This window comes from Esox lucius, chromosome 7 (genome assembly GCF_011004845.1).
Source record: "Esox lucius isolate fEsoLuc1 chromosome 7, fEsoLuc1.pri, whole genome shotgun sequence".
In the NCBI taxonomy this organism is placed as follows: Eukaryota; Metazoa; Chordata; class Actinopteri; order Esociformes; family Esocidae; genus Esox; species Esox lucius.
In genome coordinates, this window is record NC_047575.1 from 39692931 (window position 1) to 39763379 (window position 70449).

Below are 70449 nucleotides of genomic sequence, written 5' to 3' on the forward strand. Positions count from 1 at the left end.
ACATACACACACACACACACACACACACACACAACGTAAGAGATAGAGCATGCGCGCAACACAGACACAAAAACGCGCACACAAACACCGCTCCTGAATGCCTGTGTCTGGATGTCTCTGAAATCCTGGGAAAGTTCCAGGGGCAGGCTGCGGAGGGATCTGGCACGCAGGCGCTGCGGCTCCAGTCTGGCTGACGCCGGGGTTGTGGCGCTCGGCTCGGCTCGCGGAGGCTCCAGGGCTCCTAGCAAACACGCTCCACACCTACTGCTCCCTCCGCTCTGCGCTCAACAAGGGAAGCAACAAATTCACTCACGCACACACACATTCATATATACATTCACGCATTCATACACACACATGCGCGCGCACACACATACACAAACAGGGACTGAGGGATATGAATCGCTGCCGTCATTCACAATAACTGCAGCACTGAATGGACTTCACACAACAGAAGCGACAGGATTTGATATATATATTTGATAATAGTAACTGCAGTTTGTCATCTTCTATGAGGTTAGTGTCATTGTTTTTTTTTAATAAATAATAGTAGCATGTGGAATGTCCCTAAGACGGTCTGTTAATAACGCCTAAAAAATATATCCTCACAAGTATTATGATGTGGACGGTGATGTGCAATGTCATGTTTTGTACCTGAAACGTATATATATATATATATATATATAGCATTTACAGAAGAAAAAAAGCTCACCGATATTAAAGGGAAAACTGACGTGTTTACTTTCGGGGGTTGAGCTGATACTAAAGCATTAGATAATTAAGCCTATCTGAGCCTGCAGACTGAGTGACGCCAGTTTCAACTACAGTCAAGACAGCCAGAGCGGAACAGACGCGCTGGTGCCCCGCTGCCTCATTGAAGTGCAGACGGTGAGTGTCTATAGTGCGCATAGATGGTTTAAAAACACAAACTTTTCCGAACTAAATACCTGGATCCGATGTGTCCGTGTCTGTCCTTATTCGTAATCCAGTTGTCAAGGATAGCAGGTTTTTTAGTTGACTCAGGCAGTTTCTGAGTCCGCTCACGCTCACACACTACCGCGCGCGGCATCAGGGTACTCACGTGATTCCTGCCCCCTGCATGTTTGGCATTTTTCTGCTGGCTAATTTATTTACGTCTGCTATAAATTAAGTGAAATCGTGACAACATATCCTTTTTGTTTTATCAATTTAAGAGGTTCAGACACGAAGAGATAGATCATAACAATAAACAGGACACTTGACTATAGGAAGGGCACTGCTAAAAGCAATACCTCTTTTACAGGATAACATTAACTGCTTGACTGATCTGCGTTCAATGAAATTGTTTTTACAATGGAAAAATTATGTATTTTATATGGGGGAAAAAAGGAAGAAAGAGATGGAGACAGAAAACATGATAAGAGAGAGACAGATGAGACCGACAAAGATGTATGTAGCCACGGTTCTTGTTTTTACAATCTAGTTCATGAATGACACATGAGCTCATGTAGCAAAACTGTGCTGGACAGGAACCAGGCTGAATCGACATAGAAAGAGAGATACTGGTAGAGACAGAGATGTAGAGAGAGATGGAGAGACCAAGAGGGAGAGAGATTGGGACAACATTCCTGCCTGGATAAAGAATGTTTCAGTCTGTATCTCTGTCTGTCTGTCTGTTTGTCTCTTTCTGTGTGTGTGTGTGTGTGTGTGTGTGTGTGTGTGGTGTGTGTGATTGTGTGTATGGTGTGATGGTGTAACTAGTGCTGGACAGGAAGAGACACTCCGGAGGAAAAAGCCAGACTAACAAGCTGTGTTGCATTAACAGGATTTTGTGACAACCTGATGATGTCAAACCATCAAATCTTTATGATTTATGTGTCCATAATTACCAGGCACTTAATTTATTGTCCAAGACCTCATTAAATATTAAATATTCACAAGGTACCGCCTTGTTTCTGTCATTTTAACATTGTGTGTGTGTGTATGTGTGTGTACTTTGTAGAAAAATATAAAAGTCCCTCTCTTCTCTTTTCTGAAAATTGACCTGGACTTCAGGCTGTGTGAAGAGCATCCTTCACAGGAGGCCACTACTCTGCCAGGTCACACCAGAGAGAAACAAGTCTACCACTGACAAGACTACACCAGAGAGAAACAAGTCTACCATTGACAAGACTACACCAGAGAGAAACAAGTCTACCACAGACAAGACTACACCAGAGAGAAACAAGTCTACCACAGACAAGACTACACAAGAGAGAAACAAATCTACCACTGACAAGACTACACCAGAGAGAAACAAGTCTACCACAGACAAGACTACACCAGAGAGAAACAAATCTACCACTGACAAGACTACACCAGAGAGAAACAAATCTACCACTGACAAGACTACACCAGAGAGAAACAAGTCTACCACAGACAAGACTACACCAGAGAGAAACAAATCTACCACTGACAAGACTACACCAGAGAGAAACAAATCTACCACTGACAAGACTACACCAGAGAGAAACAAATCTACCACAGACAAGACTACACCAGAGAGAAACAAATCTACCACTGAAAAGACTACACCAGAGAGAAACAAGTCTACCACTGACAAGACTACACCAGAGAGAAACAAGTCTACCACTGACAAGACTACACCAGAGAGAAACAAGTCTACCACTGACAAGACTACACCAGAGAGAAACAAGTCTACCACTGACAAGACTACACCAGAGAGAAACAAGTCTACCACTGACAAGACTACACCAGAGAGAAACAAGTCTACCACAGACAAGACTACACCAGAGAGAAACAAATCTACCACTGACAAGACTACACCAGAGAGAAACAAATCTACCACTGACAAGACTACACCAGAGAGAAACAAGTCTACCACAGACAAGACTACACCAGAGAGAAACAAATCTACCACAGACAAGACTACACCAGAGAGAAACAAATCTACCACTGAAAAGACTACACCAGAGAGAAACAAGTCTACCACTGACAAGTATACACCAGAGAGAAACAAGTCTACCACTGACAAGACTACACCAGAGAGAAACAAGTCTACCACTGACAAGACTACACCAGAGAGAAACAAGTCTACCACTGACAAGACTACACCAGAGAGAAACAAGTCTACCACTGACAAGACTACACCAGAGAGAAACAAGTCTACCACAGACAAGACTACACCAGAGAGAAACAAATCTACCACTGACAAGACTACACCAGTGAGAAACAAGTCTACCACTGACAAGACTACACCAGAGAGAAAGAACAGAAAAGCAGAGAACAACAGAAGACGGCGCAAGAATACAAATATTATATTTGGGATTGTGGCATTGTTCCCACCTCCATTCTGAACCTCCCTCAGCCCTAGTCTCACCAGGAAACGTCGGAACACAAAACAACCCAACTTCTGTTAACGTAGTTGCCTCACAACCATCTTCTATGCTCATCACACTCCTGTAGCACAATCCCTTTCTCCATTGTTCACTCGCTCCTTTATCCTTTTACAATCCATCCATCCAATCCCTCCTCGACCCCCCACACACACACACACACACCAACCACTCTTGTCACATTTGGTCACTCCACTCAAGTTGGATTTGACGTCCTTCCATCCCTCCGGTCACCCCTTCATCATGCACTCTACCACCTCCATCACCTCGCTCTTCTCGTTCACCAGCCCGGCGGTGAAGAGGCTGCTGGGGTGGAAGCAGGGCGACGAGGAGGAGAAGTGGGCGGAGAAGGCAGTAGACTCCCTGGTGAAGAAGCTGAAGAAGAAGAAGGGAGCGATGGAGGAGCTGGAGAGAGCCCTCAGTTGCCCCGGACAACCCAGTGAGTGTCCCTGTCTGTCTCTCTGTGTGTGTATCTGGGTTTGTCTGTGTGTGTGTGTGTGTGTGTGTGTGGGTGTGTGTCCCCGTTATTTGTGTGTGTGTTTGGGTGTCTGTGTCTGTGCGTGTGTGGGTGTCTGAGATCCTGGTCTATGTGCACGTGGGGACCTGAAATCCACACAAAGATAGTAAAACCTGAACAATTGGTTCCCTCAAGGTTTTTTGGTAGGTCGCCACTAGTAAAAATAAACCTTTTGGGTCAGAATTTAGGTTTAGGGTTTAACTCACACATGGATATGGTGTAACAATTAGAATTACTTTTAAAATTAGGCATTACCAGTTAGGTTTAGGTTCAGGTGCTGGGTTATGTTCAGGCATATAGGTAAGGTTATTGAGGTTATGGTTAGAATTAGGGTTAGGTGTTGGGGCTGGGTGATGTTAAGTCATATATATTTTTCAGATACTATGTGATGATATATCATACTGATTATATATTCACTCATTAGTTTTTCAATGTCATACTATGTGAAAAAAAAAAAAGACCAGAATGGAGTTTAATCTTAACCATTTTGTTATAGATATCATAAAAATGACTTAATTTCACTCAGGATGTTCCTATAACATTAACTCAGTGATGCTGTTACATGTTTGTGTGTTATTATAATACATTCATAGTATTACTATTTCACCCGTTTTTATAAGTTGAAATAATATATTTTTTGTGATTTCTGGTCACAATGTGAACATTGGTTGGATTCTAAATCTAAATAGGTAATGTAAAAGATGCCAAGGTGATTCAAAAATTAATGCCTATTTGAATCACTTTAGAGAGAATTTCAGCATTACATTGTTGTTTAAAAAAAATCCCTAATATGTAAATTTTCCTAACCTGTAATGTTAACTTTCTTAACATGTTATTGTCAATTTTCCCAACCTGTAATCATCATTTTCCTAACATGTTATGTAAATCTTCCTAACCTGTTACAATAATTCTCCTATCCTGCTGTGCAATTTCTGAACTGCTTCAGAAAGCTGCTTCTGACGTTCGCCTTTAACCGCCAGGCAAGTGTGTGACCATCCCTCGGTCTCTGGACGGGCGTCTCCAGGTGTCCCATCGTAAGGGCCTCCCCCACGTCATCTACTGCCGGGTGTGGCGCTGGCCGGACCTGCAGTCCCACCACGAGCTCAAGGCCCTGGATTGCTGTGAATTCCCCTTTGGCTCCAAACAGAAGGACATTTGCATTAACCCGTACCACTACAGACGAGTGGAGACTCCAGGTGTGTGTCAGTTAGTCGTCTTTATTTCCCCCCCGAGGGGCAGTTTGTTGCAGAGCCGGCAGTACATTCAGATGTGTTGTCCCATTGTCCCAAGCCACTGGAGTGTGTTTTAAGATTCGGGATCTCTGTGGAAATTGATTGGTTCGGGCAGAGGTCCTATTTTAACTGGAGACTGACATTCAGATCGAGTCACAAGTTATATAAAGGGAGTTTAACCTATTATGGGCCATTTTAAAAAATGGATCATTTCAAAACACAGATCTGACGTGTTCTCGCTGTATCTGTAAGACCATGTCGGTATGCCGTGCGCATCAGATTTCAGACTGGACGTATCAGAGATTGCATCTTTCCAGGATGCAATTTGATCTATCCCAGACATCTGTCTGAAACAGTGTTCTGTTCCTTATTCTGAAGGACTACTTCATAATGTACCAACGTCCAGTAGATTAACTCAGAAGCAGCTTAGTGATGTGTATGTATGTGCTAACAATACAGAGGAACGTACAAACAATTATAATAGGACTCAGAGAAGGAAAAGCTCCCTCAGGGAGTATCATTGGCATTTTGAATGCCACTTGGCATTGATTCTATCATGATTATTGACATATGTTGTGATGATATTGTGCTCATGTTGATAATAGTTTTGAACCTGATGTACTGGAACATTATGTTTTACTGGTTTTGTTGGATCATGATGTTTCATTTGATGATAATGTTTTATTAGGTCAGGATGTTTTATTGGATCATGATGTTTTAGGTATGAGGAGTGGTTCTATGATAGAGGTCTGCAGGGGGTTGAGGAATGGATCTGTGATAGAGGTCTGTAGGGGGATGAGGAATGGTTCTGTGATAGAGGTCTGTAGGGGGATGAGGAATGGTTCTGTGATAGAGGTCTGTAGGGGGATGAGGAATGGTTCTGTGATAGAGGTCTGTAGGGGGATGAGGAATGGTTCTGTGATAGAGGTCTGTAGGGGGATGAGGAATGGTTCTGTGATAGAGGTCTGTCGAGATTAGGTACGACTGTGACTCTGTCTCTCCTTCTCCCACTCCCCACTCTCTCTGTCCTCCTCTCACGTCCCTCCTTCTGTTTCAGTTCTCCCTCCGGTGCTGGTCCCACGCCACAGTGAGTTCAACCCTCAGCACAGCCTGCTGGTTCGCTTCCGTAACGCCTCTCTCCACACGGAACCTCTGATGCCCCAGAACGCCACCTACCCCGATTCCTTCCCTCCTCTTCCTGGCACCCCTTTCTCTTCCTCCCCCTCCTCCTCCGTCGCCCAGTCCCCCACACCCGCCAGTTATCCCAACTCTCCCAGCAGGTCAGCCGAGCCAGCCAGCCCCTACCATATCACAGGTACTACAAATACAGTACTGTGACAATACTACTACATTACTACTATAATAATATAACGGTACTTTGACCAGCCCCTACCATATCACAGGTACTACAAATACAGTACTGTGACAATACTACTACATTACTACTATAATAATATGACGGTACTTTGACCAGCCCCTACCATATCACAGGTACTACAAATACAGTACTGTGACAATACTACTACATTACTACTATAATAATATGACGGTACTTTGACCAGCCCCTACCACATCACAGGTACAACAACTACAGTGCTGTGACAATACTACTACATTACTTCTGTAATAATATTACAGTACTTTGACCAGCCCATACCACATCACAGGTACTACTACTACATCTACACAACGACTACAATAATATGACATGACTTTAACCAGCCCCGTCCATTACCACATCACAGATACTACTACTAAATTATGACAATAATGCTACTCCAACAAAAACACATTACAACTAATATAATGCTAGTATAGTCAAACCAGTCCCTAAAACTTCACTGCTACTAAAGTGTTAAAATAAAGTTTTTACTATTTATTACACATATTTTGCACAAGGGTTCTCAAACCTCTCCTTTGGAACCGGCAGCCATTCCATGTTTTTATTTTTTATTTTCAAGAGCTAGCACACCTGATTTAATTAGTGAACTAATCAGATAAGGGAGTTCAGGGATACAACAAAAATGTGAAATGTTTGCTGGCCCCTGAGGAGTGGTTTGATCCAGTGAAGTGGCCCTGCTCAAAGGTACAACAACACATTTACACCATCAGGTCTATCTGCTGTTCCTGCAACTATATTACCAATACATTATAATACAGTGCATTACTGTTCCATTACAGTACTACTTTACTTCAACAACCCTGTTTTTGAAAAAGTTTCAAATGTAAAGAAAAATAGAATCCAATGATGTGCAAATGATTAAAACCATAAATTCAATAGGAAGTAGTAGAAAGAGACCATTCATCTTTACAGAATCTCTCCAGATCATCCAGGGTCCTTGGTCCTCTCTTATGCACGCTCCTCTTCAGCTCAGCCCACAGGTTTTCAATGGGGTTTAGGTCACGGGACTGAGAAGGCCATGGCAGAAGCTTGATTTTGTGTTCAGTGAACTATTTCTTTGTTGATTTGGATGTATGTTTAGGATCATTGTCCTGCTGGAAGATCCAATGACGACCCAGTTTTAGTTTCCTGGCAGAGGCAGCCAGATTCAGATTTGAATGTCCTGGTATTTCATGGAGTTCATGATGCCATGTACCCTAACATGGTTCCCAGGGCTTTTGGAGGAAAAACAGCCCCACAACATCACTGAACCTCCACCATGCTTAACAGTGGGGATCAGGTTATTTTCGGTATAGCCATCCTTCTGTTCAATGGTGGAAGCTCAATTTTTGTTTCATCTGACCATAGCACTTTTTTCTGGCATGCCTTCTAAATAAGTAGTTGGCATGGTGGTGGTGTCTAATGGTAGTACTGGAGACTTCGTAACCCCAAGATGCTACTCTCCTCTGTAAATCTCCAACAGTGATCTTTGGAGAATGTTTTGCACGGTGTCTGGGGGCAAACTAAACTTGGGTCCTCTTCCAGGCACGTTTGTAACAGTTCCAGTTGCTTTGAACTCTTTCAGTATTACCGAATGGTAGATCTGGGCATTTTCAGGTGAGTAGCTATTTTTCTTTTATAGCCACTCCCTCAAGACTCATCTGTTCAAAATCGCCTACCGCTAGTCATGCCATAATCCCATTCTCTCAATTTTCGTTGTTTCCCCGTGGTATTTGTTTGTTTCTGTTCCATGTTCATTTTGTAAAGCGTCTTTGGGTAATTGAAAAGCTCTATATAAATATAATGCATTATAAACAAAATGTATTATTATTATTACTTGTGAAGCTCAACACACTTTTCCCTTATTTGATTTGTGTGTTCTCTTATCTTTCTCACGTTGATGTATGTATAAGGGAATATGGCCTCTGTGTCACCTCATATTTATACCCCAGTGAAACAGGAAGTAATTGACTTGAAGGGGTGTGTCTTAACCACTACACCACGATGCTAAACATTTGCCCAGTGTCAGTATAGCATCTCGACATCAGATCATTTTGTCACGCATTAACATCACGCCACATTTGAAACATTTCTTAAGTTTACTTCCACCACAAACAGCATCTATTAACCCAATGGCTTTTGCCAATGGTCATTTTAACAGCTTATTAGCCAGTAATAGACTAGTATCTAACTTACTACTTGGAATAGTCATAAGATTTGAGCAATTACTAGTGAGACAGAATATGAACTTAACATAGCCAAAGCTATTTCATGGCACAAAACTTTAGTTTTTCTTTCATGACATTGATACAATAACTATCAATATAGGTGACAATAACTGACTTTTTCTTCAAGTGAAAAGACGAGAGAATCGTGGAAACCCCTACTCTTTTACTGCAGGGTTTTTATCTGGCCTAAATTACCCCAAACATCATGCATACTTTGACAAATCCACCAGAAACAGTCGCAATATGAACAGTTTTATTTTAAGTTTACTATAATGTACCTCAAGGTTGTAGTCAGCAAAGTTTTTGTCTATCCTGACCCAAAAAGCATGCACGGATGCGTACTTCAAGAATCCACCAGAAATAGTCGCAATATACCATGAACAACGTAGCTACTGAAGGTTGTAGCCAGTAAAGTTTTTACCTATCCAGAACAAATCCTAATGCATAATTTGCTTTAACTATAACGAGATTCAAACACAAGACCTATTGGTTGCAGGTCCGCGTCTCTAACCACTACGCTATTTAACAAGGGGTTGTCTCTCAGTCAAAAAGTGATTTTTTAATAAACCTTTTTACTCATCTTTACTAGGGGTGCCAATAATTGTGCACTGTATATGCTCACTTTGACTTTGAAGCCGGCAACACATTTCAAAAAAGTTGGGACAGGGGCAACAAAAGACTGTAAATGTTGGGTAATACTAAAAAAACATCCTGATGGAATATCTCAACTTATTATGTTAATTGGCAACAGGTCAGTAACATGACTGGGTATAAAATGAATATCCCAGAGAGGATGAGTTTTTCAGAAGTAAAGATAGGGAGGGGTTCATGGACACCTGTCTTCTGGTCTAAAGAGGAGAGGGACCATCCGGCCTGTTATCAGTGCACAGTTCAAAAGTCAGCATCTGTGATGGTATGGGGGTACATTAGTCACTTGCAGATCTGTGAAGGCACCATTAATGTTGAACAATATATACAGGTTTTGGAGCAACATATGCAGCCATCTAAACAACTTATGTTTCAGGGAAGGCCTTTCCAATTTCAGCAAGACAATACCAAAGCACATTCTGCACATATTACGACAGCATGGCTCCTTAGTAAAAGAGTCTGGGTGCTAAACTGGTCTGCCTGCAGTCCAGACCTGTCACCCACTGAAAACATTTCACACATTATGAAACGAAAAAATGACAAAGGAGACCCAAACTGTTGACCAGCTGAAATCCTACATCAAGCAAGAATGGGAAAACATTACACATTTAAAACTGCAGCATTTGGTCTCCTCAGATCACAAACACATTGTTGTTAAAAGAAATATGCAACACGGTAATAAACATGCCCCTGTCCCAGCTTTTTTGAAATGTGCTCTTAGCATCAAATTGGTATTTTGTATTTTTCCAAAAACAAAAGAAATTCTCAGTTTCAAAATATGATATGTTGTCTTTGTACTATTTTCAATTAAATACAGGGATAAATGATTTGCACATCATTGCATTCTGTATTTATTAGCACTATAAGCAGCATCCCAAGTTCTTTGGAAATGGGGTCGTACAACATGTACAAACGGGGCTCTCACCAGCCCCAAGCAAATCATGAGTAGGAACATGATTACTGTAATCCTTCTGGTTGTAACTTCCTACAGGATCATATATTTTTATGTTTTTATAATACATTTTAGGTCATTTGCAACTTGTCAATGTTCTGTATCTCCCGTCCTCATCTCCATCCCTCCTCCCCACCTCCCAACCCAGCAGAGACCCCACCTCCCCCCTACAGTATGATGGAGACCGCCCCGACAGAGGATGTTAAACCTGGAGAATCCTCCAACACCAAGCTGATCTTCTCAGCTCCGCACAGAGGTAACACACACACACACACACACACACACACACGCACACGCGCCCAACCCCCCCGTACACCCCCTAACAGCACCCACTCTTTGTAGACCTCCGGCCTGTCTGTTACGAGGAGCCGGAGTACTGGTGCTCGGTGGCGTATTACGAGCTGAATAACCGCGTCGGGGAGACGTTCCACGCCTCGTCGCGAAGTGTCCTGGTCGACGGCTTCACCGATCCCTCTAACAACAAGAACCGCTTCTGCCTTGGCCTGCTGTCCAACGTCAACCGCAACTCCACCATTGAGCACACACGCCGGCACATAGGAAAAGGTGAGACCGGGTGTATGTCTTGGTCCGTTTTACGTCCTACAGTGGGTGTGAATGTAAACACCAACACCTACAGGTGTGAATGAACATGGGACTTCTCCTCTTTCACTAGTCATTAATAAATGAATGTGAAGCGTCAATAGTGTTTATCTGACTGTTGTCACCGTCAGAAGAGGGAGGCCCGCGGCACTTCGCCACGACCTCCGGTCCCCAACACCACCTTGCGGTCAGGGTTATGGGATGTGTTCTGATGACTAAGGGAATCGGCTAGGTCAGATGGAGTAGAGGGAAGAGACCACACCCACACAAAACTGTCCCCAGTCAAACACACACACTAACTCCCCTCTCTTCCCTCACCCCCTCACTCACCCCCACTCCCACCCCCCATTCCCTCCCCCTCTACAGGAGTGCACCTCTACTATGTGGGAGGGGAGGTGTACGCAGAGTGTCTGAGCGACAGCAGCATCTTCGTCCAGAGTCGGAACTGTAACTACCAGCACGGCTTCCACGCCACCACCGTCTGCAAGATCCCCAGCGGCTGCAGCCTGAAGATCTTCAACAACCAGCTGTTCGCCCAGCTCCTCTCCCAGTCCGTCAACCACGGCTTCGAGGTCGTCTACGAGCTCACCAAGATGTGCACCATCCGGATGAGCTTCGTCAAGGTAACCGCCTGGTCTGCAGGTGTGGGGGGGGGGTTAGAGGTCATAGGATAGAAGCTGGGGGATCTTCTGCTCATTCCTGAAGTGATCCAAGAAGGTTCCAACCAAGACTGTTACACACACCAAGGTCTAAATCAGTAAGTGGAAACGGACTGAAACTGGGCGGGAAAACCTGAACTTATAATGTTTTGCTACAATGTGCTTGGACAAAACACCACCCGACTGGTCACTTTACATCCTCTTCCTCTGCACAGGGCTGGGGTGCAGAGTACCATCGCCAAGACGTCACCAGCACCCCCTGCTGGATCGAAGTGCACCTGCATGGCCCCCTTCAGTGGCTGGACAAGGTCCTCACCCAGATGGGCTCCCCGCATAACCCCATATCTTCCGTGTCCTAACACACACACACAAACAATCCTCCACGAGTCTGTGCTTCCTGACAGGTATTGAGCATTATTTCATTCACACGTGACAACGGTACTGTGGTGGCCTACAGGGAATCACACATAACTTCCCGTGGCCTTCGGTTACTTCCTGTCCGCGATACAGAGAGAAATAACAGGACCACTGGGACATCACCAGATTTGCAAAACACTCCGGGCTGACCGGAAGAAAAAAAAAACCACTCTCCAGGGTCTGGTGACATCCCTGCAGCATTACATAAACATATGTATTGTTTTAGCTAGTTCCCAGTTTTAGTTATACCTTTCCATTCAGCCTTTCATGTACTGAAAGCTGCACCGCTGCACGCGAACACCGAGCTCTTTTCACTGCACTCAGAGACGTCTGTGATTCGGATTCCACCCTTCGTCATTCAGGATTCAACCGACCAATGGGACGTGCATTTTGAGCAGGCACAGACGGCGATGTCATCCGTCTGTAGTTTGGTGTTTGTTGCGAGTTATGTGTTGGAATCGCATACACTCTGCCCAGTGGAGGCCGGTGAAAGTTAACTGAGAATGGGCAGACAGCGTTGGTTGAAATGGAGGAAATGGAATAGTATCTCACTCTGGGTTTAATGTGTTTAGCTCCATTCCATTCACTACAATCCAGATATCAACATGGACCAATTCTCCTCAGTTAAGGGTCATTGGCCTCCACTGGTACTACAAGACCTGGAGCTGCAGTAACAGCCTGTTACATTGTGAAATGATTGCCTTAGCTTTAAGAAAAGAAATCTTAACAGTGCCCCCCCCCCCAATGTAATGTGGGTTTTGTAATGACTGACTCCCTTTCTGCTTGTCTCATTAAAGCTTTTTCCTAAATATTGTAAGTAGTGATAACTGTTGTTAAATTGTAATATACTTATGATACCTGACAAACTGAGCTCATAACATTGAAGTTACCCCTGCAATCCAAAGTCAGATACAGTTCCATCCCTTCCGCAGCACTTCGAAGCCCAACTTTATGCCTTGCACAAGGGCACAACCAGAGCCTTCTCGAGTCTGGTTGTAGATTGGTAGAGGGGACAAATTCTACGTTGATACACATAGCACATCAAACTTTATAGAGTAAAACCCAGAATGCTACATTGTAACTTGCCAGTGTAAGAGCCAACTTAAACACCATGCTGACCCGCGCACTTGCACACCAATTTTGTTCCTGTAGAGATGTCATCCAGTAGGCCCTCTTTCAAACCCTAAATCACCACATCAAATTCTAATAACTAGGTGGATGAAGAGCTGAATCAGGAGAATCGCCTGTGGTTGGGGAGGACCAAGACCACGTTGACCTGGAGTACAGCTGGTGGTCGGCTGGTAATCACATTAACAGTTGTGCTCATAAGTTTGCATATCCTGGCAGAAATTGTGAGATTCTGGCATTGACTTTCAAAATATGACTGATCATGCAATAAACGTCTTAATTAAGGATAGGGATCATATGAAGCCATTCATAATCACATAGTTGTTTGGCTCCTTTTTAAATCATAATTATAACAGAAATCACCCAAATGGTCTCGATCAAAGGTTTACATACCTCTGAACGTTTGGCCTTGTTACAGACACACAAGGTGACACACACTGGTGAAAATGGCAATTAAGGGTGAATTTCCCACACCTGTGGCTTTTTAAATATTCAATGGGTTTGTTAGCTCTCACGTGGATGCATTCAGCAGGCTAGGTAATGAGCCATGGAGAGCAGAATAGAACTGTCAAAAGACCTGCGTAACAAGATAAAGGTGGAAAAGGATCTAAAAAGGTATCCAAAGCCTTGCAAATGCCAGTCAGTACTGTTCAATAACTTATTAAAAAGTGGAAAATGGATCTCTTGATACCAAGCCAAGGTCAGGTACACCAAGAAAGATTTCATCTAAAACTGCCAGAATAATTGTTCGGGATACAAAGAAAGAAAAACCTGCAGGTAACCTGAGGAGAAATACAGGCTGCTCTGGAAAAATATGGTGTGGTTGTTTCAAGGAGCACAGTACAACGATACTTGAACAAAAATGAGCTGCATGGTTGAGACTTAACTGCGCCAAAGCCACAAAAAAGCCTGGTTACAATATGCCCAATAACACCTTGACACACCTCACAGCTTCTGGTACACTGTAATTTGGAGTGACGAGACCAAAATAGAGCTTTATAGCAACAACCATAAGCACTATGTTTGGAGAGGGGTCAACAACACCTATAGTGAACAGAATACCATCCCCACTGTGAAGCGTGCAAGATGACCAAATACATTGCATGACCTGGAGGCATTTCGCCAAGACGAATGGGCAGCTCTACCACCTGCAAGAATTCGGGTCCTCATAGACAACTATTACAAAAGACTGCACACTGTCATTGATGCTAAAGGGGGCAATACACAGTATTAAGAACCAAGGGTATGCAGATTTTTGAACAGGGGTCAGTTCATTTTTTTCTTTGTTGCCATGTTTTGTTTTATGATTGTGCCGTTCTGTTATGACCTACAGTTGAATGTGAATCCCATAAGAAATGAAAGACGTGTTTTGCCTGCTCACTCGTGTTTTCTTTACAAATGGTACCTATTCTCCAAGGGTATGCAAACTTTTTAGCACACCTGTACATGTCAGTCATTTTAACAGAAGCTCCATTCCAGATCAACTTTTAGTCAATACATAACTTATATGTATTCAACTGGTGTTCCAGGTCTAAATCTTCCCTTATTTGAGGCCTAGAATAAAAAGCAGCAGTACTCTGTGTCCAGGGACCCGTGGCTCGGAACCAACAACCTGCAGAACAGTTGCTCTCCAGAAACTGGCATGATTGTCACACAACAACACAAACACAGACAGCAAACTGACACAGTGAATTCAGACTAAATAAATTAACCATCAAACAACAACCACACAATATTTCTAGCGGGTTAGGAAAGAGGGATAATTGTCTCAGCACAAAGTCCATTCAAGACGTTTGCCTTCCTCTTTTAGCCCCACCCCTCTGAATGGGAGTGGTGCAAGGTCCTTCCACAGATTTTGTTTTGTTGTTGTTGTTGTTGTTGTTGAAAGGTAATCACACGCGTGGCTCTAATGTTTAACTATGGTACAAATGACTGTGGAAGAGTAGTTATTGATATTTGGGCACAATGTCCATGCAGTAACAAATGGGCCCCCTCAGCATCTTAGAGAATAGTTCCAGGACGTACTGACATCGTTCCGGAATGAATTTGCACGATTCCGCAACATTTTTCCCAGAACCCATGTCTAGAGGTGGACACACCGGGTGGCCGTCCACCGTTGCTGTTAGCAGCCCTGGAAGCCGGGCTGCGATTGGTTGCGGCTCTGGGTGGTGAGAAGGCGCTGCTGTTGCTGTAGAAACCTGATCACCTCAGGACTCCTCAGCAGAGACTGACAACAAAACACACCCACAGAGAGAAAGAGAGAGACAGGGACAGAGGAAAACAGAATGTCAGTGTGTTATGTATGGCACTGTCAAAGTTCATAGTCAGAGGTCCATTAACAGCTGTAGGTCGAGACGTGTGTCAAATAGTGTCACAGACACCAACACTGCCAGAGCAGTGTGTGGTTCACACCAAGGACCCAAATGTATTGCTGAAGCTGTTGGTGCACACGTGTTATAATACATCTACATATGATTCATGTCACTCTGAACACTGTGGGAGGGATCCATAATCTGTCATGCAGGTGGACAACCTCACAGCTGCCTGGTACGTTAATAACTCCGCCAGGCAAAACGTCAGGGGCAGGCGCCACAGCGTGTTTTTTAAACGTGTCTTACCAGTCTCTTCTGGTTGAGCACCTGTTCTATGAGGGAAGGTCTGGCCGGCCGGTCTCCCATGCTGCCTAGACGCTGTTTGTTCACAGACACCGGCCGCTCATCCAAGCTCTCCTAAACAACATGAACAAACAGTACCTGTTAGTATAACATTAGTGAAATCGGGTGTAACCATTCCGGCAACAAAAAAAATACAGGCCTTTTACGACCGAGAAAACGTCTAAGCCGACCGATCCGTTTATATTCCCATTTAGTAGTTGTGTACACTACATCGCATCCCTCATTAAAAAAAACACGCGCAACGGGAAGATGCTGAAATGAATACACCCCCAGAGACCCAGAACGGGGATGCTTTCCCAGCCTTGTTCTAATTCAACTGACAACGTTGTCAAGCTATAATTAGTTAGATCTGGTTGGATTGTGTGTGATTGTTGGATTGTGTGTGTGTATAGCAGATAAACTCTTACATCCGGTTTCCCGCAGGACATAGCCTGGTCGCTCTTCTTCTTCTTGTACTTGTCTTTATACATCTTGTTGCGGTGCTTTTTACACATCCACGGCTTCCTCTGCTTGGCTACCTGCGTCGTGGTCTCCGTGCACCCGTCGTATGTGCACGTTTTAGACACGTTCTCGCTCTCCCCGAAGCCTTCTTCGTCGTTGAGTTCTTCTGGGCTAGCAGCGCTGTCCCGCGGGTCCGAGGTGTCCAAGACGTCGCTCTCTTCGTCGGCATCGTCCATGTCGTACGAGTACATGTTGTTGTCCGACTCCTGCGGCGTGACCACATTTCTGCTATCGACTACACCACTCTTGTCAACATAGTATGTCTGACCGTCCTTGGTTAGTAGCAGAGAAATGCTCGAGTCCTTGTTGTTACTCGTTGATGTGGAACTCTCTTCTTCGCTCATGATGTAGTTATATTTATCTCCACGATTTGTACGTTAAAAAAAGGATCCGTTTCCTTCAGAAGCACCCTGCCCCGTGAACAATTGGGCGACAGCAGCTAGCCATCTGAAGTAATAGTAGTTAGCAATGTGTTATTATCAACCGATTGTGAGGTTGTATGCAGGCTAGCTAGCTGTTTGGCTAGCTTGACATTTCATTTTCTTCTCAACAGGATCTCAGTGAGTCTGGAAGTAGCAATACACCACGCTGACTGAGTCACACAATTTTTTCTCTTTTTTTAAAGAATATCGAAATGTTCGAAAGGAAATGTCCATAAACGAACTGCCTATTTGTAGACTTCGCTGGTCGTCCCTCCGCTCACAGAAAAAACAACGAGGACAGTCCGCTGGCGAGATACAGATAGGGAGGAGTCTCATCATCATCAGCTCAACGTCACTGCCCTCTGGTGGCTAGATGTCATCTATCCCGGACCATTTATTTGACTGTCATCTTAAACGGATCCTACCCGATCCTAAATCATACATGATAGCGCAGTGTTACGCAACATTGAAGTGTTAAACATCTATATTTGTTTTGTTATTCCATAATGCATTTGTATGATCGACCAATATGTGACGGTGGGGGTATAACCAGTTTTGCCAGATGCGGAGGTTTCCAGATAGGAATGTATAGAAGAAATAGTGTGTGCGGTTTTTATGTGGAGTCTACAAGTTGATTTTCTAGTATATTGTCATTGATATATGGCAACCTTGGGTGTAACGTCGGTTCTTGTCGGCTCATCAGCTATAAGGGTTTGAACTGTGGAAGATATCTACCTTAAGTAACAAAACATAAAAATGGAACGTAGATATGTCTGCCACTCAGAGGAAAGAAAATTATATTATACATTATACAAATTAAATATAATATTTGCCTGTAAGAGAAGTCTTTAGTAACGTTAACAGATCTCACGTTGCAGTGACGGGAGCAACATCGCAGCTTCAAGCGAAGTAGGGAATACAGTCATGATCCAAGTCCAACAGCAGCGTCCAGCGATGTTTTGTAACTTGCGGGGACGTTTTGTTGTAGCATAATAACAAGCGTCTGTTCATCATTGTACCTAAAACCTGCGTATTTTTTGGGATAATTTTATTAAATAATAATATTATCTTCCTCTATGTTTTAGGTGGGAAATCAGGTAGCAATAGTAAGATTTTAGCTGCGGAGTGTTGAGGCTCAGCTCCGCCCCTGTCAGATCCCGTAACTTGGCTCAGGGGAAGCGAAACTTAAAAAAAACGAAACCTAGTCTATAAAAAACACGTCAGGCGTTCTCTTCAGCTCACAGTTATTGATTCCAAGAAGTTAATTGTGTCTCCGAAGCCGTCAGAACACCATGGCCACAGGCAGCTCCTTGACAGATCATCTCCTCTCTGACCATCTTCTCTGTTCTATATGTGTTGCCATCTTCATTGATCCTGTCTCTCTGAAATGCCAGCACACGTTCTGTCGACAATGCCTTAAAGATAGTCTGAAAGCCGGCAACCGACATTGTCCAGTTTGTCTGGATCCAATCAAGCAAAGTCGCTTCAAGGTCAACAGAATTCTAAGAGACATAATGCAAGAGCTGAGAAGTGGAATAGAATCAGGAATTAGTGAGATTGAAGGGGCCAGAAGTGAGGGCTCCGAGGTGTGCCCCGAACACAACCAGCCCCTGAAGCTGTGGTGCAAGAAGGACAAACAACTATTGTGCCTGGTGTGTAGGGACAGCAGAGTGCACCAAGGTCATCGATTCCAGCCCCTGGACGAAGCCAGGGAGGACATTCAGAAGCGCGTGGCCTCGGTTCTGGGGGTGCTGAGAGGGGACATCTCCAAGGTGGAGAAGCTGACCCAGAGGCAGCAGATGGAGGTTACCACCCTGAGGTTGAAGGCTGACACACACAAATCACAGATTACCAACAGGTACGTTCTAATTAGAGTATGATTGCACACAACAAACAGCCTATCCGTTTGGATACACATGTAATGATCTGGTCCAACAGTAGATTCTTGTTATACAGGTGCTGGTCATAAAATTTGAATATCATCAAAAACTAGATTAATATCAGTAATTCCATTCAAAAAGTGAAACTTGTATATTATATTCATTCATTGCAGACCAACTGATATATTTCAAATATTTATTTCTTTCAATTGTGATGATTATAACTGACAACTAATGAAAATCCCAAATTCAGTATCTCAGAAAATTTGAATATTACTTAAGACCAATACAAAAAAAGGATTTTTAGAAATGTTGGCCAACTGAAAAGTATGAACATGAAAACTATGAGCATGTACTGCACTCAATACTTAGTTGGGGCTCCATTTGCCTGAATTACTGTGGCAATGCGGCGTGGCATGGAGTCGATCAGTCTGCGGCACTGCTCAGGTGTTATGAGAGCCCATGTTTCTCTGATAGTGGCCTTCAGCTCTTCTGCATTGTCTGGCACATCGCATCTTCCACTTCACAATACCCCATAGATTTTCTATAGGGTTAAGGTCAGGCGAGTTTGCTGGCCAATTAAGAACAGGGATACCATGGTCCTTAAACCAGGTACTGGTAGCTTTGGCACTGTGTGCAGGTGCCAAGTCCTGTTGGAAAATGAAATCTGCATCTCCATAAAATTGGTCAGCAGCAGGAAGCATGAAGTACTCTAAAACTTCCTGGTATACGGCTGCGTTGGACCTTGGACCTCAGAAAACACAGTGGACCAACACCAGCAGATGACATGGCACCCCAAACCATCACTGACTGTGGAAACTTTACCCTGGACTTCAAGCAACGTAGATTATGTGCCTCTCCTCTCTTCCTCCAGACTCTGGGACCTTGATTTCCAAAGGAAATGCAAAATTTACTTTCATCAGAGAACATAACTTTGGACCACTCAGCAGCAGTCCAGTCCTTTTTGTCTTTAGCCCAGGCGAGACGCTTCTGACGCTGTCTTGTTCAAGAGTGGCTTGACACAAGGAATGCGACAGCTGAAACCCATGTCTTGCATACGTCTGTGCATGGTGGTTCTTGAAGCACTGACTCCAGCTGCAGTCCACTCGTTGGGAATCTCCCCCACATTTTTGAATGGGTTTTGTTTCACAATCCTCTCCAGGGTGCGGTTATCCCTATTGCTTGTACACTTTTTTTCTATTAATGTGCTTGGACACAGCTCTGTGAACAGCCAGCCTCTTTAGCAATGACCTTTTGTGTCTTGCCCTCCTTGTGCAAGGTGTCAAAGGTCGTCTTTTGGACAGCTGTCAAGTCAGCAGTCTTCCCCATGATTGTGTTGCCTACAGAACTAGACTGAGACCATTTAAAGGCCTTGCAGGTGTTTTGAGTTAATTAGCTGATTAGAGTGTGACACCAGGTGTCTTCAATATTGAACCATTTCACAATATTCAAATTTTCTGAGATACTGAATTTGGGGTTTTCATTAGTTGTCAGTTATAATCATCAAAATTAAAAGAAATAAACACTTGACATATATCAGTCTGTGTAGAATGAATGTATATATTATACAAGTTTCACTTTTTGAATGGAATTACTGATATAAATCAACTTTTTGATGATATTCAAATTTTATGACCAGCAACTGTATAGTGTGAGTAGAAAAAAGTATTTTCATACTATGCAAATATTATTTAAATGTTGTCTAAACAAGCTCCAAGGCGTGATAAGATATACCAACACAAAGAGATATCAGGAGATTACACAGATTGGGACCATCACACAGAGATATGAGATAGCCATCAGAAGAAGATTTGATAACATTACATAGATTGGGACCATCACACAGAGACATAATGAGATAGGGACCATCACATAGAGATATAATGAGTTTACACAATTTGTGACCATCACACAGAGACATAATGAGATAAGGACCATCAAACAGATGTAATGAGATGACACAGATTGGGACCATCACATAGAGATATAATGAGATAGGATAACATATATGACTCACAATCATATCTCAATCCTAAATGCACACTTTAGGAGGAAGGAAAGATTGCTAGGAGGAAGGAGAGATGTATCCATTGTCATGACAACTCCATGGACTGGGCACCACAGGGACACCTATCACCATTTGTTTCAGTCAATCAAATGTATTCATAAAGCCCTTTTTACATCAGCAGTTGTCACAAAGTGCTTTTACAAAAATACCTGGCCCTAAATCCCAAGGAGCAAACAACAGTAGTGTAGAATTTCAGTGGCTAGGAAAAACTCCCTAAGAAGGCCTAAATTAGGAAGAAACCTAGAGAGGACCCAGGCTCAGTCCTCTTCTGGGTGTGCCAGATGATATATTAAGAGTCCAATTTTTATAATTAATAAATGCGTGAGGGTTAAGTCCAGATTCTATTTAAACTTAGACCAGGTGAGAGCATGGGACAACACAGGGAGTGAGGAGGTGTCAGCACAGTGGCAGCTGAAATCGTCAGGTATCGTCTTGATCTGCAACACATCCAGGAGGACTTTGGACAGGGACAGCAACAGGCCGCCCAAACCAGGTACTCCGCAGGTGTGGACCAGGACCTCATGTCCTCCTAAGTTTAAAACTGGAAGAGACTGAGAAAATTCAGAAAATGCTTTCCTCATATCAACAACGATTTAGAGTGGAGAAGGAGAACTTAGTGGAGAAGGAGAACTTTCCCTACTCCCCCAGCACAATAATATATAATGTTTCTCCATGATCTCCAAAAACAACCCTCACAATAAGTATCATCATTTTAATATCAGTGTAGAAGCTACCAGGATAATCCCTGGTATTGAAGGGTAATTCCGATCCTCCAGGTTTGCTGAGCTCCGTGTGGCTTTGAAAAGGATGGAAGAGGAGGAACTGCAGAAAGTGGAGGTGAGCAGTGGACTGCTGAGATTGGATGGCATGGAGGAGAACCTGAGGAAAATGAATGAACTGCTGGAGAGAGGAGCGAAGAGGTTTGTCTTGTTTTCAAAATACCTGTCTGTTTTAATACAATACTGTCACCTGGACTTGTATAACATCAACCAACCAATCAGGGAGAAACTTCTGCGGGCCGCTGCGGAGTGCAACGAATCTGTCCTCTTTCTGCGCTGGTGGGGCCTGAAGTCGGTGATGTCAGGCCATACTGTCACCCTGAGAGGGGACAACTTGGCCTCCCCCTCCAGGAGTTTCCCCCGGCTGTGCCTGAAGAAGAGCAGAATCCAGTACAGGAACCCAGACAGCCTGGAAGCCCTGTTCAGACCAGCTATGGAGAAGAGCCTGAAAAGTTGCATTGTCCCCAGGCTGGCTCCCTGGGAGCCCCCCCTGTTTGGGAATGTATGGGACAATATACGTTTGTTTTTTAGACGAAACCAAGAGAGGTAATTTGCATTTGGTAAGTCTTTAGTCGTTCAATATGCATCTATAACAACATATGTGAAATGCGAGAAGTGTAATTTTATATCTTCATGTAGTACAAGTAGCTGTTATTTATGTAATGGTGTAATTACATTAAGTAGGTAGGACAAACACCGCCTAACTAGGATAGACTGTTATCGACACCTACTGTATGTATCTTGACAAATTGACCAGTCAGGAAACGTTTAGACTGATATGTACAGTGGGGAGAACAAGTATTTGATACACTGCCGATTTTGCAGGTTTTCACACTGACAAAGCATGTAGAAGTCTGTAAATGTTATCATAGGTACTCTTCAACTGTGAGTGACGGAATCTAAAACAAAAATCCAGAAAATCACACTGTAAGATTTTAAAGTAATCAATTAGCATTTTATTGCATGACATAAGTATTTGATACATCAGAAAAGCAGAAGTTAATATTTGATACAGAAACCTTTGTTTGCAATTACAGATTGTCTCTCACAGATGAGGTGTACCTATGATAAAAAATTACAGACCTCTACATGTTTTGTAAGTAGGAAAACCTGCAAAATCGGCAGTGTATCAAATACTTGTTCTCCCCACTGTATCATGGAATTTATAAGAGTTTAAAAATCAGGTCTGCTACAGTATGACAGCCTTCATACACAGCTCAGATGATGGAAAGGTCAGAGAAGTAACTTAAAGGCAAATAAACATGACCAAAGTTCACAATGTCTTTAGAGTGACCAAGCCAATGTGTGGCACATATATTTAGAGTAGGCTCACAATTCTTTTCAACTCAGTGGCCTATGTTTAAACCCCATGTAGGCCCAGTAAAATAGAGAGACAAGGACTAAGAACAGATTCTTGGCCACACAAAAAAGTTAATTGAGGCAGTAGCAGCTAAGTCAGCCAGCAGTTTTAATTAGCTGAACTCAGTCCATAAATATCGAGCACAAGCCTTAATGTTCTAAACTGAATGTTTAGAAGAACAAGAAGTACAAGCAGAGCCAGAGACAGTAAGGTAAATGAGACAGGTGAACAAGACATCCAGTTGAGCACTCTGGTCTACTTTTTCCCCCTAAGCTGAATAGAGTCTCGTTCTGATGGCCCTGCCCAATATTTCAGTAGATTTATGCTGATGGACAGTTTGTGCTGTGTACTACTACAGTAATGTTTTCCTACCTTTATATAAAGCTATGCATCACAATCATGACATTTTTTGAGAATTTTGTAGTTAAGTCAATCTAAATTTCGATCACCACTTTATGTCCTGGTCATTTGGACCAGTAGCTCCAAACTCAACCACTTTGTTTCCCGGTCATTTGGACTAGTAGTTCCAAACACAACCACTTTGTTTCCAGGTCATTTGGATTAGTATCTCCAAACCAGCCTGGTAATATATACCCACTTAAGGGGCATGTCTACAATACCCTAAAACCAGTCTGGTAATATAGAACCCCTGATGGGCATGTATACACTACCCTATAACCAGCCTGGTAATAAAGGTCTCCCTGATAGGGCATGTCTTCACTAACCTAAAACCAGCCTGGTAATAAAGTCCCCCTGAAGTCACATGCAAGCTCCTATTGTAAAGATTACAACCTAATGGGATCGTTCCAGTCCTTACTTGGTGTTTCCTGTTCTGTTTAGTTAATTAGATTAATTACATTCACCTGTGGTTCCACTCATCTGTTTTGTGGTAGCCCATCAGTATGTGTATTTAGTTCAGTCCTTTTCTCCCAGTCCTGGTGGGTATTTCATCAAGGCAGATAAAGGAAAAGCTTGTTTAAGTGAGAGTCCCTCCTCAGTAACCTAGATAACTTATACCTCTGAACTATGATTGCCACCTTCATTGTGGAAAAATAAGGGACACCTTGCCAACAGCCCCAAGCACAGGGGACACAAAAGCAGGGGGTCTGGGGGTCCTCCCCGGTGAGATTTTGTGTGTCAGACACTTAATTTCCTGCATTGTGTATTTTTATGCACCAATTTGTGCTTTGTTTGCATCAATTTCAAAGTGCTCTGCTATTCTCAACATGAAGGTAATGGAAATAGAGTCAATAGGAGTAAAGAACAGTTGCATCAATTATATTAAGGTTAAAAACATTAGATCATAGGCAGGAAGTTTTTCAAAATAAAAAAATAATTTGGTATATTTTGAAGAAGCAAGAACAGACCCTCCAGGAAGGGTGGGGTAGCCTAGCCTTTTCTGTTGCTGCTCCCATGCTCTGGAATAGTCAATACATTTAAAACTGTCATTCCACCACTGAACATTTTAAATACAATTTAAAGACCCCTCTTTTTCTCTTGCTTTTAGTTCAGTCTGAGGTTGTTCTTTGGTTTTTGTTAAATCCACTCTTTACTTGTTTTTAACATCCTCTTACTGTGTTTTAATCAGTTGTTGGTTTTATTCAATTTCTCATAACGTCTTATCATATTACTTTAATTAGATTTTATCATTTTAGTTGTCTTGAGTGTTCTCCATTTTAGTCTTGCCCTTTATGTATTATATGTACTGTTGTATTATATTATGTATTGACTTTTATGTATCCTTTAATCACGTATACAGACCCGGCGGCAAGGCTTTGCCCCCAAAAAATGGTTTGGGTAATGCTTCCCAATACTGTACTTCACTAATTACTGTTGGGAATATAGGCTAGCTCTCTTGCCTTCCTCTGCAAATGGAATTGAAGATGTGCTTTAAATGATGTGATCACTAAGCTACAAAGAATGTGTAAGTACTGTAAATGTAGTTACTAAAAACGTCAAATTTGATTGACATCTGTGTATTTTGCTAGTATATAGCTTCTGCAAGCCATGCATGCAAAAATTATTAGCTTTTTGTCCCTTGTGCTGAAGTTACTATTCTATGTTGGTTAAGTAGGAAACACATGCCTGTCCATGGAAATCAAAAGCCCGTCCAACATGCTTGTTCTAGCATCCTGCATGTATGGGGTAATTTTTGGAATGTGATATTGCATTCGGAAGAGCTGGAGGAAGTGTCTGGGGAGAGGGAAGTCTGGGCATCTCTACTTAGACTGCTGCCCCCGCGACCCGGCCCCGGATGAAGCGGAACAAGATGGATGGATGGATATTGCACATTCCAATATCCAAAGGCAAAAATCTATGTATAACATTTATTACAATTTCAATTAAATGTTGATGACTATTTTTAAATGTTTTGTTAACTGTGCGGAAGTATTAATTTAAAAACATTGAATCAGTAATATTGAGCAATTCATTCAATATCAGTGCCAATTGACTATTATACTATAGTCTGTTATACTACAGGACTGTTATATTAGATGTTAATATATGCTTAGTAAAATGTCTATTAAACTAAAAACAACTTTATATTAGGCTATCTTGAACTTTTGTTATATTTCAGCAAATTTTTTGCTATCATTTTGTTATATTTTACCAATATATTCTCAGGGGTAAAAAAAGTAGAGGGGGAATTTAGCCCCAAACATGATCACTTTTTTTTTATAACAATTGTTCTAAAAAGGCCTTCCTACTGACAAAATCAGTTTAGAGGTCTAATTTCATCACATTACATGGCAATGTTTTCTAAATAACAAAAAAATGAAATCAACTTATGTCAAAATCGTTTTTGTGGAATTGCTTGCTCAGTTGAGATGACTCAACAATATTTTCTGGATGAACAAGAATAGTGGTAACCAAGGAATTCAGTGGGAAAGCAGTGTGTTAGTAGACACACACACAGACACAGAGACTGTCTTGTGTAATCCAGGTATATGTCTGCTGCTCTAAACTATACGTATGCAGCTCCAGAAAAATTAAGACACAACTGCACCTTTTTCTTTCCTTTCCAAAAAGGTTGAAAAGGAAACTTTTGAGTGAGGAACAGAAGTGTTCATTTTACAGTGGTCTCTTAATTTTAACCCTTCTGTTCCTCAAAAACACTAAACCTTCCTTGACAACCTTTTTTGGAAAGGAAATAAAAAGCTGCAATGTTCTATGTGAAGACTTGCCTCAAGGTCACTGAGACAACATGACCGCATGTTTGCTCAATCTCAAGGTTAGCTCAACATAGGACTGCAGCTAAAGTATCAAAAAACACACCATTGTCTCCTCTACGCAGTGCAAAATTATAATTTTCAATGTTCATTCCTAACCAAGCTATTTTTTACTCTTTTTTTTTTTTTTTTAAGTAAGAAACTTCTGCTCACTTCAGATTACAGTGATCTTGATCTCGTGAACAGGAAGTTGACCATAGAACATGTAGTCACACAAAGTAGCTATTTGATTTTTAAGATAGCACCTCTAGTTTTGTAGGTATGAACAGTGTGACAGCTTTCCCCGCTTACCCCTACTGTGTCCACGAATATACAGGACAAATTGCATCACGTATTGACTGTAAGGGACAGTGCATTCCATTTTTCAATACAGGACGATCCCGCATTATGCGTTACGGGTGGCAACCCTACTCTGAACTAGCCTGCTCCCTCCCAGGCTAACTGTCAAGCTTAATTTAGCTGTGCTTCAAAGAATGTCCAACAGGCGGAGACAGAATCCCGAAAGAACGTTCTGTGAATTTTCTCGCATCACTTCAGGCTCATCAAGTTCAGGCTATTTTCTGTCATTGTGACCAAGCATGAATTGACGTGTTAATTTAGTTCCAAAGAACATATAAGTAGAAATAAACAAGTTAATAAAAGCATGTTTTACCACGTTCACTGTCTTCATAAGCCAATCAATTGATAAAGGCCAAGAATATGGCTGAATCTCAAATCGCATACTACATACTATGTACTACAAGTACAGTACGTACTTCATGGATGATGGTAAAGTATGTATTGTCTAGTATATAGTAAGCTAGTATGCCAGTATTGGGTCTGATTGGGACCTATCTTGTCTGGATATTGTGTCTCAACATTAAAAAAATGTGCGCATGAACATCATGCCAAGTTTGAGTATTTTGCTTGACACCATTAAGCATTATGTTAAACTGACTAACATTTCTTATAAAGTTTACTTCCACTAAATATAGCATCTATAAACTGTATGGCTTTTGTTAATGGCAAAAAAACGTATAAGCCAGTAATTTGAATATCTAAGTACTTGGAATAGTCATAAGAATTGAGTAATTGCTAGCGAGATTAAAGATGAACTTTACACTGGCAAAGCTATTTCATTTCAGGGTACAGCAATGTTCGACATTGATGCAATAACTATCAATACAGGTGATGATAACTGGCTTTTTCATCATGTGAAAAGACGAGAGAATCGTGGAAACCCCAATTTCACTGCGCAAGTAGGTGTGGTCTATATTACCCCGAAAAGCATGCATGAAAATCCACCAGAAATAGTAGACCATCCAGGAACTTTTGGCGTACTATTTTTAGCAGACAATGGTTTGAGACATACTAATCTTCTGGCATACTAATCTGGCATACTATATAGTATGCAAGTATGCGATTTGAGATTCAGCTTGTCCAAGCAGTGCATCAAGACAAGCCAGTTGCTACCAACTATGGCATGTCCATTGCTCAGCAACCCTGTGGATGAAGGTGCTCAGATTCCACACAGAGCATTTACACCACCAACCCCAAGGGTCTTCAGAGACAGAAGTTCTCCACTGGGCTTCCCTGATGAGTATCTGTGGGAGAGGTACAGGTTTAGTAGGACCAGCAAAGTTTACCTATGCAGTCTGCTGAAACCACACATAAGGAAGCACACTCAACGTAGCCAAGCCTTGACCACTGTTCAATCTGCCTGCATAGCTCTGCGTTTCTTTGCATGTGGGACGTTCTTGTACAGTGTGGGTGATGCAGAAGGTCTGGCAAAGGCAACTGCATGCTAGGATGTCAGTCCCCATCTGGACCTGTGGAGGCAGATTATATCAATCTGAAGTCTTTCCATTGCCTAAACATACAGGAATTTACTGGGGGCATCTGTCCAGAAACAGTCAGGCAAAATAGTAGTCATTGGATTCAGATGAAATGTGCTATATCTATAAAAATAGGTCAAATAAATTTGAATGTCAACACTTCTTTGAATTCAAATCCTGTTACCCTGGCAGTTGTTCACAGAAATGTCAATTTCAATGTCTGCCTCACACAAAGTAGTAACTGCAATGTACAGAGTTAATGTTTCACTTTACCTTATGAGCACAGAACAATCAGGAAACTCAGGTATTTCCTTCCCTAAACAAGTGTCATAGCACTAACATGAAGCTGCAGAAGGCCTAGGCAAAACCAGATTTGAAACCTCACAAAATGTCAGATCCATAGTAAAAAATATTATTCTGGAATGTGAGCAATGCTGATAAAATTCAGAACTGGAATTTACATTTTGAAAGACAACACTGCATTAACTCTTAGTCATGCTGAGCAATTTAAAATGAAAGCTCGGCCAAGTGAAGTGTGTCACATCATTGGTCACCCTTTGGTCAGATGTTCTGCGATGGAAGTTGCCTGCTATCATGATATCTAGAATCGAAGCCACATTTTTTGGGGGCTATTCAGTTTACCCCATTTGAGATATATGTAGCTGCCGAGAATGAATAGCCCAAGGGTTACCAGGTCAGAAAGGCTTCAAACTTCACTGAATTAGGCTAATTAACCTTAAATTCATTGTAGTTATGTCAGTTCACGTTTGTTAGCCTTATTAATTTTGATTGATTATAAATCTGATATAATCTAGCCTTATAATATAGCCAGTCTTATCTTGTGATCTGAATGTTCATTTATTAAAAATGAATAAGTATGTCTTACGCATTTAAACTGTCAGTTATTTTTTGCAAAGCTATCTCCCTTGCCTTGTCAATTGCGGCCTTATTGACCTTTTTGGCACTTTAAATTCTTCATGAAGTCCCATCAGCAGATTTTGTTCCGCTGTTGAGGAGATTAACCACTCTAGTTTTCGCTTATTTATTTCAAAACATTTAAATCCAGCGCCAAGGGGGCGGTCCGCCACGAGACATTCTAGCGCCAAGGGGGCGGTCCGCCACGAGACATTCTAGCGCCAAGGGGGCGGTCCGCCACGAGGCATTCTAGCGCCAAGGGGGCGGTCCGCCACGAGACATTCTAGCGCCAAGGGGGCGGTCCGCCACGAGACATTCTAGCGCCAAGGGGGCGGTCCGCCACGAGACATTCTAGCGCCAAGGGGGCGGTCCGCCACGAGACATTCTAGCGCCAAGGGGGCGGTCCGCGACGAGGCATTCTAGCGCCAAGGGGGCGGTCCGCGACGAGGCATTCTAGCGCCAAGGGGGCAGTCCGCGACGAGGCATTCTAGCGCCAAGGGGGCAGTCCGCGACGAGACATTCTAGCGCCAAGGGGGTGGTCCGCCACGAGACATTCTAGCGCCAAGGGGGCGGTCCGCGACGAGGCATTCTAGCGCCAAGGGGGCGGTCCGCGACGAGGCATTCTAGCGCCAAGGGGGCGGTCCGCGACGAGGCATTCTAGCGCCAAGGGGGCGGTCCGCGACGAGGCATTCTAGCGCCAAGGGGGCGGTCCGCGACGAGGCATTCTAGCGCCAAGGGGGCGGTCCGCGACGAGGCCTGCCGCAGTTGCAGTGCCGCGGCACAACATCCCGTGATGTCCCGTCCGTCCTGCTAAACATCCACTCGAGGGCTTAACTAGCAAGGACGTCCATGTCGCTCAGAGGGATGTGGCTGCCTCTCGTTGGTTTCCATAGGATGTCTAGCCCACGTGCGCAAAAAAGAGTTTGACAGGCTCTGCTACTGGCGCTGATGAGCCGTGGGGCCGCCATCTTGGACCGGTCAGCCACTCCATTCATTGTAATCTGTTTTGTAAGCTGTCAGCGCACTTAATTAATCATACCTCAGTGAATACCTTACTGATTTTCACGATTTTTTTTTTGCTGCAAAGGTCATTCGGTCATAAGGTCATGTAGCTATGATACAGGATACATGGTTCAGGGTATTTTAATATTCATAGTGGGCTTAACAGTAATATCATTTAACAGTAATAGACATCCGAGATCAAAACGAGAACAAAACTGGGAACATTATCCCCAAAAAGGGAGAAGAACAGGGACATTTCCAGTTTGACTATCATTCTGATTGATACACCTAATGTGTAAATAGTGGCAGTATATATATATTTTTTTCATTCTCTCTCTCTCTCTTTAATTTCGCAGCCCCCCTCCCAACATACACACACGGGTCCCAGTACTCTGTCTAAAATAGCAGGATGAAATGAAAAGTGACGGTTTTTATTTAAACTGCACATTTACTATGTTGAAACTCCCTAGAAAAGTCTGCAAACTTAATGTAGCAATTTTCAAAACACAGTTACAAAGTGCTTTACAGAACCCAGAGGGAAAGAGATCAGGGTTAAGACAATCACAAAGACATAATGTAAAGATACATTTCACTATACACAAGCTCACAAACCCAGTGTAAGGCAAAGGAGACCAACATTTGGATTCCTGGAGACACACACCATGAGGCTAGAGTTCATGAAACACAAACAAACAGAGGTATTTACAGACCCACCAACACAGCAGTATTCACATATAATGTGACAGACCACTGTTTCCAGGCAGTTTTAAGCCATTGCTTTCAGTTTCAGTGTTAATCTTGTCAGAATGATGACATATATGACATAAAGATACTATGTGTGATGAGTAAGGTTAAAAGTACAGATATAAAGCTTAGAATTAGTTTTTGGATGCCGGAATTTAGGATTAAAGTCTTGAATTGTCATGGAACAACACACACACACACGCTCTAAAACCCCTGAAAGAGGACAGTTTTGCAGAGCTTCTTCCTCGTGCTCCCTTTCTGCAGTTCAAGAGAGGTGAGTTTGGCAATGTGGTGCGGGACTTATTTTGAGAAACACAGACACAACCAATGACAACAAGTCAGACTGATGGTTGTCGATGCCAAACTGAGTCTCCTCAATGTGTTCCCCAAGCAAAAAACATCCTCCGTTCCAATCTCCTCCCGGACGATGTGTGTGACTGTCGACACCTCAGGAGCTTGCATTGGTGAATCACCCCCTCTGCAGCTCTCAGCACCTTATTAAAATAATAATGATAAAAAAATACATTATATTTATATAGCGCTTTACACAGTGCTCAAAGACACTTTACAAAACAGAGAAAATAAGAACAAAGCAACCTTAATATACAAAGATTAAAATAAAAAATAAAAAAAGCCTTCACTGTGCCTTGTGATGGAATGACTCGGCCGCCGTTGTTTTTCAGGTTTAGAAGGTGGTAGCTCTTGTCAAATGACGATGGTACAGCATCTCTGACCAAGCTCGCATGGCACACATCACAGGACAGTTTTCGTAGAATCTTCCGGACTACAAACCCTGCTATGTTGACCAGAGCATTTGCCACCAGACCACCAAACCGAGTGGGGAGATAACTGTGGTCACACACAAGGGGCAAATGTGGGCGAATGGAGATGGGTGCTCTTCAGCAGTTTCAGGAGAGGACATCTCCACTGCAGACAGGGACAGTGTTATCCTGGGCTGCCACATTGCCTGTCTCACCAGGTGAGACACCACACCGAACCATCAGCCGGCAGAAGATGGCCTGGAACTGGCGTGCCGATGGATTGTTATTCCAGCCGCCTCGTATGGAAAACAGGCACACAATACATACATTACTCACAAGACATGAAGCTATTCATTAGGTATATTTTCCAAATTAATTGTAATTAAAAGAACACCAACCCTACCTGATGCGCTGATTGAATTAAAAAGGAGCCCCAAGCAGTTCAGGAATCATCAGCATCACACGTCGATATTGATGACAAATCCGATGACCGACAAGTACCTGCAAAATAAAAAAGTTGTATTACTCTGATCATGGCAAAGACACCCCAAGAAAGCCCCATGTGATTTTGTTAATACAAAGCAGTAAAGTGCCTATCACAGGGGTGCAAACTCACAGAGAATGAAAATGGGAAACAGCTACCAGGGCAGATAGATAATTAGTTTGCATCCATGTTTTTAGGAATGGGATCAGTTTCTTGTTTAACTTATACAGTATACTTGTACACAAAGGAACATTAACTTGGAACAATGTAATTGCAGAACTGGGATAACTTGAAAACAACACATACATACCAATCGTTCTGACACCTGCATAAAGTTGATGTTGTGTAATACATACCATTTAGAAACATCTAGGACCTGAAAAACACACTGAATACAAGATAATGCCAAACGAAACAAAACTGCATATTGAAAAACATTTAAACAAGATAACATCATATCAACATACAATACCTAACCTTTTGACACCTGCATAAAGTTGATGTTGTGTAATACATACCATTTAGAAACATCTAGGACCTGAAAAACACACTGAATACAAGATAATGCCAAACGAAACAAAACTGCATATTGAAAAACATTTAAACAAGATAACATCATATCAACATACATACCAATCGTTCTGACACCTGCATAAAGTTGATGTTGTGTAATACATACCATTTAGAAGCATCTAGGACCTGAAAAACACATTGAATACAAGATAATGCCAACAGAAACAAAACTGCATATTGAAAAACATGTAAACAAGATAACATCCTATCAACATACATACCAATCTTTCTGACACCTGCATAAAGTTGATGTTGTGTAATACATACCATTTAGAAGCATCTAGGACCTGAAAAACACTAAATACAAAACAATTCAGACAAACAAAACTGAAGCAGTTAGGAGCATCTTAGGAACACAATAAATAACAAAAACACAGCAGTAGGCTAGTTCACTACATAGGAAGCTACTTTAAGTTGTGCTAATTTGACATGACAAGAAAAGTGTAGCTTGTGTGGCCAAGCTACTTTGTAAATAAAGGAGTTACTACTACTGAAAAGTTCCTTGACTCTGGAAATAGTGAAGCTACCACCAAAATACTAAGTTACTGGCTAAGCTAGTATTGCCCAACACTGATAATACTGTCTTTTATTTATATATACGACTATATATGATACAGTCTGTGCCACTTGTGTAAAATAAGCTGGCCAATGTTATTCCAGTAATATTTGTTTTATTTCTACAATAGCATTCTTGTGTCAGTTGTAATCTAAGCCAGTGTTATGGAATATGACTAATCAAGTCTCAGTTCATAGCTGGGTGAACACCGGCTGGTGCATTACAGTAATATCAAAGATCCTTGCTCCTTCTCAACTCTCTGGTAATATTCTAGTCACAAAATACAACCAATTATACGGTAATGTTAAATCTTACTTGTGAAAAGTAATCCCACGAGCCCTGCTTTCGATGGTCCGCCGATATGAGCAGGACTATGCTCCACAGTGCTCTGGCATCGTTGTTTCTGCTGCAACGCAATTAGGAGTACGACCGGTCCAAGATGGCGGACGTATTTCCCGCGCCCAGCAGCCAATGCAGGGTCTACTCTTTATTATGTCTATGCCGGTTTGTGCTGCTTTTGATTCTCGCGCCAAGCCAGTCACATGACTCAGTAATGTCTTATTATTGTGAGGGTGAGGGGAGGCTTGCTGTTTTCTTGGCAACAGATCATACAGGTCACTCAATATTAGGCTATTTAATATGCTATTAATCTATTTACTTATTCACTTGGCATATTTACCACCGGACATTTTGACAGTTGATATTTTAATCTGTCAGAATACGGCCTTTGCCGGCTAATGTAAACCCTGGTGCAGTTTTTCTTAGCTGTAGGCCTAGCAATTTGGTGTGCATAATGATGGGAAGTCCTGGGTGATGTGATCAGGAACCGGTGTGCTTAATAGTGGAGACCGTGAAAGCGGTGCCAGCAGCCGGAGGCTGGCTTGATCACAGGTGGCACCGTGACAGTGTAGACTAACTGTAACTCTTCCTTTCCTTTATTTATTTATCAAATGTATTGGGTTTACTAAGCAACAGTGCTTTAGGCCTTTGTAAGGCTATTCATGCCGATATCCTTTGATCGTAGCGAACTGGTCGACAGTGTCTCTTATTACCTTGTACATCATCAAAATTAGATGGAAATTAAAACTAAATTCAAATGGAATAATTTGGAATAATTTCAGTGTTGTGTAATTTTCATTTAGTACATTTGTGGGGCCTAATAAACTAATTAAAATATTATTGACTGTGTGCTTAGAAATAATCCTTCTATGTAGGCTATTCTTTTTTTGAGTGGGACATTTTGTGTCCCACTCAAAAAAACATTCTTGTCTATAAAAATAATTTATCGAATGTGGCTCAAATATTTTCGACCAGGCAATGTAATAATTGCTACATCCAGGTGGCCAGAGATTACCCAGGCAGACACAAATCACTCGTAATGGGGGATACCCCCAGATAAAGGATGACGCTCCCTGTCAATTTAGGCTATGGTAATAATCTATTTAATTGTGTTTTCCAACCTTATACTTTCTTAAAAATTACCAAAAGAGAGAAAATAAATCCTAGCCTCGCTAATTTGCTTCAGTTCTCATGGAAACCTCGGGAATCTCAATGCATATAGACAAATCAGTCCCATTTTCTTTACAACTCTATTTTTATATCAGCAGTTGTCACAAAATGCTTATACAGATACCCAGCCTCAAACAACAGTAAGCAACTAGTGTTGGGGCAGGCAGATTGACAACTGGTGTTGGGGCAGGCAGATTGACAATTTATACTGAGGTAGCCAGATTGTATTGAGTGTTAATTTGAAGGGGGGAAACAGGATTGTATCTTGTCAAGGTAGAGAAGCAAAACAACACTGAATTTCACTGAGGTATTAATGCAAGTACTGAGTGTTTGTTTACTTGAAAAGATAATTGCTAAAGTGGGCCTGTTGAAAATTCCGAGGTGCATGGTGGGCTCCATCATTGTGGTGGTCTCCAACCTGATTTCTTTCTAGAACTGCCAGTCTGGACAAACTAAGTAACAAAGCAAGAAGTGCTTTGGTGAGGTAAGTAATGAAAATCACAATGGCCACTCTACCAGGGCTTCAGAGTTTTTCTTCCAAGATGGGTGAAACTGCCAGAATGACCCTTGCACACAGGACCTTAGACTGGGGCGAAGATTCATCTTTCAGCATTACAACAATCTGAGGCACACAACCAAGACCCCGCTGGAATGGCTTCAGTACTCCAAGCCTTCAGCACTCCAAGTCTGTGGATGTCCCTGAGTGGGGACACCTAAAGATCACAGTTCACTGACGCTACTCATCCTGACAGAGTTTGAAGGGATATGCAAGGAAGAATGGGCGAAACTGCCAAAATCCAGGTGTGGAAAGCTGGTAGAGACGTACCCAATGAGACTGTGATCTGTTTATAGACACTGGACACAGCCCACATGCATTTATTAATTATTATCATTTGTAATCTTCAGCCGGCACAGCCAGAAGTCTGATTCCTCTCTAAGTTTCTTCATAGGGAGTTTTTCCTGTGAATCAAACCATGTTTTTGCTTGCGGTTTAGGGTTTCTTGGGTGTCTATATAAGCACTTTGACACAATTGCTGTTGTAAAAAGGGCTTTAGGAAATAAACTGGATTGATTGCTGCCAAAGGCACTTCTCAAGTACTGAACAAAGGGACTGAATATGTACATAAGATATCTGATTTTTATTTTTAATAAAATGGAAAAATGGTACAAAGGTTTTTAGCATTTTATGTGGGTGTGTAGATTGACAGAAACAGAAAGACAGAAAGTGAAGGGGTCTGAATAATTTCTGAAGGCACCGCGAGTGAAAGAAACGTAAGCCGAATTCCTGCCCCTCACTCAGGATCTGACATCATGAGTTGCTATCAGCCTCAGTGTGATGAAGCTCTCTGGCACCCCGTTTGTGATCAGTTGATCACGGATCTGGAAATTGAACAAGCAGACACAACAGATATATGATTATCAGGAGGATCTGAGGGGAATCCCGCAGTTGGTTGAATGTGAAACCATCTGACATGGTGGAGTGATACTGACTTGTGGTAAGACTTCTGTTGTGATGTTTGCATCTGTGAGCAAACCTGTAAGCAGTGGCTGATAGGAAAGTTTTATGCTCACTACAAGTATGTGTCCTGTAGAAACAGTCAAAATGGTTAACAAACACATATGCACACATTATTTTTGGAGTTTGAACAACCAGTGAACGCCATACTTACTAGACCTGCTGCTCAGTGTTGTAATGGTAGTAGAGGTAACTGGAAGAGTGGTGATTGAGGTGGTTGTGGGATTGGGGATTGAGGTGGTTGTGGGATTGGGGATTGAGGTGGTTGTGGGATTGGGGATTGAGGTGGTTGTGGGATTGGGGATTGAGGTGGTTGTGGGATTGGGGATTGAGGTGGTTGTGGGATTGGGGATTGAGGTGGTTGTGGGATTGGGGATTGAGGTGGTTGTGGGATTGGGGATTGAGGTGGTTGTGGGATTGGGGATTGAGGTGGTTGTGGGATTGGAGATTGAGGTGGTTGTGGGATTGGGGATTGAGGTGGTTGTGGGATTGGGGATTGAGGTGGTTGTGGGATTGGGGATTGAGGTGGTTGTGGGATTGGTGATTGAGGTGGTTGTGGGATTGGTGATTGAGGTGGTTGTGGGATTGGTAGTTAAGATGGCTGGGAGATTGGTGGTTATGTTTGGAATGGTAGATGTAGGAGCTGTAGCACAAAGAAAGACAAACAAATTGGCTGATCAATTAATGTTTTCGTCAAAGATGCAGTCTCCAATTTTCAGTGGAGAGTTGTAAAACTGGAGCTGTCAAGCCAAATTGGTTCACAGAAAATGGTGATATGTGTTACGTATGTGTCAATTTGTGCCAAATGTTATTTAAAAAACACTCACTTTCAAATGAGAATTTCATTGATGACTGATATGATAAAATGTATAATATTCTACTTATAGATTAGGCTAATATAAAAAAAACATATTACACATCCAGACATAAATGTGTACAATGTTCAGACAAAATTTGAAGCATTGGTCAAACAATGTTAGCATGTATTTTGAACTTTTCAAGTTGAGAACATTCAATGGCATTGCCCATGAATAGACTAAGCACAATATGCAACTGTAGGCCCAGTCCTCATGTAAAATGTCCCTGATTGTCTTGAAAGGCGTCCCCCAAATAAAATGTATTATTCTTATTCTTACTTGAAACGTAGTACTACATACACAATTAGAGACACCTAATGATATATGTCCAGTTACCGACCAATGTAATGCTAAATGTATAATAACAGACAAAGATGTCTATTTATTAGTACTGAAAAAAAAAAATATATATATATATTTATTAGTACTGACCATTAAGATGGTTACAATCATGTACAATGGATATACTGTCGCTTATATGTGGCTGGCATTGATATGACATGACCACTGTCAAGGGGAGTCTGGTTATTTGGGACAACAAGAGCTTCAGATACCACAGACATCAATCCTGAATCAGACATTGTCTGGACGTCTATCTAGACACCTGTGGTAACAGCGGTTGGACCAGGAACGTAATGACGGATGTGGAATGATTAGATTAGTTCATATACTTGTCTGTGACATTGATTGTCTCTCTGTCGGTTGTCGATGTATTTTAACTGAATCACTTGAAAAAGTGCAACTTAACCCTGTAACGCCAAGTGTATCAAAACCTCTACGTCGTCAACATGATCAACACTTTCACTAAGAACCTGTTGTATGCAATCTGATACATGTCTTCTTCCCCCTGGTGGATAGTCTGTGCACTGCAGGCAAAAGCGGGCTTTTTGAATGACCGATCAAAAATGTCTGCTTTCATATAGCGACACACCCGTTTTTGATAGGGAACTCTTTGCTAATTTTGAAAAAGTTACAGTAAGAATAACATTTTTATTGTTAGTAATATTTCTATATGAATATTTACTGTGTTGAAGCAACTTATTATTACTTAATATTTTGTACCTTATTTTATAGTAAAATTGTGTTGATAATGTGTGTATCAAATATGATACAGCAGGTATGTAAGGTATTAAATCCCTCAGTCGTCATTGCATTGAATTTCATGACGCAATCTGCTTTATGCCAAATACACAATTTAGATTTTTTTATAAAACTTATGAAACATTGGATATATTTAAGATATACAGTGGGAGAACAAGTATTTGATACACTGCCGATTTTGCAGGTTTTCCTACTTGCAAAGCATGTAGAGGTCTGTAATTTTTATCATAGGTACTCTTCAACTGTGAGAGACGGAATCTAAAACAAAAATCCAGAAAATCACATTGTATGATTTTTCAATAAAAAATTTTAGATTCCGTCACTCACAGTTGAACAGTGTCTACGATAAAAATTACAGACTTCTACATGCTTTGTAAGTGGGAAAACCTGCAAAATCAGCAGTTCTCCCCATTATATTTACAGTGGAAATTGAGATGTGTTTTTCTTTATATATGCAACCCACAGTCATGATGAAGTCTTTTATCATCGATTTTCACAAAAATAACTTCTTGGCTGTCATAATATGTATGTTATATTGACAAATTCAGAGAAGAAATTCAGAGTACGAAATGAAATTCTGAGTATGCAATGTATTTTTAGATGGCCAAAGTAGTGTTCAAAATGTCATCAGCATGACATAGATAGACGTTTTGACCAGACTAGTGAATAAGTAGAGGTGTGACAGAACACTATCCTCTCTATAACCCCCCGCCACAGCAAAATAAAAAGGTTTTATTTTCTTCAGTTTTTAAAATCAAGTTCCAAACCAACTGAAATGGTCCAAATGCAATAAACAATGTCTATTTAGTTTTCTAAAATAAAAATTTTAGTGATCAATAAATTACCATGAATGCCTGATTAATCAAATATTTTTTCTGCATATATGTAAATTATATTTAAAAAATATCACCATGGAGTTCCACAAAAACTGTTTCATTCCACTACAGGAACTGTAATAACAACCTCATCCAGAATAGGGTAACATTGCTCCATGAGGCCTTTAAGTGCAGGTAAGGTCCAGTGACAGAAGATTGTCTTCCGTTACTGGACCTTACCTGCACTTAAAGATTGTTTTGTAGAATTCACAGTGGAATAAAGCAATAATAAATGAAATGTGAGAAAGTCTGTACACTGGGAGGAAAATACATATGTTGTTGGCACAGGTGCCTATGCACATTACCAGGCAATCACTGGTTGATCTGACAATTACTGATACAAAAGAATACTTTAAGGGCTACTGTAAAATGTCCCTCAGTGAGACTACCAGAACACTAGAAATGGGATCAATCTTCTCAGGGCAACATGCAGTAGTAAAACTCACCACTTTCGTTTCCAACACGGATGATGACACAGCGCAGCTCAGATTGGTACAGGGAACTGGGAAGATCGACAGAAGTGGAATTTTTTGCATACATTGACACAATGTTTCTGAGACAAAAGCCACCAAATCATTTTTATTGACACATTTTTTGAGCAACAAACTAGTAAATTACATTCTGAAAGTACGGAGTGTAGGGAAAAAAATCTCCACAGTTTTTCGTTATGACTTTCAAAGTTGCCCACACTTTAGTTAGTTTAGTGTCATAAAAATGAACGTCAAGACAAAATGTTTCAGACTCTGTTTAGCCGTGTTATGTTTTTCATTCTTGTTGTTGCATAACAGTGTACATTTAAAAGATTTTCCATAGATTCAAGTCAAACTGTCATTAGTCTGACCTGCCATTCAGTCCCTGAGCGATGAAGCACACAGGATAAGCCCCTCCATCCTCTGTAGTAGGCGTCCATCTTAGAAGGTACAGTCCTGGGCTGGTGGTGTTCTTTGTGATGTTCTGAGGTCCACTCACCAACAGCTCTGTAGCCCTTAACACAGGAAGGGAAAAAAAGAAAATGAACAATAACCTTTTGGCATGATGAGACTCTCATTCAAAGCGAATGTCTCTGACTTCCAGATCCAAACGCAATGGTCCCACCAAGTGGTACCTAATAAAACAGTCCATATCTAGTGAATTCTGTCATCACAATCTGTACTTGAAACCTAGAGGGAAGCTAAAGCTTTTTTTATAAACGGATGGCTAAGTGAGTGAATGTGGTAGCCAAATATCATTTGGACCTTGTGTGCAAACTGACAAATATCCAGGTTCCCTTTTTCAGAGATTGAGTCATGGCACTGGTGACTGACCCAACCCTTAGACTAGTGTTTCCTGGTTTCTATCCTCTTACGTGGACTGGGTAGCCTGAGCTCTGACAGTGATCTCCAGTGGTTGGTCTGTGGAGGCGAGGAGCACTGCTCCCTGGTCTGGTGTTGGAGACAGGAACATGGGTAGGTAGTCCCCCTCTGTACAGGACGGAACAGCGGGATCCACTGGAAGACAACCCATGGAGGACCACATCAATCTGGTCTTTTTTATCTTAATTCCGCTTTTCTAATAAACGGTGAAATAAAAATGTACAGACAGCATTGTATGCACTTACCTATGTTTCTATGTAGAGGAAGTACTAGATATTTACCTCTTATTGCAAAGTGAACGGGAAGTTTGCTGAGTGTATCACCAGAAGTCCTGTTAGATTGAGTTCCGTCATTGTAGAAGAGAGAGATGGACTGAATAGGAAAATCCTCCATCACCATCTGAACAACATACGTTCCAGTGGTATTACTGATGCTGGAAAAGGACAAAGTGCAGGACACCTGAGGGAGAGAAGACTCAACACATTAGTTCAATGTACCGTTTGTTGGTTCACCACACCTCCTATGCCTGCTTACCTACCAGGCGCCTCCTGTGTCAGAGACCCAGACACTTAGAGAATAAGGCAGAATGGCAAACCACTGGAGTCAGGAAGAGACACGGGAGATCTGAAGACACTTGCCAGAAACCTCTTAAGATGACAGGGCCAAATTATGGGCACTAAACTGCTTCTGTTGGTAGCGTTTGTTTTAGTGACTTTGGATCGTTTTAAAGGACATCATACAAAACAATAAACAGTCTAGAGGCAATTTAATTTGTTACTCAGCAGAGTTATGTCTAGAAGCAGTTTAATTGGATACTGACCAGCGTGAAGTCCAGAGGCAGTTTAATTAGATACTAACCTGCGTGAAGTCTAGAGGCAGTTTAATGAAATACTAACCAGAATGAAGTATAGAGGCAGTTTAATTAAATGCTAACCAGAGTGCAGTGTAGACGCAATTTAATTAGATTCTAACCAGAGTGAAGTCTAGAGGCAGTCTAATTAAATACTAATCAGAGAGGTCTAGAGGCAGTTTAATTAGATACTAACCAGAGTGAAGTCTAAAGGCAGTTTAATTAGATTCTAAACAAAGTGAAGTCTAGAGGCAGTTTAATTAAATTCTAACCAGAGTGAAGCATAGAGGCAGTTTAATTAGATACTAACCAGAGTGAAGTCTAGAGGCAGTTTAATTAGATACTAACCAGAGTGCAGTGTAGAGGCAGTTTATTTAGATTCTAACCACAGTGAAGTCTAGAGGCAGTTTATTTAGACTCTAACCACAGTGAAGTCCAGAGGCAGTTTAATGAGATTCTAACCACAGTGAAGTCTAGAGGCAGTTTATTTAGACTCTAACCACAGTGAAGTCCAGAGGCAGTTTAATGAGATTCTAACCAGTTGTATGCTGAAGTCCTGAGGCATGTTACTTGATGTAACGTTACTTGCTGTGACACACTCGTTTGGAGGTTCTGCATATCTGCATCTGACCTCATCTCCATCTGGGTCAAAGTTCAACAACTGGAAATGTCTCTGACAATTAACAGGGACACTGTGCGGGTGCAGAGTGAGGAGAGAAAAGAGAGAGATTTATTTGTAAATGTTTAATTATTACAGTGTTTCAAATGCATGTGTGTACTCAATAGTAAATGACTTCAAGAAAATAACTGTAATAGTTGGACTATTCACCGCATCAGAGGAATGACAGTGGTCTGGGGAGATCGGTTGGCTTTCCCCGTGTCAGACCTGACCCCAAGATCCACATGGGTCAACAGCGTCCAGCCAACAACGTCGTTGTCGTTGAATATCCAATTACCGCCGATATAACTGTAAAGACACAAACACAGTGGAGAAAGACAAGGTTAGTTATCACAATAAAATCTGTTCTGAAACACTTGATGGTGAAAAGATTTATGGTTTTTATTAAGATTTATTTATTTTACGGTATGTGGGTTAATTATGTACAGCAGGGCTGCCCAACCCTATTCCTTAATCTGGTTAAGATTTTCATCCACCATATAATCAGAATCAGGTGTGCTAAATTAGAGTGGGAGAGTAAATCTACAGGACAGTAGATCTCCAGGAACAGGGTTGGGCAGCCCTGATATACAGGTTCTGTAAATTAACCTCTCTGGCTGTGTCGGCCTGTTTCATTCAAGGAGAACATCTGTTCTGTAAATTAACCTTTCTGGCTGTGTCGGCCTGTTTCTTTCACAGAGAGGAAGACAGGGTGAGTCCGTGGACCCTGCAAGGTCTGAAACAGTGGAGGAACATGAGACCAGGAAACCAGAGTGAAGTCCCCTGCACCCCACCATGGTTGATATAATCCTGAAGAATGTCCCACTACACACAGTTCAGGACCTGTACGACACCGTGGTTGATATAATCCTGAAGACTGTCCCACTACACACAGATCAGGACCTGTACGACACCATTGTTGATATAATCCTGAAGACTGTCCCACTACACACAGATCAGGACCTGTACGACACCATGGTTGATATAATCCTGAAGACCGTCCCACTACACACAGTTCAGGACCTGTACGACACCATGGTTGATATAATCCTGAAGACCGTCCCACTACACACAGATCAGGACCTGTACGACACCATGGTTGATATAATCCTGAAGACCGTCCCACTACATGCAGATCAGGACCTGTACGACACCATGGATGTTTATTTAACATGACGTTCTAGCCACTGTGCTAGGATTTCAATCTGACATTTCACAGCATATTTTGACATCTTCAGAAATGAACAGTCCAAGCTCGTGGTGGGGGGCTTACAAGACTTCAAAATAAGGATTTATGAATATGTTAAGTATTCACAGTTTAATATTTTACAACTGTTTGCATGGAATTGACAAAAGGAATTCATGTGTTCAATAGCCACATCTCAGGCATTAACAAATACAGCCATGGGTGGTAACTTGAGTTCATTTAAAGGAAAATGTATATTGGGAAATAATGTTCTTCTATATTTTTATCTACAGTAAACTTGAAATAAAAATGTCAAACATCTTAACTATTAAGTTCCAATAAATTGTATTTTTTAAGTAATTACCTACTTAACAAAATTAAGGTAATTGACTTAAATATTTTGATGGAATCAGTTTCCACAAACGTTTTGAGTATTCTGAACTTATTAGGTTTTACAGTGCTGTCTAACATTCTAATGTCAACCAAACACCCAACATGAAGTGAATGGGAGAGCAGCACACAGTGACTGAAAACTGAATCCAACAGTGCATCAGTTTGATTCAGTACAGTGACAGAGAGACAGCCTTTTTTTCTGTATTAATATTGGTCACACGTAATTGTCTTCTAACAGGAACCCAAAAAGGTTCCACTCAAAAGAGTTGCCCCACAAGGGAAACACCATATTAGAGCTTTTTTTGATTGCTTTTTCTTTTTCACAATTGGGAAAGTATGGCGTTGCCAACAGGAGTCCATCAGAAGTCAAGATATGAACTGTACACTGTGCAACAGGCCAGGAACCATAAAACTAATAGTGGACGGAAGAGCCATACAGTGAACTCAAAAACAAATTGACAATAAGACATTTTTATGTTTTTGGGCTCTGTATTCCAGCAATTTGGAAATGTATTACCTACATAACATATACCGTCAAAAACTCAGGACATCATATAGTGTATGTGAAAGAAACACTCACCTCAGGTCATAAGAGTGCATGTTATTGGAGACCCTAATCATGACTCCTTCTTTCTGACACCAGATGTAGTCTCCAGATATCTCCTGGTCCACTGTCTGAACTACTAGACTGGTCTGATTTCCACAGTCTCCACTGGTACACGTCCAGGTTAAGCCATCAGAGTCAGGACAGGAGTGAAAGCCTGTCTTGTAGCGAAGTTCCACCTGCAACAGCACATTTTAGACCAGATCCATAGAAGAATTTCAAGACTTTAACAAGACTAGAGCATCTGGTTAAGATGCATCTGGTTAACATTTCCAAATTCATATTTGGAAATATAAAATGTCAAAATAATTGTATTTTACTGTTAATATCATCTGTAAACAGGCTGTCTTAACACAGATATATATTTGACAGCTATCTGTCAAATATGATGAAATGCACAAATTAGCTAACAAATGTTAATAAATCAAACAGTCAAAAAATAAAATAAATCTGTATCTTTAGTTTGGGAACGAACTAGCCAATAGCTTTCTAGCTAGCTGGATTAAAGATTATATTCACCTATGAATTAACATTCACTTTCCCTTCTGTCTAAAGGAGTTGTCTGCATCGTGTCTGGGACTGGTGGGCCCCCATTGCGGTTGAGGTTGCTGCAGTACCACTGCAAACTATCTAGACCAAGCCTTTTCTTGGTTAATTACTTAATCCAGTACATCTTCAAACTACTACATTAACAACGTTGCTCAGAAACATAATCTCTAAATTACACTAAATAAAGCAGAACATTTGTACAGATCTGATGCTAAGCAGTCACACTAAGTGGCAGCTTGTTTAGGCGACTGTTTGAAGAGTGACGTGTAATAGCTGTCAAGTTTAACAGTCTTTTACGGTATATTCCAGTGATCGACAGGCAGGGGAAAAAAATGAATGACCATTAAATGCACTGGCTTTTGGAGGAAGATATCTACCATGCACAGGTCACTAATAATATCTACCAAGGCACAGGTCATTAATAATAATGAAATAATAAAGGTTGAAGACTGAACTGGGGTAGAGGGGCATTCGCCCTAAAATGACCAAAAATAGACCTTAAATACTACAAAGTAACTCGTGCCCAGCTTTACCATGCCCAGCTTTATTACAAAGTCGACAGCCAGAAGAAATGTGAGCCTCTCTGTCTCCCAGCTGAGAGCCAGAAAGGCTAAGAAGCACCACCAGTGTCTCTTACTGTGTAGGTTCCGTCCAGGTTGGTCCCTCTGGGGTCATACGTCATGGTTCCTCCGTAGAAATGGGAGGCCCAGGAGCCGGAGACCAGCAGCAGCATCAGAGCTGACCGAGGTGGAGACATGGTGCCTGTCTGTGTCTCTGGGTCTTCTGATCGGGTTCTGTCTGAGTCCTTGCCTTTTCTGCACAACCCCCGGGCAACCCAGATGCACACCGGGCTACAAGTAGTCATGCGTGCCTATGAGAAAGTGAAAACACCTGCATTCCAATGCACAGGAACAATAGCCTAATCAGTAATCAACGCTTTGGAGCACCCTCTTCTCGAAATCTGACTGTACATGGAACGACAAAGGCATTGGAATGAGGGAGGGGTCACAAAGCGGTCGATTTCGACGAACGCCTCACATGCACACAGACAACGTTGTTACATGTTATGTAGCAGCTGTCTACGCATCCCCGCAGGTTCAGGGGGGCGTACCAGCAGCCAGACTTGGTGGCCCCCCCACCTGTCCTAGCCTGTTTGTCAACGTCCAAAGGAATGACCCAACAGAACCGGTGTGGATGAAAACATTGGCGTGTACAATTCACCATCACGGGTTGCCAGGTCAATATTTGACAGTCTAAACAACCGCATTGACTTTGATAAATGGGCTATGAATACATGTTATCCCAGGCAGAACGACAAGGAGCAAAATGGTTGAGACTGTCACAGCTTCTGTTTGTGCCTACAGTTGATTAGACTGGAAAATCAATACAATAAAGAACACAGTACCTTGACTTTAATCTAATCACAACCTAACCTTAACCTCAATAACCTTTATGCCTAAACTTATAACCTATGTAATATGTCCATTATTATAGATGTGTGGATAACACCTCGTGTTTTCTGTTTGTCCTTGCCCTTATATGGTCTTTCCTGTTCTTGTTTCGGTTAATCCGTATATTCATTTCACCTGTGTTTAGGCGCCACCTGTTTCTGTTCTCCTCGTCAGTCTGTGTATTTAGTTCGGCCATTTTCTCATTGTCTCTGTTGGTCACTGTGCCTCTGTGCTTGTCATGTTGTCGGACCTCCTGAACCCCTAAGTATCACGTAGTGCCCGGCCTTCTGTTGTCATTGCCTTCGAGGTTATTAAAAGGAAACTCCTCCAAATTCTGCGCCTGCCTCTGCCTCCCTTTATGAAACGTGACAGTATCATTGTTTCTGTTGGTATCTTTCTCCAGCAAGGTCAACCAGGAAGTAGCGCATAGAAATGTTTGGTTTACCTCAGTAATCCAGTTAAATCCAAGAACTTGAACAACACACCAGTAGGGAAATATTAAAAATGTTATTAGAATGGCCTAAAATGTTCCAATCCCATCCAGTCATACGACCTGACCAATCACCTTCCATTCACAACAGAAAGGCAGAAGTATTTGGCTCAATTCCACATGTGATTATAATAATGAAAGATGAGATCCAACCTGTTTGGGAGAGACTGTGTGATCCAATCTGATCTTATCACAGTATATGTCAGGCGCTTGGTCACTGTAACTGCAGCTCTATCAACCCACATTTTTGAAGCCATTGTACTCTTATTCTCACACTTCTCTTCTCATACTGTCACTGAGCAGATTTCCAGAGATGATAGTCAACACATTCAACTGAGATACAGTGCCCTTTTTTATTATTGGGACAGTGAAGCATTTCTTCACCTTTTGAAACTATTTACTGAAAAGGTTTGGATTTAAAACCAAACAATGATCAGAAGGTTAAAATATACATCCCTGTGGCTCTAGCAGTCTAAGGTGGAAGGTACAGAGACCCGTAACATAAAACTCATGCATAGTGTAATAGTGTGAAGGAAGAGTGAGAACAAGACAACCAAAGCTACCGTCAAACATAAAACGTTTATGATGAACACACAGTAAATGGGTTAGGGAAAAGGGGCTGAGCTGGATCCAAAGAATGAAATAATATAGTCAAAAACCCCTAAACTGAACTTGCCTGCCTCAAGAACAGCTTAGCGAACCACTAACCTATAGAAAAATACAGTGGGTGGACAGTTTTCATACAGTTTGTGTACGCCTAAGGGCGACTTGCTAAAAATCACCTTTTCCCAGATATAAACAAAACACATAGGTTAATCAGTGACCAAACAGCAAACAATTGACTAGACAACACCAAACAAAACATCACAGCAATACATAGAGTACTCACAGGAAACAGGACAAAGTGAGATGTATGCACTAAGATTATGTGGTGTATGAATGAACAAGTGTCTGTCTATCAAAAGGGTATGTTTCACAAGTTTATGTCTATATCAACTTATATGGGATGAAGCAAAAATAGTCTTTCTTGGGGGGGGGGGGGGGGGGGGGGGGGGGGGGGGTTATAAACCAGGGGATGTGTGATGTGATTGAGTAATGGATAAAGGGAACAGGTGGTGCAATCAGGAGGAGTGTCCACTGATTGGTCCACCTCAGCAGTCAGATGAGCACTGATGACTGCCAGTTGGGACACACCAACGACAACAATCCGGAACATAAAGGACACCTGTGATTAGGGCAGAAGGAGGGGAAACACAAACACACACCTGGCGATTTGTGTTGTTACAGCCGATGCAGAGTGAGGTCACCTGTATGTAGAGCGGATCAGTTCTTGAGTCCAAAATATACTAGCTTAGCAATTTCGATATGATCACGTGACGCAAGGGACTATTTGATCAAGACACATTTCTGTCCCTCCTTCACGGGTTGATTGGGTGAGTTGCAATCAGGCTCAATGTGAAGAGTTTTGGAAAGCCATAGCTGGTTATTTTCTGATGGACCTGGAGACAGAACACGCACACATAATGAAGTGGGGTTATTAAGAGGACCTGAGAATCCTGCTGTCAGCTGAATATCAAACTAGTGGAGGTGTCATAATGAGACTGACCACTGGTAAAAGCACATTACTGATGAACTCATCCGTAGTTGGTCTTGGAAAGGAAAGCATTACGTTCACTACGACAATGTGCTCTGTGGAAAAAACAACAATAATTAGAATACACACACACACACACACACACACACACACACACACACACATACAAATACACACACACTATTTTAGATGTAGGAACAAAAGTGAACATCATACTCACTAGTCATGCTGCTTTTTGGTGCGTTGCCCACATGGTCAATCGTAAGACTGGTGGTTAAGTTTTGACTGAAAGTTGCGCGTGGGTTGGTGAGTTGAGGGGTTTGTGGGGATTGCGCTGTAGTTGATTGGATGGTAGTTGGAAATGTATTTGTGGTCATCGTGGTTATGATTTGTGTTGTCGGAGGAAGGGTTATTGTAGAGTGAGCTGTAGTTGTGACGGCTGTGGCACAAAGACAAACAAACACGGGGTGACTGATTGATCCATTGGTTTAATTATTATTCGTTCACTGATTGATTGGTAATTTGAAATAAGTTGTTCAACAGAAAACTGTGCTTTAAAAATGTAATAATAAAATGTGTTTTTTAAATAAAAAATTATAAAACCACATTTGCAAATAATGACACAGTTATAACAAAAAAAGTGAAACAGGGACTAAATAAAATATAAATAAGATATAGGCCTATTAAACAGGATTAGGTAAAAACATTGAAACCTGGTCTGGCAAACTACATCTTTTACAGTGAACCGATCCCATTCGGCCAAAGTAGATTTGGAGGGGAATATTAAAGATTATATTAAAGGAGCCCTATGCAGCATTTCCATTTAAAATATACAATAATAATCCTGAAACTATCCCCAATGCCAGGGTTACATCGGCATTGGGGATAGCAATTTTTCATTTGATGGTAGTGTTGGCTACCTTTTTACTTGAAAAGTAGGTTACATCACCTCATTTAGGTGGCTAGATAGTCAAGGAAAGCTATGTGTAAGTTAGTAGATTGATGACAGAGAAACAATTATACTACATAGAAAATCATTTGATGTTCTTGTTAATTTTATTTGTATGAGTGCAGATATGTTTTATGAAGGTTTCTCCAAAGTCTTTGGTCGGACAATAAGATAACCAGCTAAATGGTGTCGGAGCAGACACTCCTTGATTCCATTTCTTGCCAGAAAATAGTGTTACAACCTGGTGTTCTCTGCAAAATGTTAAGAAAAACAAAAATGCATTCTAGGTTGTTTGACTAAACCTTGGCTAATGCATAAGCGAATATTGCAATTATACTGCCTTTTAGATAGATTTAGCCTTGTACAAGCTGGTTGAAGTGTACATATTTCTGTTTCATCTAGCGCTAGCTAGCACAGTTATGGTTTCATGTTCGCAAGATAGCCATCACTGAGTCTCTGTAACACTGCATCTAACGCAATACATAGCCCAGATGACATTTGATGGGTTTAGCTGTTTACTTTTTTTATTCTGTGTTCCGTAGTTATGGAAAGGGCCCATCAACTTTAACCCCACTGAAACAAAAGTCTTTGTTCATTGTTCCAGAATCAACGATTGGAGATGACACTGCTTCAGACCGGTCAGTATGCTCATAGTTAGTAATGATAGTGTCAGATCCTAAAGGATTTATAGAACCAATGCACAACTCACTGCTGATAGGTGGTGTTAAGTTGCATAGGGCACCTTGAAATGTACACGCAGCCCTCTTTGGAATTTCAAAATTGTGCCAAACCCATGGTCTGTGCGGAAATTCCTAAAAAGGAGCCTCTCTCTCTACCAGGGGCAATCCCAGAACACTAGAAATGGGATCAATCTTCTCAGGGGAACATGCTGTAGTAATACTCACCGCTTTGGTTTCCAACACTGATGATGACACAACGCAGCTCCGATTGGTACAGGGAACTGGGAAGATTGACGGAAGTAGTAACAGCTGTTATGTCCAGTTCTTCTAAATCATTACTCAACCAAACTATGCACATACTGTTAAAACCAATGGTGACAACTTACATTATAATCCTAGCAAGATGCAGAAATACTGTATTAGAAACAATTCCAAAAAAAATTCTATGTAACCACACTGCCAGTGACTTTGTAACCAGCAGAACCCGCAGAGATCTCCTCCTTGTGACCTTAACACTCTCCTCCCTGTGACCTTTACACTCTGGTTCTCACTATACTCAAGGCCAAACTCACTGGTACCGATATATCTACAAGCAATATGTCTGAAGTCAAACTGTCTGTGGACTGACCTGCCGTTTACACTCTGAGCGATGAAGCACACAGGATAAGACCCTCCCTCATCCTCTTCAAAAGGCATCCATCTTAGAAGGTACAGTCCTGGGCTGGGGGCGTTCTTTGTGATGCGCTGAGGTCCACTCACCAACAGCTCTGTAGCCCTTGACACAGGAAAAATAAAAAACATTTTTCATAGAAAATATCAACACAGAGACAAACAGTCACTGAAGATCTCGATCCAGGCCAGGCCGCCAGCCACTGGTGACAAAACGTTCATCTCACTCTTCTCGGAGGGCCGTGTCCTGGCAGATTTCTTTTTCCTTGGCTGTTGTTATGGAACTTTTTAACTAAGGTGCATTTGAGAAATGTCTGTCTTTCCATTGGCTGGTATGTAGATCTTTACTTTGATTGTGACACACGGCTGTATGATATCAGAGTATTATTAGGTATTTGGGCCATGTCCTCCTGCCTAGATAAAGAAGGGTGTCAGTCTTTTGTTCCTCAGGAATGTGGTCCTTGGGGGGAGTAAGGTCAGTTGGCCCCTTTTAGGTAAACACTACAGTGAACATTATGGCAGGAAGGATAAGGTGGGGGGACAGCCCGCCCTTTGGGTAAAGCCTTTGTAACACAAGACAGATGGGCAACAACTTACCACACCCATTTTCACTGTAATAAATACAGATTGTGCATGTATGGAGTCAGACACTCCTCGGACGATTATGTTGGTAAGCGTTTGACGTGTCAATCAATCAATCAATCAAATGTATTTATAAAGCCCTTTTTACAACAGCAGTTGTCACAAAGTGCTTTACAGAGACACCCGGCCTTAAACCCCAAGGAGCAAACATCAGTAGTGTTGGATTTCAGTGGCTAGGAAAAACTCCCTAAGAAGGCCGAATTTTAGGAAGAAACCTAGAGAGGACCCAGGCTCAGAGGGGTTACCAGTCCTCTTCTGGCTGTGCCAGGTGAGGACTGGTAACGCGTCTCTCTTATTTGCAAATAATATTGAAATGGTTAACTTGTGCTTAGAGAATTTCGTCTCTGTACTTCCTTATTTAAGAGTGTTGATCGATGGAATTACCATCACACTGTCAATAAAGGAGAGACTGTGCAGATGAACCCGGCCCTCCAGGAAATAAGACTGACACCCATGATTGACAATACCGTTTGACCAGTGAATAGTTTCCTGGTTTCCATCCTCTTACGTGGACTGGGTAGCCTGAGCTCTGACAGTAATCTCCAGTGGTTGGTCTGTGGAGGCAAGGAGCACTGCTCCCTGGTCTGGTGTTGGAGACAGGAACATGGGTAGGTAGTCCCCTTCTGTACAGGATGGAACAGCGGGATCCACTAGAAGACAACCCATGGAGGATCAATCTGGTCAATTTATCTTAATTCCACTTTTCTAATAAACAGTGAAATAAAAATGTACAGACAGCATTGTATACACTTACCTACTGTTCTATATAGAGGAAGTACTAGATATTTACCTCTTATTGCAAAGTGAACGGGTAGTTTGCTGAGTGTATCACCAGAAGTCCTGTTAGATTGAGTTCCGTCATTGTAGAAGAGAGAGATGGACTGAATAGGAAAATCCTCCATCACCATCTGAACAACATACGTTCCAGTGGTATTACTGATGCTGGAAAAGGACAATGTGCAGGACACCTGAGAGAGAGAAGACTCAACACATTAGTTCAATGTACCGTTTGTTAGATTACCGCACCTTTTGTTGAAGACCCAGTACTTAATCTGCCTACATAGCAAATTTCAGAGAAACAGACACTAAGAAACTAATGCAGAATGGCAAAGCACTGGTGGCATGAAGAAACGAGAGAGACAAAGTAACCTTTTCCTTTTCGTTAATCAGAATGATGGGAATTTGGGTATTCTTTCTATAGAGGGAAGCACCTACACTAATTAGTTATGCAACTGAACTTGGACACTCAACCTTTATAGTATGTATAGTAGTCATATAATGTATCATCAAAATTCAATCATGTACTGTATTATTCAATGAAACCATTAATAATACATAATAATCATAATAATACTGACAATGCTCACAAAAAAATCACACTAATTAATTCCTGACAATGGACCATTTTATTTGGGTACTAACCAGGGTGAAGTCTAGAGACAAGTTACTGAGTGTGACACACTCTTCAGGAGCTTCTGCATATCTGCATCTGACCTCATCCCCATCAGGGTCAAAGTTCAAAAACTGGAAATCTCTCTGACAATTAACAGGGACACTGTGGAAGTGCAGAGAGAAGGAAGGGATTCACACCTTTATTAAATACTTTTATGTAACACTTAAATGTGTGAGCAAAAGTAATAGTTAGGACTATTCACCGCATCAGAGGAATGACAGTGGTCTGGGGAGATCGGTTGGCTTTCCCTGTGTCAGACCTGACCCCAAGATCCACATGGGTCAACAGCCTCCAACCAACAACGCTGTTGTGGTTGAATATCCAATTACCGCCGATATAACTGTAAAGACACAAAGACAGTGGAGACAGGCAAAGTGAGTAAACACAAAACAAACCCGTTCCTAAACACTAGTGTTTTATTGTGTGTGTGTATCACTGTGTTTTATGTTTATTTGTGTTCATGAGTTTTTATGCTATTTCTTAGAAATAGAACAAAACAGTTTGTTACCAATTGCAACCCCATTGAACAAAAACTCTTCTAATCAATGTAAAATGTATATTTCACAAATCAGAAATGTATCGTAATGAACTTAGGACACAAATACAAACTCACTTCAGATCAAAAGTGTTGGTCTTATTGGAGACACTTTGAGTCATGACTCCCTCTTTCTGACACCAGATGTAGTCTCCAGATGTCTGCTCATCCACTGTCTGAACTACTAGACTGGTCTGATTTCCACAGTCTCCACTGGCACACGTCCAGGTAAAGGGATCAGAGTCAGGGCAGGAGTGAAAGCCTGTCTTGTAGCGAAGTTCCACCTGCAACAGTGCAGTTAGGATGTATAAATGCTCAGGTCAGATTGTTGTTTCGAGTCGATACAATGTGATCGTTGTTCTACTCGGTGAAGGCAATACATTTTTATTCTTTAGGGAGTTCCGGAGAATAAGATACTACTCAGGTATGTACACAAGGAAGTGGATGTGACATTAAGAGCTCAGTAGAATTATCTCAGAATAACAAGCATCAAGCTTCCAAGCTAAACCATCGAACATTTTAATGATTCAGAAGGTATGTACATATAAAAAAGTAATTACAACATAGTATACACATATAAAAAAGTAATTACAACATAGTATACACATATAAAACAATGATTACAACATAGTATACACATATAATACAATGATTACAACATAGTATACACATTTAATACAATGATTACAACATAGTATACACATTTAATACAATGATTACTACATAGTATACACATATAATACAATGATTACAACATAGTATACACATATAATACAATGATTACAACATAGTATACACATATAATACAATGATTACAACATTGTATACACATATAAAACAGTGATAACAATATAGTATACACATATAAAACAATGATAACAATATAGTATACACATGTGAAACAATGATTATCCATTTAGCTCAAAAGAAATGTAAAGAAATAGTTTGTTATTCACAATAGTCCTGGACTTCATCTTTAAGAACACTGAATTTGAAGCATTACCAGCGTCTTACCCTGTAGGTTCCGTCAGGGTTGGTCCCTCTGAGTTTAAAGGTCATGGTCCCTCCATGGAAATATGAGGCCCAGGAGCTGGAGACCAGAAGCAGCATCAGAGCTGGAAACTGAGAGGGAGACATGGTGCCTGTCTGTCAGGTAACTTGGAGTACGAACAAAATTGTAATACAGTTGCAGACACGCGAGTATATTAACCAGTAATCACACTGAATCACCATCCAACACAAACACACACAATCAGATCTAATCCGTGCGCGTAGAAACACCCGGAACAATCAACATATGTGGGTGAGGCGGGAGGAGAACACTTGGAATGAGGAAGAGGTTGTAAAGCAAACAACATTGGCAAGTGCTACACAGTCACACGGAAAAACAAAGGATTTCACAGACACTGATACAGAGGGCTTTTAATGCAGAGGGCTGGGGCTTTCTGAACACACCACCCTATTGACCACAAACCTTCTTGGTCACGCCGCAACTGTTAGTACAGCATCAGAAAGCTACATGCATAGAGGTATTACGAAATAGAATAACACCCATTCTATGTATTTGGTTTCTGAGGTGACACCATCCAGTCCCACTAGACCTGACCCTTGACCCCTACAGAATGTCTTGGTGTAGGTCATAAGCCACCCTCAGTACTAGTTAAACTTTTTTTAATGGCAAGGCATTACAGACCATGGAATTATTCTAGTGAAGGAATCTGAGTGGGGAATGATTGGTGTTTTTCAATTGTAAACTGAGGACTTCCAGGAGCATTCCAAAGAAGACTGGAATGTAATCAGTTCTGGCAGGTGTTCAGAAAGGTTTGTAGGACAAAAATCTAAATGTTTTGGTTTGCAAACTGTATTACATAGATTTACTGAAACCACAAGTGAACACAAAAGTGTATGGCGATGTCACGGTACAGTGATGACTAGCGCCATCGTGCCGTGCACTCCCGGTTCCCATCCCTTCATGAACTCACCATGGACTCATTCATTATCTTGTCTCCCATAATCATGCACACAGGGGCCCCATCATCCCATCAGTGTTTAAATGTTTCCCCTCTTCTTCTCCCAGTTCTCCCAGATATTGTCGCTATATGTTGCACGTTGCTGGTGAGTCTTAGTTTTGTTTTGCTGTTATACTTCAGCCCTTAACTTTATATCTGTTATGTTATATATATATGTTTTGCATTCCTTGTTTTCATTAAATTCAACATTTGAATGCCAGTGTGCCTGCGCCTGGTTCCTTCACTCAACCGCCACATTAGAGGAGAGGTGACCAACCCTGTTCCTGAAGAGCTACCCGTCTGTAGGTTTTAAAGCTAACTCAGTTCTTGAAGAACAACCCTTCTGTAGGTTTTAAGGCAAACCCACTGCACACATGGAAATCCACCAAGAAGTATTTAATTGACCAATAAATCAACATTTTGATTTAGTTTCCGGACTTGAATCCCATTAAAAACCTGTAAAAGAGGTCAGTCCATAAGCACAGCCAGAAGTATGTCTAAGATCTGGATGTGTATAGAGAAATGGAAAATCCCTTTCAATGTATTCTCCAACCTCATATCGTTAAATGTATAGGAAAATGCCCAGCACCATTATCGTTGCACATGGGATGCTGCCTATGATATCAACAGGCAATATATTTAAGACATGTCATTTTTGTTTAATAATTCATCAAGTACAATATAATTACATGATGAGAATGATAATATAGATTGTCTGTGTTGATTTATACAGTTCTTTTGCATAACTTTTTATTAAGGGTGTCAATCATTCTGTGAGATGACATTAAGAGATTCTGAATTTTCAATCTATTAAACTGGGGGGGTGAGCAAGAATAACTATTTCTTTCTCAAACGAGCAGAAATTTGTGTCTTTCCTTCAGGGGCTGATTTGTTGCATGGCTCTCAGACGTACGGTAAATGTGTCTTGGGAACCTTGACTGAGGATTTTCCCACGTAGCTGGAAACAGAACACAGACAGAACAGCTATGTATTATCACCAGGGGGAATCCAGGCACCAGCTGACTGACCAGACAGAACCCAGACAGAACAGCTATGTGATTATCACCAGGGGGAATCCAGGCACCAGCTGACTGACCAGACAGAACCCAGACATAACAGCTATGTGATTATCACCAGTGGGAATGCAGGCACCAGCTGACTGACCAGACAGAACACAGAAATAACAGCTATGTGATTATCACCAAGAGGAATACAGGCATCAGTTGATTGTCCAGACAGGGGATACAAACCTTCTTTAAGACTTCTCTGATCTCATCATCTTTCAGCGCTCTCAGAGAGGAGATCTTCACACTCAGTCCAACAGTGTATCCTGTGAATGACCCTTCCTGTAATTATCGGTAAACAATGACACTGTATACAACTTTTTTTTTATATATATATAACACATACCAGGTTTGATAATCATAGTTGAATTGCTCAATAGGGTACTTCTGGATATTGTGGTAGGTTCAGGCTCTGTGATGGAGTTGGGCACTTTGGAAGTTGTAGGCACAGTTGAAATCACAGTAATTGTAGAAACTTTCATAGGTGTGGCAGTTGAGGATGTTATGGGTATGTTGGTAGTTGTTGTCTCTGTGGTAGTATTGGGCAGTGTGGTTGTTGTGGGCTTTGTGGGGGTTGTGGGCTCTGTGAAAGTTGTAGGCTCTGTGGTTGTTGGGAGATTTATGGTAGTATTGGGCTCTGTAATAGCTGCGGGCTCTGTAGTTGTTGAAGGCTCTGTGGTAGTTGTGGGCTCTGTGGTAGTTGTGGGCTCTGTGGTAGTTGTGGGCTCTGTGGTAGTTGTGGGCTCTGTGGTAGTTGTGGGCTCTGTGGTTGTTGTGGGCTCTGTGGTTGTTGTGGGCTCTGTGGTTGTTGTGGGCTCTGTGGTAGTTGTGGGCTCTGTGGTAGTTGTGGGCTCTGTGGTAGTTGTGGGCTCTGTGGTAGTTGTGGGCTCAGTGGTTGTTGTGGGCTCTGTGGTAGGTGTGGGCTCTGTGGTAGGTGTGGGCTCTGTGGTAGGTGTGGGCTCTGTGGGAGCTGTAGGCTGTGTGGCAGTTAAGGGCTCTGTAGTTGTAGTTGTGGCCTCTGTGCTAGTTGTAGGCATTGTGATTCTTGTGGGCTCTGTGGAAGCTGTATGCTGTGTGGAAGTTAAGGGCACTGTAGTTGTTGTAGACTCTGTGGTTGTTGTAGAATTTGTGGTAGTTGTGGACTCTGTAGTAGTTACAGGCACCGTGGTTGTTGTGGGCTTTGTGGTCCTTGTGGGCTCTGTAGTAGTTGAGGGCTTAGTGGTAGTAATGGGCTCTGTGGTAGTTGTAGGCTCTGTGGTTGATGCATGCTGTGTGATAGTTGTAGGCTCTGTGGTTGATGCATGCTGTGTGATAGTTGTAGGCTGTGTGGTAGTCATGGGCTCTGTGGTTGTTGTGGGCTCTGTGGTAGTTATGGGCTCTGTGGAAGTTATGGGCTCTGTTGTGGGCTCTGTGGTAGTTATGGGCTCTGTGGAAGTTATGGGCTCTGTTGTAGGCTCTGTGGTTGTTGTGTGCGCTGTAGTAGTTGTAGGATCTGTGGTTGTTGTGGGCTTTGGGGTAGTGGTGAGCTCTGTGTTAGCTGTGGGCTCTGTGGTAGCTGTGGTAGTTGTAGGGTCTGTGGTAGTTGTAGGCCCTGTGGTAGTTGTGGGCTCTGTTGTAGGCTCTGTGGTAGTTGTGGGCTCTGTTGTAGGCTCTGTGGTAGTTGTGGGCTTTGTGGTAGTTGAGGGCTCTGTGGTAGTTGTGGGCTCTGTAATAATTGCGGGCAGTCTAGAAATTGTAGGCACTATGGTTGTTCTAAGCACTGTGTTAGTTGTAGACTCTGTGGTTGTTGTAGAATTTGTGGTAGTTGTGGACTCTGTAGTAGTTACAGGCACCGTGGTTGTTGTGGGCTTTGTGGTCCTTGTGGGCTCTGTAGTAGTTGAGGGCTTAGTGGTAGTAATGGGCTCTGTGGTAGTTGTAGGCTCTGTGGTTGATGCATGCTGTGTGATAGTTGTAGGCTGTGTGGTAGTTGTAGGCTTTGTGGTTGATGCATGCTGTGTGATAGTTGTAGGCTGTGTGGTAGTCATGGGCTCTGTGGAAGTTATGGGCGCTGTTGTAGGCTCTGTGGTTGTTGTGGGCTCTGTGGTAGTCATGGGCTCTGTGGCAGTTGTGGGCTCTGTGGAAGTTATGGGCGCTGTTGTGGGCTCTGTGGTAGTTATGGGCTCTGTGGAAGTTATGGGCTCTGTTAAAGGCTCTGTGGTTGTTGTGGGCTCTGTGGTAGTTATGGGCTCTGTGGAAGTTATCGGCTCTGTTGTGGGCTCTGTGGTAGTTATGGGCTCTGTAGAAGTTATGGGCTCTGTTGAAGGCTCTGTGGTAGTTATGGGCTCTGTGGAAGTTATGGACTCTGTTGTAGGCTCTGTGGTTGTTGTGGGCTCTGTAGTAGTTGTAGGATATGTGGTTGTTGTGGGCTTTGGGCTAGTGGTGAGCTCTGTGTTAGCTGTGGGCTCTGTGGTAGTTGTGGTAGTTGTAGGGTCTGTGTTAGTTGTGGGCTCTGTGGTAGTTGTGGGCTTTGTGGTAGTTGTGGGCTCTGTGGTAGTTGTGGGCTTTGTGGGAGCTGTAGGCTGTGTGGGAGCTAAGGGCACTGTAGTTGTAGTTGTGGCCTCTGTGCTAGTTGTAGGCATTGTGATTCTTGTGGGCTCTGTGGAAGCTGTATGCTGTGTGGAAGTTAAGGGCACTGTAGTTGTTGTGGGCTTTGTGGTAGTTTGGGGCTCAGTGGTTGTTGTGGGCTCTGTAATAATTGCGGGCAGTCTAGAAATTGTAGGCACTGTGGATGTTCTAAGCACTGTGTTAGTTGTAGACTCTGTGGTTGTTGTAGAATTTGTGGTATTTGTGGACTCTGTAGTAGTTACAGGCACCGTGGTTGTTGTGGGCTTTGTGGCCCTTGTGGGCTCTGTAGTAGTTGAGGGCTTAGTGGTAGTAATGGGCTCTGTGGTAGTTGTAGGCTCTTTGGTTGATGCATGCTGTGTGATAGTTGTAGGCTGTGTGGTAGTTGTGGGCTTTGTGGTTGATGCATGCTGTGTGATAGTTGTAGGCTGTGTGGTAGTCATGGGCTCTGTGGAAGTTATGGGCGCTGTTGTAGGCTCTGTGGTTGTTGTGGGCTCTGTGGTAGTTATGGGCTCTGTGGAAGTTATGGGCTCTGTGGAAGTTATGGGCTCTGTTGTGGGCTCTGTGGTAGTTATGGGCTCTGTGGAAGTTATGGACTCTTTTGTAGGCTCTGTGGTTGTTGTGTGCGCTGTAGTAGTTGTAGGATCTGTGGTTGTTGTGGGCTTTGGGGTAGTGGTGAGCTCTGTGTTAGCTGTGGGCTCTGTGGTAGCTGTGGTAGTTGTAGGGTCTGTGGTAGTTGTAGGCCCTGTGGTAGTTGTGGGCTCTGTTGTAGGCTCTGTGGTAGTTGTGGGCTCTGTTGTAGGCTCTGTGGTAGTTATGGGCTTTGTGGTAGTTGAGGGCTCTGTGGTAGTTGTAGGTTCTGTGGTAGTTGTGGGCTCTGTAGTAGTTGTGGTACTTGAAAGTGCTGTCAGCGTGGTTGTAACTGTGGTTAAGATGCCTGTAGCACAAAGACAAAGAGATATCACATTTTTTTGTTTAATCATTGGTTGATTAATTTGTTGGCTGATTCATTAATTGTGACATCAAGGGACTCCCAAAACACACACTTATATCTACTGCAGGTAGAGGGAGTTATGCAAAAATGAGAAATTATGCTAAATAGAAAAGGAGGTAGTATCTGTTTAGGGTAGTCCTTAAAGTTAGGTAGATACTGTACCTTCTTTTTTTTTTATGTTGGTCGGTACAGGAGAACAAAAAAAATTCTGAGAATGATTGTGGGGACTGTTACTCATTCAGGTGTTGGGGACTGTTACTCATTCAGGTGTTGGGGACTGTTACTCATTCAGGTAGTAGGAACTGTTACTCATTCAGGTGGTGGGGACTGTTACTCATTCAGGTGGTGGGGACTATTACTCATTCAAGTGGTGGGGACTATTACTCATTCAAGTGGTGGTGACTATTACTCATTCAGGTGGTGGGGACTATTACTCATTCAGGTGGTGGGGACTATTACTCATTCAGGTGGTGGGGACTGTTACTAATTTAGGTGGTGGGGATTGTTATGCTTAAATATTCAGCTGCTTTGCAGCATCAGAAAAAACAATGGGCATAGGACGCCTGTCAGTGCAGTTCAGAAGGGCAGCAGCTGTTTAGATGGCAACTATTCTAAACTGGAAGAATAATCCCTTGGACTCCAATGAGGACAAAATGTGATAGTTTGAACACTGCTCTTGGACAAAGACAACGAGCTCATCAGATCACAGACCAGCACTTGCCCAAGTCAAGGGGAAAGTAGGAGCTTGGTCACCAGGCACTCAAAGCCTCCAGCGGTGCTCAAGATCCCAAAGACCTTTAAAGAAACAGGACCTAGCATACAACACCTGAATGAATCTTCCATTCCGCAAAGGGACAGTTAATTTGTTACTAGGATTCCAGTATCTACCTAGTGAGTTTTAGATATATACATGCATTTTATTTTTCTGCTCAGTAAGATGAAGAGAATGACCAGAGAGGTGAAAGTCAAGCACTTATTTGTAGGACCTTGTCACAACAGGTGGTGTAGTGCAGTGTTGCTTGGACAAGGAACCAGGTGCAGGCAGGGGTAGTCGGTGTGGATTCTTTAATTGATAAGAAATAAACAAACACTGAGCACAAAACACACAAAGTAAAGGGCTGACTAAAGCAGCAAAAAACAACAACATGAAATAACACAAGTACTTACAAGTACTTACAAGTACTTACAAGTACTTACAAGTACTTACAAGTACTTACAAGTACTGCAACATACACGACATCCAAACACGACAAGAACAATGAGCCACAATGTGGGGAGCAGAGGGGAAACATATATACACATACAAACGATTCAAATTGGGACCTGGTGTGGAGGATTGAAAACATGTGACAGTCCGGGATGTGTTCGTGAGATATGGGAATTTGAGAATATAAGGCACGGTGGCGCTGCTGCTCACCGCACCATGACAGACCTGGAAGACAGGGATGCTAGAGGGAAACATCCTCTCACCTGCCCTTGGTCAAGGCAGGTTTGTATAACTTCTTTTAGTGAATTAAATTGAATTAACTTGTTTTAGAGTAATAACCTCAAAATATCAAACCAAGTGACAGACCAGAAGGGAACATGATGGAGTAGTTGCTATACTCACTTGCATTTCCAACCCTGATGATGACACAGCGCTGATCAGACTGATACAGGGAGCTGGGAAGATCAACAGAAATTGTAAAAACTTTCAAAAAATAAAGCATTAAACGCAACATTGAAACTAATACTGTTGTTAAACCAATAATCTTGTTGTCTCTTTTTCCAGAAATATCCTCCTGGCACAACTCGGAGTGAATCCATTCTGTTGTGCTATACGTTTCACATTGAACTGGTCATCGACTCACCTGTCTTTCACTCCCTGAGCGATGAAGCACACAGGATAAGACCCATCTTTGTCCTCTTCGAACGGCGTCCATCTTAAAATGTACAGTCCTGGGCTGGTGGTGTTCTTTGTGATGAAATGAGGTCCACTCACCAAAAGCTCTGTAACTCTTCCCACAGGGAGAAGGACATACAGTAGCTTCATGTCCCAGCGTTCACAAGAACATAAACCATGACTCAACAAAATACAGAACAATAATCAACCAAAATATCTAGAGGATTGGATGTCCTTCTCATTGGAAAGTGTTGCCTTCCATATTTGTCTCTATACATGAAATATGATATTTTTAATTGCTATAGAACAATAATTGTGGTTTAAGTATAGACTGATAACACTTTGTATGCATAACCCTCCTATTTCAGGGTCCCAGCTGTTTGGGACAGATGAATATGAACTCCAAATGAAGCACTTGTGTTTTGAGTTTGATTGCATATCCTTTGCAGTTACTAACTGCCTTATGTCTGCTACTCACTGACCCCCCCAGACATTTGGTTTCTTCTCTGATGACGATCAACCAAGCCAGTACTGCATTTTTTAACTCCCTAACCCTAAAGTCTCATCTTCAGCAAAGGAAATGTATGCTCCCTAATACATACATACATAACCCTCTGTCTTGACTACTGCAACTCCCTACTCACCGGCATCAAATCTACATCCCTCCATAAGCTCTAAATGGTTCAAAACTCTGCGTCCAGACTACTCACTCACACCAAGTCCTGGCAGCATATCACCCATATCCTCTGTGAGTTACACTGGCTCCCTAACTCCTAACACATCAATTCCTATTGACATGTAAAGCCCTAAACAATATTGGCCCTGCCTACCTCTCCGACTCTCTTCTTCCATATCAACCAACACATTCACTCCGTTCTGGTACTGCGGGCATAATCCCCAAGTCCAAGCTCAAAGGCTTTGGTGGCCGGGCATTCTCAAGGTTTGCTCCCCCGCCCTGGAACTCTCTCCCTAAAACCATCCGAGACTCTGAGACTATCCCCACTAGAAGGTTCCAGAAGTGGCAACAAGCGGGGCCAGAACAGCTGCCTCCAATCGGAGCCTTGTCAGGGGATGTATAAAAAGGCCCCAGGAAAGGAGGCTGGAGGAAGAATGCAAGAGAAGTCAGAATACAGCATCCAGTCAGGCTACCCTCACAGCTGCTCTACCCGAGGAACACTGCAGCCAGGGATAAAGAATAAAGAGACGACACAGCCACCCCTGGCAAGATGTTGGTCTTTTAGTTTTGATTCTTCTCTCACTCCTAAGTTCTTTAAATTCCTTTGTCTATCAATGCTTTCAGTAAGAGAGTGTCTTCCTGATCTCTAAGATCCCGATCCAGTCAAGCCTGCCACACAGTGGTAACAAATAGTTTTACAAATACAGTTTATCTTGTTTTCCTAATGCTGTGGTAACAGGCGGGTGAAATTCCATTTCTGGAGGTCAACGTTCCAGCTGATTTTTTGAATATCTTTCAAATCTGCGTTAAATTAAGACATCGACAATCAGGGGAGAAAATTCCCTAACCAATACATTTCCCTAAATGATCTATCAAGTACATAGCCGGAAGGTTAAAGGTATGCAGACAAATAGACCTGGTCTTCAGGGACACCGTATTAAGGCTAGCTGCTGTCTAGTGAAGTGTTTCTGAGTGTCACAACTGATCCGCGGGTTGCGTCGGAGTCATCTCCTCTTTGGCGTTCCGCCACACCCGTACAAACCGCCGGCATGAGAACGATGGCAGCAACACATCCCACGCACACCAGATCCCCGTTCACCTGGTTCCTTTTTCTGTTACCGTTGTGGATTTGGATTGTGGATTGTGGATTTGCAGCTGGAAGGCTGCAGCTATTAAATATCCGATCAGAACATCATCTGCTTTTTGTGTTGCATTATTTTTTTTTCGCCTCCATTTTTGCTCAACTCCCTCGCATCATCGTACGTAGTTTATTTCCTCTTACCTGGACTGGGTAGCCTGAGCTCTGACAGTGATCTCCAGTGGTTGGTCTGTGGAGGCAAGGAGCACTGCTCCCTGGTCTGGTGTTGGAGACAGGAACATGGGTAGGTAGTCCCCCTCTGTACAGGACGGAACAGCGGGATCCACTAGAAGACAACCCATAGAGGATAAATCTGGTCATTTTATCTTAATTCCACTATTCTAATAAACGGTGAAATAAAAATGTACAGACAGCATTGTATGCACTTACCTACTTTTCTATAAAGAGAAAGTACTAGATATTTACCTCTTATTGCAAAGTGAACGGGTAGTTTGCTGAGTGTATCACCAGAAGTCCTGTTTGATTGAGTTCCGTCATTGTAGAAGAGAGAGATGGACTGAATAGGAAAATCCTCCATCACCATCTGAACAACATACGTTCCAGTGGTATTACTGATGCTGGAAAAGGACAAAGTGCAGGACACCTGAGGAAGAGAAGACTGAACACATTAGTTCAAGATACCAATTGTTAGATCACCACATCTTCTATACCCTACCAAGCCCCTTTCAGAGACCCAGTACTTTATCTGTCTACCTAGTACCTTTCAGAGACCCAGTACTTTATCTGTCTACCTAGTACCTTTCAGAGACCCAGTACTTTATCTGTCTACCTAGTACCTTTCAGAGACCCAGTACTTTATCTGTCTACCTAGTACCTTTCAGAGACCCAATACTTTATCTGTCTACCTAGTACCTTTCAGAGACCCAGTACTTTATCTGTCTACCTAGTACCTTTCAGAGACCCAGTACTTTATCTGTCTACCAAGCACCTTTCAGAGACCCAGTACTTTATCTGTCTACCTAGTACCTTTCAGAGACCCAGTACTTTATCTGTCTACCTAGTACCTTTCAGAGACCCAGTACTTTATCTGTCTACCTAGTACCTTTCAGAGACCCAGTACTTTATCTGTCTACCTAGTACCTTTCAGAGACCCAGTACTTTATCTGTCTACCTAGTACCTTTCAGAGACCCAGTACTTTATCTGTCTACCTAGCACTTTTCAGAGACCCAGTACTTTATCTGTCTACCAAGCACCTTTCAGAGACCCAGTACTTTATCTGTCTACCTAGTAACTTTCAGGGACCCAGTACTTTATCTGTCTACCTAGTACCTTTCAGAGACCCAGTACTTTATCTGTCTACCTAGTACCTTTCAGAGACCCAGTACTTTATCTGTCTACCTAGTACCTTTCAGAGACCCAGTACTTTATCTGTCTACCTAGTACCTTTCAGAGACCCAATACTTTATCTGTCTACCTAGTACCTTTCAGAGACCCAGTACTTTATCTGTATACCTAGTACCTTTCAGAGACCCAGTACTTTATCTGTCTACCAAGCACCTTTCAGAGACCCAGTACTTTATCTGTCTACCTAGTACCTTTCAGAGACCCAGTACTTTATCTGTCTACCTAGTACCTTTCAGAGACCCAGTACTTTATCTGTCTACCTAGTACCTTTCAGAGACCCAGTACTATATCTGTCTACCTAGTACCTTTCAGAGACCCAGTACTTTATCTGTCTACCTAGCACTTTTCAGAGACCCAGTACTTTATCTGTCTACCAAGCACCTTTCAGAGACCCAGTACTTTATCTGTCTACCTAGTACCTTTCAGAGACCCAGTACTTTATCTGTCTACCTTATACCTTTCAGAGACCCAGTACTTTATCTGTCTACCTAGCACTTTTCAGAGACCAGTACTTTATCTGGAGACATTTAAAAAAAACTTGGCAGCGCATACACAAATGTAGGGTTGTGCAGGGACTTTGTGATAAAAAAAATGTGTACACTTTCAAATCCACTGCGTGATTGAGATAAGACTAACAGCCACTGCTATAAATGAAATTATCCGGAATGCTGGTAACTGGATATACTAACAATAAGGCATCTGAGTGGTTTGGGGTATGTTGACTTTGTGTCAATTTCAGGTCGTCTCACACTGTACCAGCCCACTAACTTCAGTTAGCTTGTTCTCTATATCTCGTCTGCCTCATGCTTTGCAGCCGCAGTGCTTTATAGTAATTGCTTAATTAATGTTTACTATAATTACAGTTTCTTAATAAGATTGTACATAGCTAGCTTCCATTTAACTGAACTAACTTCATCTTTCTAGCTAACAGCAGACCAAAAATGTTATAGCAGCAGCAATCAGTCTACACCACTCATATTAATGTGTGTTGTTTTCTGTGTATGCTTGTCGCTGTCTCACATTTTAATATCATTAACAACCTAGAAACATCTGGGTAAAGTTGTCCATCACATATTATTGAATTGTAGGAGTGTGTGTGCTGTGTTCAAGTGTACATCCATGTTAAAATGGAACTTGTAAATTCTATATGGAACATGCTGTACCATCTGGCATGGAACCTTTCCCATTCTGTGTCATTATAACACAGGAAATACAACATTTATGCTAGCTAGCTGGTTCAAAGTCTACTGCCAGGCTAAACCTATTTCACCATGACTACTGTCAAGTTAAACCAATATCACCATGACTACTGTCAGGTTAAACATATCACCATGACTACTGTCAGGTTAAACTTATATCACCATGACTACTGCCAGGTTAAACCTATATCACCATGACTACTGCCAGATTAAACCTGTTTCACAATGACCACTGCCAGGTTAAATCTATATCACCATGACTACTGCCAGGTTAAACCTATTTCACAATGACTAATCACCAGATGTTACATATAAAATGTATAAGTTCCCTTTAAACCTGATTCACTTCCCTCTGTATTCCCACTAATAAATATTTCCTCCCCTTGCCTCTCTTTTTGCTGTATTTCTTTGTATATTGGTTACTCTAAGCTGGCCCATGTTAATAATCTAACATGAAAAAAAACCTTACATTTGGTCCTTTAACTTATGCTTTTGTGGTTTCTTTTCAGATTTTCGGGATGATATACGTTTATGAAAATGAGCATTAAAGCTAGGTCTGATGCTAGTTAACTTATATCTGGGCAATTTTTAAATATTGATTATCTTGCCATTTTCCCTCTCTGCTCATCTTTCCTGGGATTCAGCGTGTTTGCTGCCGTGTTATTAAACTTGCTAACCCTTTGAACGCTTTTTTTGGCTGTTTTCACTACTGTGATATTTTGGCTTGTATCAAGACTTCTTTAATAGGTATCATCACGTTTTATGGCTCAAACATCAGCACCCCCTCACCTACACTTAGAATGACATCAAAACAGCTTTTGGAGACCCTGAAATTACTGTTTTATGTATAAACATGCAAAAACACATTTCAAGTCTATTTCATGTTTTGTTTCCAGCATATATTTTGATTCCAATACTAACGTTATAACAAATTTAAGGTGAAACATGATCTGTTTTTTTCCCTCTTTTTTTGTGTATATAGCCTATTTCTGTTTTCTAAATTCATCTGAGGGCCGCACAAAGGGGGGGTGGGGGCCGCATGTGGCCCGCGGGTCGCCAGTTGCACATCCTGCTGTAGATGCTTTAGAAAGCTGTGTTGTGTAATTGTGTGCAAACAATGTTTTTGACTGTACTCAAAAATCCACAATGCATCTTCATGTACGTCCAAATAGAACAAATATCAAATTCTTAGCCTAAGTTAACAATGAGCAACTAACTTAAATTGAAAGATTCCATTTCAGTACTACCATCATCACTGGTTATTGTTGTCTGGGTACGTTTATTTGGATACTGACCAGCTGTTTGGTGAAGTCCAGAGTCATGCTACTTGATGTGACACACTCCTTTGGAGGTTCTGCATATCTGCACCTGACTGTGTCCTCATCTGGATCAAAGGTCAACAGCTGGAAATCTCTTTGACAGTTAACAGGAACACTGTGAGATAGGAGTGGAGGATACCGAGCCCAATGGAGAAAGGCAGTGAGAGAGAGACCGTGACAGACAGATGGAGGGAAAGGGAGGGACACAGAGTGGCAGAGAGAGAATGGAAGACAAACACAGGGATCGAGAGAGAGAGATGAAGACAAAGAGAGGGAGACAGAGGAAGAGAAAGGAATACAAACAGGGAGATAAAGAAAAAAAGAGGAAGACAAACAGTGGAAGGGAGAGAGATGAAGACAAACAGAGGGAAATTGGAGAGAGAGAGGAAGACAGCAGAGGGAGAGAGAAGGGAGGACAACAAAGGGAATTTGAGGGGAAGGCATCAGTGGGAGAGATTGGGGGAGTCAACAGAGGGAGAGATAGGGGGAGATAAAAAAGGGTGAGATGGGGGAAACAACAGACAGAGAGATGGGGGAGACAACAGAGGGAGAGATGGGGGAGACAAAGGGTGAGATGGGGAAAACAACAGAGGGAGAGATGGGGGAGACAACAGACAGAGAGATGGGGGAGACAACAGACAGAGAGATGGGGGAGACAACAGACAGAGAGATGGGGGAGGCAACAGAGAGAGAGAGGGAAGGCAACAGAGAGAGAGAGATTGTCTTCATTACTATAGAATGTGATTCTCTGTGATTCTATTGACTAACAACAACATTCATACAGATGATAAAACTCCCTTGTTCACCAAAAGAACAGCCACATAGTGATGAGTTGGACTATTCACCGCATCAGAGGAATGACAGTGGTCTGGGGAGATCGGTTGGTTTTCCCCATGTCAGACCTGACCCCAAGATCCACATGGGTCAACAGCTTCCAACCCAAAACTTTATTATTACTGGCTATCCAGTTACCACCCTCGAAACTGTAACGAGAGAGACAGAAGAAAGTGTATGTCACCCAAAATGATATTTACACATGAGATATTCAGAGCATATCTGATTGGTCAAAAGACCTGTAATAATGTGTGAATGCAAGCATGTGTCTAAAGGCCATTTACAGAAGATACTTTGGTCATAGGATTCAGTATCTTAGGTGACTACTACTACTACTGGTAGTGTATGGAATAGTGAAGTTTAACAATGTTCGCTAAATAATGTTGTGTTTTTTGGGCTCTGTATTCCGGTACTTTAGATTTGAAATAATGAAATGGTTAGAGATGGAGCCTTGGTCTTGCGATCTCGACACCACATAGACGTGGTCTTGGTCTGGATCTTGGTCTCCTCTGTATAAAGAGACATATTTTTCATATAGGCTAGCTAGTCCCTTTGAGCACCTGTAGTACTGTATTCACACATTTTCTATCATGCGTTGTTGAACTGCATGTGAACTGTCACCAAACCGGTCTGCAGCTGCCTGCAATCCTTGATGTCTTTAGCTAAATCATAGCTAGCTAGCTAATACACACCTCATTATCTTAAGTGGTCATGATTTGTTCAGTTATGCTGCTGACATAACTCATTACAGGCTGGTGTAATATTATATTCATTTATATTACCATGCCGAAGTCTTGGTTAGCTAGGCTAGGTAGCTACACTAGCTAATTTGGCCAACGTTAACATTGTGATGTGATGGACACAAAAACATCTCGCCGATGGCTGGGTCTTGGTCTTGGTCTGAGTCTCCAAGGTTTGGGTCTTGGTCTGGGTCTCCAGGTTTGTGGTCTTGACTCCATCTCTGGTTAAAGTACAGGCTGACAGATTGAATTAGAGGATAATTTCATCCATACCTGGTAATACATGGTCATTGAATCATTTACAATCCATAGTATTAAAATACAGAGCCACTCTGTGCAATTTACATAACATCATAATGAACTCAGGGTGTATTAAAGAAACATTCACCTTAGATCAAAAGTGTGGGTCTTATTGGAGACACTTTGAGTCATGACTCCCTCTTTCTGACACCAGATGTAGTCTCCAGATGTGTCCTCATCCACTGTCTGAACTACTAGACTGGTCTGATTTCCACAGTCTCCACTCGCACACGTCCAGGTAAAGGGATCAGAGTCAGGGCAGGAGTGAAAGCCTGTCTTGTAGCGAAGTTCCACCTGCAACAGCAAATTTCCTAATATCACATCATGAAAATGAAACAGGACTGCAACAAAGAGAAATGTGTTGTTGAAAGATAGAAACATACAGAGAGAGAAAACAATGATGAGGTACTCAGGCTGTGTACACGAACATTCCAGATGCTCTGATGTCTTTTCATGTACATTCAATGTATGTACCATTCATAAGCATATTACACTCATATTGTATCTATCATTTTTTAATATTTAATATTTAGTACCAATATTGTTCACATTCACCATCCTACTCTTTTTTTAATTGCTGCTAGTTAACATTGTTATGTTCACCTAACAGCCATAACATTATGACCACCTGCCTTATATTGTGTAGGTCCCCCTTTTGCCGCTAAACAGTAGGGTTAAAATTAAGAGACCACTGCAAATTGAACGCTTCTGTTCGTCACTCAAAACTTTCCTTTTCAATTATTTTGGGAAGGAAAGAAAAAGGTGCAGTGGTCTCAAATGTATTGACCGTGAGAAAATAAAAAAATAACTGAAATATTATTTTAAAATAAAATAGAGGTTAACAAAAAATATTTTATCGTACGGAGAAAAAAAACATTCAGTAAACAGTAAACAATGCAATTTTTTCATTGATATAAACATGCTTTTTCCCAGCTAAAAGATATATATTGTAAAATAAAACTCCATTAGAAAACTTCTCATTAGACAACTAGGGAAGACAGCCAGTACACATAGCCCAATTTTTACAAGGTAAGATCTATTTCTGACTAAATGAAATGTACAGTCTCGAAAATATCTCACCATGTCAAACCAACTGTCAGCTGACATACATCTTTTTATCGACTCAGCATGTTTCCAACACACTTCTCGCACAAGGCAACAAAGTAAATGTACTCAGCTAAATTATATGAACAGAATCATGGTTTGTGACACATCATTTACAATGAACACTGCAATTTTTGTTTTGTTTGTGGAACAGTTATAACAAAGATGACAGCCAGAAAGATGACGGTCCCTCCGTTGAGAAACCGACGTAAGAACACTAAGAAGCATCACCAGTGTTTCATACCCTGTAGGTTCCGTCTGGGTTGGTCACTCTAGGGTTAAAGGTCATAGTTCCTCCATAGAAATGTGATCCCCAGGAGCTGACCGCAAACAGCAGCAGTAGTATGAGGAACTGAGCGGGAGACATGGTGTCGGTCTGTTTTTGTCACTCTGAGTACTGCTTTAACAGT

The 70449-nt window shown here is 41.9% G+C and overlaps 6 protein-coding genes and 1 long non-coding RNA gene across 9 annotated transcripts; 3 read left to right on the forward strand and 4 right to left on the reverse strand.

The window, feature by feature from the left end:
* The first annotated feature begins 1852 nt into the window (after positions 1–1852).
* On the forward strand, positions 1853–3366 carry LOC117594674 (cell surface glycoprotein 1-like). The gene is made up of 3 exons (XM_034292991.1): positions 1853–1856; positions 2035–3148; positions 3221–3366. Exons 1-3 carry the CDS (start codon positions 1853–1855, stop codon positions 3333–3335), a joined length of 1233 nt encoding a protein of 410 aa, XP_034148882.1. The 3' UTR covers positions 3336–3366.
* Positions 3367–3591: 225 nt separating this feature from the next.
* On the forward strand, positions 3592–12825 carry smad9 (SMAD family member 9). 2 transcript variants are annotated; one of them, XM_034293441.1, is made up of 7 exons: positions 3592–3813; positions 4872–5087; positions 6181–6438; positions 10481–10588; positions 10675–10896; positions 11299–11555; positions 11807–12825. In XM_034293441.1, exons 1-7 carry the CDS (start codon positions 3618–3620, stop codon positions 11948–11950), a joined length of 1401 nt encoding a protein of 466 aa, XP_034149332.1. In that variant the 5' UTR covers positions 3592–3617; the 3' UTR covers positions 11951–12825. The 2 variants fall into 2 exon arrangements, with proteins under 2 accessions (XP_034149332.1, XP_034149333.1); XM_034293442.1 differs by having other exon boundaries at positions 10484–10588.
* Positions 12826–14493: 1668 nt separating this feature from the next.
* Positions 14494–17040, reverse strand: rfxap (regulatory factor X-associated protein). Its single transcript, XM_010903595.3, has 3 exons — positions 16219–17040; positions 15755–15865; positions 14494–15363 (listed from the first exon to the last, which is right to left on the reverse strand). The coding sequence occupies exons 1-3, from the start codon at positions 16654–16656 to the stop codon at positions 15259–15261; spliced, it is 654 nt and encodes a 217-aa protein (XP_010901897.1). The 5' UTR covers positions 16657–17040; the 3' UTR covers positions 14494–15258.
* Positions 17041–17548: 508 nt separating this feature from the next.
* LOC105029977 (nuclear factor 7, brain-like) lies at positions 17549–22294 on the forward strand. 2 transcript variants are annotated; one of them, XM_013134670.4, is made up of 3 exons: positions 17552–18592; positions 21459–21602; positions 21684–22294. In XM_013134670.4, exons 1-3 carry the CDS (start codon positions 18027–18029, stop codon positions 22009–22011), a joined length of 1038 nt encoding a protein of 345 aa, XP_012990124.1. In that variant the 5' UTR covers positions 17552–18026; the 3' UTR covers positions 22012–22294. The 2 variants fall into 2 exon arrangements, with proteins under 2 accessions (XP_012990123.1, XP_012990124.1); XM_013134669.4 differs by having other exon boundaries at positions 17549–18592; positions 21459–22294.
* Positions 22295–35555: 13261 nt separating this feature from the next.
* Positions 35556–45295, reverse strand: LOC105029979 (mucin-5AC). Its single transcript, XM_029121042.2, has 11 exons — positions 44988–45295; positions 43778–43980; positions 41790–41927; positions 41499–41652; positions 40392–40569; positions 40104–40245; positions 39600–39743; positions 39205–39260; positions 36080–36568; positions 35901–35995; positions 35556–35789 (listed from the first exon to the last, which is right to left on the reverse strand). Exons 1-11 carry the CDS (start codon positions 45213–45215, stop codon positions 35706–35708), a joined length of 1911 nt encoding a protein of 636 aa, XP_028976875.2. The 5' UTR covers positions 45216–45295; the 3' UTR covers positions 35556–35705.
* A 2083-nt stretch (positions 45296–47378) lies between these two features.
* On the reverse strand, positions 47379–54051 carry LOC105029980. Its single transcript, XM_013134668.4, has 11 exons — positions 53828–54051; positions 52892–53097; positions 52481–52618; positions 52248–52380; positions 51616–51793; positions 51334–51475; positions 50143–50289; positions 49740–49795; positions 48106–48324; positions 47898–47980; positions 47379–47790 (listed from the first exon to the last, which is right to left on the reverse strand). The coding sequence occupies exons 1-11, from the start codon at positions 53948–53950 to the stop codon at positions 47710–47712; spliced, it is 1506 nt and encodes a 501-aa protein (XP_012990122.2). The 5' UTR covers positions 53951–54051; the 3' UTR covers positions 47379–47709.
* A 1494-nt stretch (positions 54052–55545) lies between these two features.
* On the reverse strand, positions 55546–56717 carry LOC117594709. The gene is made up of 3 exons (XR_004575924.1): positions 56233–56717; positions 56073–56152; positions 55546–55780 (listed from the first exon to the last, which is right to left on the reverse strand). It is a non-coding gene; the product is annotated as an uncharacterized LOC117594709 (long non-coding RNA).
* Between the last annotated feature and the right edge of the window lie 13732 nt (positions 56718–70449).

Bases quoted from the DNA above. Each gene is read 5' to 3' on its own strand.
- LOC105029979 (XM_029121042.2), bottom strand. From the start codon at position 45,215: ATGACTACTTGTAGCCCGGTGTGCATCTGGGTTGCCCGGGGGTTGTGC. The intron at 40,570-41,498 runs GTTAGAATCTCA...TCTCTCCCTCAG, and splicing joins AGGACTTCAGCATACAACTG to GTGTCCTGCACTTTGTCCTT. The intron at 39,744-40,103 runs GTAAGAGGATAG...TCCTGTGTTAAG, and splicing joins GCTCAGGCTACCCAGTCCAC to GGCTACAGAGCTGTTGGTGA.
- rfxap (XM_010903595.3), bottom strand. From the start codon at position 16,656: ATGAGCGAAGAAGAGAGTTCCACATCAACGAGTAACAACAAGGACTCG. The intron at 15,866-16,218 runs GTAAGAGTTTAT...CATGTTGTTTAG, and splicing joins TGTCCTGCGGGAAACCGGAT to GAGAGCTTGGATGAGCGGCC. The intron at 15,364-15,754 runs GTAAGACACGTT...TTTTGTTGTCAG, and splicing joins TGCTCAACCAGAAGAGACTG to TCTCTGCTGAGGAGTCCTGA.
- LOC105029977 (XM_013134669.4), top strand. From the start codon at position 18,027: ATGGCCACAGGCAGCTCCTTGACAGATCATCTCCTCTCTGACCATCTT. The intron at 18,593-21,458 runs GTACGTTCTAAT...CCGATCCTCCAG, and splicing joins AAATCACAGATTACCAACAG to GTTTGCTGAGCTCCGTGTGG.
- LOC117594674 (XM_034292991.1), top strand. The intron at 3,149-3,220 runs CACAGACAAGAC...AAACAAGTCTAC, and splicing joins CCAGAGAGAAACAAGTCTAC to CACTGACAAGACTACACCAG.
- LOC105029980 (XM_013134668.4), bottom strand. From the start codon at position 53,950: ATGTCTCCCTCTCAGTTTCCAGCTCTGATGCTGCTTCTGGTCTCCAGC. The intron at 53,098-53,827 runs GTAAGACGCTGG...GCACTGTTGCAG, and splicing joins ACCCTGACGGAACCTACAGG to GTGGAACTTCGCTACAAGAC. The intron at 47,791-47,897 runs GTCAGTCTCATT...TTCTGTCTCCAG, and splicing joins GTAATGTGCTTTTACCAGTG to GTCCATCAGAAAATAACCAG.
- smad9 (XM_034293441.1), top strand. From the start codon at position 3,618: ATGCACTCTACCACCTCCATCACCTCGCTCTTCTCGTTCACCAGCCCG. The intron at 10,897-11,298 runs GTGAGACCGGGT...CCCCCTCTACAG, and splicing joins ACGCCGGCACATAGGAAAAG to GAGTGCACCTCTACTATGTG. The intron at 11,556-11,806 runs GTAACCGCCTGG...TCCTCTGCACAG, and splicing joins TCCGGATGAGCTTCGTCAAG to GGCTGGGGTGCAGAGTACCA.